The sequence below is a fragment of the Gadus morhua genome, chromosome 18, assembly GCF_902167405.1.
Source record: "Gadus morhua chromosome 18, gadMor3.0, whole genome shotgun sequence".
NCBI lineage: Eukaryota > Metazoa > Chordata > Actinopteri > Gadiformes > Gadidae > Gadus > Gadus morhua.
The window spans coordinates 3,168,434-3,229,381 of NC_044065.1; the positions used below are offsets into that span (position 1 = coordinate 3,168,434).

Below are 60,948 nucleotides of genomic sequence, written 5' to 3' on the forward strand. Positions count from 1 at the left end.
GGTCCCCAACAGCCACTAAGTTGGTCCCACTCAAATCAAATATTTCGTCGATGAACTGTGGTGATTTAAGTCACAGGCCACGCCCATTTCGATGCCACGCTCTAATTGGAAATATGTGGACTTCATCTTGTTTGGAATTTGATTCTGAACAACTTTTGCATTGGACTCAAGATCCTAGGAGTCCATTTTGATGTTGATATAAGCCTTTAAGTCTTTATGCGTTTTAAACCACACCCTTTATAGAAGTCAATGGCTCCTGGGTATTTTAATCTTCATTGTACAGACTTCGCTTTATGTCAGATTGAAGACGTTGGTCCATAGATGATACGTGCTAAAGGATTTTTGTCTAAGTGAAAGACCTAGGATCCAAGTTCAAGATAGTTGTAAATCTTTCCAAATAAAGTCATAGTTTCTTGGGGCCTATTTGTTCACCATGAGGATATGCATGTCTAAACAAAGTTTCATGACTCTAAGTCAAAGCGGTTATGAGATAAGTTTGTTCAAAGTTTGCATTTTTGGACTGTTGCTATAGCGCCACCTTTGGGCCTATCAGTGTAATTTTTGCTCTCTGTTAATCTTGAGTCAGCCTCTACAGCTGTAGTAAGTTTCATAAAAAACGTGCGAGCGGTTTAGGCTGTGTAAGTAAAACGTGGCGGAATAATAATAATAATTGAACGAATAACCCTAACCCAACAATGTTAGGAGTTTTGGGGAAAACTGATGTATCTGGATAATCAGCATATTCTAGAGTTTCTAGCGGTATAGATTTAGATAAAAACACTAACAATTACAATAGGTTGCCTTCGCACTTTGTGCTTGACACCCTAATAACGTTATAATTCATATTTGTATGTCGTTTTCCCCGGATAATGACAGAGATAACTGGCAAAGACAAACTTAGGTGGACCGACGGAGAGATAGATGGACGGACAGATAGACAAACTGACCAATAAACAGACAGACAGAACAATAGACAGACAGACAGTCATAACAATCGATAGACAGACAGACTGACAGAAAGACCACTAAACAGACAGACAGAACAACAGACAGACAGACAAACCGACAGAGATACAGCTACAGGCTGATAATGTTCAGGATTTGGAACCGAGCAAGAAACAAAACACTTAACAAATAAAACAAAAGTTATTGCAATGACTGATGAGTGTGACCTCACTATGGCCGTCCCACCAGCCACACCCTCATGTATTGGTTCCTCAAAGGTTGCTACCGCTCAGCGACATCCATCACAGCCCTAGTCCCCCCCACCCCTCCCCCCTTCTCAGGCCACCTCCTGCCAGCCTCAACTCTGAATGCAAAGTTTACCAAAGCAAGGGCTGATGCTGATTCTCTCTCTCTCTCTCTCTCTCTCTCTCTCTCTCTCTCTCTCTCTCTCTCTCTCTCTCTCTCTCTCTCTCTCTCTCTCTCTCTCTCTCTCTCTCTCTCTCTCTCTCTCTCTCTCTCTCTCTCTCTCTCTCTCTCTCTCTCTCTCTCTTCTCTCTCTCTCCCTTTTCGCTCTCTCTCTCTCCCTTCCCTGTCTCTCTCTCCCTCCCCTCTCGCTCTCCCTTCCCTGTCTCTCTCCTCCCTCCCCTCTCTCTCTCTCTCTCCCTCCCCTCTCTCTCTCTCCCTTCCCTGTCTCTCTCTCTCCCTCCCCTCTCTCTCTCTCCCTCCCCTGTCTCTCTCTCTCCCTCCCATGCAGATCTATGACTACTGGCTCCAAGACATGTACCTGACCAACCGAGTGGCTCTGCCCGTGAACTCCAACCCTGCCATGGTCTTTCCCAAACAGGCCTTCCGAGATCGGAAAGACGCCCTCAGGTATCCTCAATGCTGTTCCAACACGTTCTGGAATCCTGTGATCTGTGAATGTGGTGCCTTTTTCTGTCCTTCTTTCCTTGCCTGGGAAAGTGGTTATGGTGGGAACATTTCCTGAAAAAACGTAACGTTCATTATCCAAATCAGCCAGCATAATCTAGCAAAATTGTCTATTTTGGTGTTATGAAGAACACCAATATGCATACAGATTATTTCCCAATGTTTTTTTTCCCACTTCATCCTTTTATAAACTTGAATTCTGTCTCCCACAATCATATTCAGATGCTCCTTCATGGTTACAAAGTATATTTTCGAGGGGTTCAAGACAGTCCATTACAGTCTCAGAAATATATTAGTACATGCCATCCTACCCAACATGTACAGTTCCCTGTAATAACAAAGGCAATGTGGGTGGTTCATGAAGCTCAGGCATATCCTTTACACAAACTTTGTTTGATAAAAACAAAGCCTTAAGCTATTGTTTATTCCCTCACAACTTTCTCCACGGACTCGAGTCCAGGTTTTATTTTCACTCCTAAAAGGTTTTTTACAGAAGTTATGCAGTTTATCGTACCTGGCATCTATAGGAGGAGAGGTTTCTGTCAACAGAAGGGTCTGTCAAGGAGGCATTGCAACCCCAATTACACAGTGTAACCTTGGATATGGGAAGAAGAATCTTAGAGATATAATTGACCATGTCTAAGAGATATAATGACATTAGAGTATAATTTCCCCTATCTTAGAGATATAATTTCCCCTATCTTAGAGTACAATTTACCCTGTCTAAGAGATTAAACCATGAATTGAAGGACGTCCAAATGTCTGAAGAGCTCTAGTGCTGGTGGAACGAGGGGTTTGTTGTCATAGATCAGAGCCCCTGATATGTAGCATACCCCTGGCTGCAGATGCCTTCCCCTCTGCCTCTCATTCGATGATCTGTGGCCCGACCAGAACGTCTGCGGGCGCACCTGCCTCACCAGCGCATAGCGGCAGTCCCCTCAGCCCCGTTATTCACCGTTAGCTTCTGTCAGTTCGCCCCACGCTAAGTGAATGTTTCCAGAGCGCCGCTGGCAGCTGGTGATACCCTGACAGCGCCACTTAGCGGGCTGGCAGTTACGGAGCAGTGGCTCTCTGCGTGGAGCACTCCGGCGGACCGTCGTTTAGGTGGGGAGGGGGGGTCCCGGGGGGGGGGGGGGGGGGGGGGGGTATTGACCCGGCCCGGGCGTAATGGGAAGAGACAGATGACGCACAAACCAGGGTCTGACAGGGCTTTTGGGTTTGTCTGCTCGGGCACGCCTCCTCCTCCTCCTCCTCCTCCTCCTCCTCCTCCTCCTCTTCCTCTTCTTCCTCCTCCTCCTCCTCGCGGACACACTCCTTGCTCACACACAGACACACTACCGAACTCACATTGATGCGCGCGTGTGCGCTTACATACACACATGGATGCATGCTAACATACACATACACACATGGATGCACTCAAACACACACACACACATACACACACACACGTGGATGCAAACAAACAAACGCACGCACACACACACACACACACACACACACACACACACACATGGATGCAAACAAACACACTCACACACACACAAACCCACACACATGGATGCACACAAACACACACATGGATGAATGCAAACACACACACACACACACACACACACACACATGGATGCATGCAAACACACACACACACACACACTCAAACACTAATATGCAGGCAAACATACACACAGACACACACACTCAAACACATATACAAAAATGCTGTCCTCCGCAGCTCTGTAATTGACTCCAATGTGATTACTGCTGCGGCTCCTCCAGCAGATAAGACCTTACGCAATCAGATCCACGTCCACAGCAGCCACAGACAGTTTACATGCTCCTGTTCAACGTCTCATTCAGGCTTCCCCCCGTATGAGGTACAACGTATTTGTATGGTGCCGAAGTTTAGCACACGCCCTCTTTTCTGACTTTGTGTCCTTCTTTTGCCAGATTCGCTGCTCATCTCGTCACGGGGGTGTTGGAGTACAAGTCTCTCATTGACACGTAAGTTTACCCCCCCCCCCCCGGCTCTCGGTACAGCCTGACTTCCTGTTCAGGTTCAGTACAGCTGCCGCCTTTTCTGCTCCTATTTCCTCTCCAGTCAACCGGTTTTCGTTGATGTGGCTTTTGGACACAAAATGCAATATAAAGATTTATTTATCGTACACAAGCCATGTTGATCCCACACGTCACATGTTTATCCCCCTCTTGAAAGTGAAGGGAGCGAGAGAAGTACGATCCATGTTTTTTTTGCTGCTCCACCGACGTGGAGTTCAGCTTTTTCTCGGCTCAGAGGTCACACCTCTCGGTTGTGCTCATGAGGACTATGTCGCTCAACTGGTAGAGCAAGGCATCGACACTGTCAGATTCACACTGGGCCCAATCACACGCTGATAATGTATGCATCGACACATCAGCATTGTCCAAACGGATGACTGGGAATGGCCAATTTTTTAAAAGACCGGACCTTGGTCGGCATTGGCTAAGGAGGTAGAACGGGTTGACTGCCTATCAGAAGATGGCCAGTTCACCCCCCGCTCCATCTAGCTGAGTGTCGAGGTGTCCCCGAGAAAGGCACCTAACCCTCACTGCTTGATTGACTCCGCCGTCGGTGTGTGGACGTGTGAACGGGTGAATGTTTGCAATAATTGTAAAGCGCTTTGAGTGGCCACTGGTTAGAACGGCGCAACATAAATGCAGTCCATCTCCGACGTGCTGCGTGTCTCTGACGGTCTGGTCGTACCGGGGCGCTCTCAGACAGGCGCTGGCCGTGGACTACGCCCGGGGCCAGCTGGCCGGCACCCCGCTGTGCATGCGGCAGTACAGCCGCATGTTCACCTACTACCGCCGGCCGGGTCACACGGCCGACACCCAGATCGAGAGCCCCGCCGCTGCCGCGGCCTCGGAGCCGGAGCACATCATCGTGGCGTGTAAAAACCAGGTGAGGGCCTCAGAATGTGTGCACGTGACTCCTAGGGGTCAGGGGTTCAAAAGCATCCGGAACATATAGAGTGTGGTTTCTAAAAAAGCACTGCATGTCAACTATAGTATAAAGATAAATGTTATAAGGAATAGTCATAAGAAAGGGAGGTGGCCTGTTTATAAATAATACTGCATCTAATAAATCTGTTGGACCTTACAGAGGTAAAAACAGATAACAAAATCCGTGCTGATTAATTATCCCAATGACTGAATGAGTTTCCCCGATCAATATCTTATGAAATGTGTTAAATATTCCTTCTTCTCCCTAGTTCTTTGTGTTGGACATAGTCTCCAACCTAAAGAGGCTGAATGAGATGGACATCTTGTCCCAGCTTGAGAAGATCGTGTCCATGGCAGAGAGATCTCAGGACAGTCTTCCCCCCTTCGGCCTCTTCACCTCCGATGGCAGGAAGGAATGGGCTCAAGCCAGGGACGAACTCATTAAAGGTCTCCACCATCACACATAAATGTCCCACTAAACTGTTACAGATTATCATAATGATAATAAAAAAGCAATATTGTGCTCATTAGCCACGCATGACAATAAGGGTCAAGATGGGGTTGGCTTGGCTCAGGAGGTAGAGCGGGTTAACTTTTAACCGGAAGGTCGCTAGTTCGATCCCGGGCTCGTGTTGAGGTGTCCTTCAGCAAGACACCTCACCCTCACTGCTCCTGACGGGCTGGCCTTCGCCCTGCATGGTTGACTCCGCCGTCAGTGTGTGTATGAACCGTTGCAAATGGCTTTGGATAGATGCCTATCCATGTGTCCAAATGTGAATCAACACGGACAGTCGCTCGGACCCCCCGCTCCACAGCTAGTCTCATGAGGACCCCCTGTCCCTCTGGTTCAGACCCGACCAACAGGGCGTCCCTGGCGCTGATGGAGAGCTGTGTGTGCGTGGTGTGTCTGGACGAGCCCACCAAGCTGGAGCCCAGCGACACCAACCGGGCCCTGCTGCTGCTCCATGGAGGGGGCCGCGACATGAACGGCGGCAACCGCTGGTACGACAAGTCCATGCAGGTAGGGGCCGGCGAAGAACCCTCAGAATGACAGAACAGGACAGGCCTTCTTCGCCTGGTGGCCATCTTGGTTCTAAATCTAAACGCTAGCTGGGTGGTGCTTTGAACCAAAATGGCCTCCGATGGGAAACTGAATGTGAAGTGCAGAACTGCATTTAGTTCCCCCCCCACCCAAAGAAAGATGGAGTCAAGATGAAGCCAAGATGGGGGAACTGAATGTGAAACGTGGAACTCTGCATTCAGTTCCCTCGACCCAACAAACGTTAAGAACCAAGATGGGGCCAAGAGGGCCGCTCGCTTATTGAGGCCCTTAGAGCAGGGATGCTGGGACGCATTGCTTTGCTCTTACACAGAAATATGCCCTCCCAGTATGTGGTAGGAATGGACGGCGTGTGCGGCGTGCTGTGTGAGCACTCGCCCTTCGAGGGGATCGTGATGGTGCAGAGCTCAGAATACCTGCTGAAGTACATGTAAGTACTGCACGCATTGGAGAATGAAGATGATTCCAGCAATGCAAAGATCAACGTGTCCGAAATGTGCTCGTGTGTTGTTTTGATTAGGACAAGGAGCCCCTCCAAGATGGCGAGGTCACTCAGCGTGACGGATCTTTCTCCACCGAGGAGGCTTCCCTGGAAGTCCAATCCTCACATCCAGGCTCTCCTATCAGGCTCTTCAGATAGGCTTCAGAGGCAAGGAATACACTGCTACACAGACCTAACCCAACTCACATCAAGTACTACACTACTGAACAGACCTAACTTAACTTATTTCACGGAGTCAGCAGCCCGAGACTAATCAGACAACCCGGATTTAAGCCTTATGGTGAATATTTGTCTGCAAGTTATTTATTTTCCAACATCTTTTTTTATCACTCCAGGCTAGTCGCTAACCTTGATATGGACGGCTACAACTTCAAATTCTACGGGAAAGAATTCATCAAGAAGCAGAGGATGAGTCCAGACGCTTACATACAGGTGGCGTTACAACTGGCCTTCTACAGGTACAAACACACCGTCACACAAAGACTGTACTCCTCAAGGTGCCCTCAAGGGGTCGGTTTAGTTCAGGAGGTAGAGCCGGTTGACTGGCAACCAGAAGGTTGCTGTGTTGAGGTGTCCCTGAGCAAGACACCTAACCCTAACTGTTCCCAACATCGCCTTGCATGGTTGACTCCGCCGTCGGTGGGTGAATGCGTGCATTAACCGGCGTAAGTCGCTTTGGATAAAAGCTTCTGCTAAATGCCGTAAATGTAAATCATTAATCAGGGTGAAGGTAACAGGCTTTATGGTCTTTTCAGATGCAACGGCCGGCTTGTCTCCACCTACGAGAGCGCCTCCATCCGCCGCTTCCAGGAGGGCCGCGTGGACAACATCCGCTCAGCCACCCCCGAGGCACTGGCCTTCGTGAAGTCCATGACGGATGAAAAGCCGGCTCTCAGTGTGAGTCACTGTTCTCACTTTGGCCTTAATAACAGAGCCTCACTCCATCTCACCGTTCGCCGTGTCTGCCTAAATGATTCAGCCACCTCCTCCCCTAACCTTTGGCGATTGAAAAAGAGCATGGGTCCCCATTAGCAGAACAGGGGGCTTTTCAGCGGGTTTTTACGCCTGGAGTACACAGCATCTCTTCAAAGGCGCACCGCACTGATACGTTCGGTTTGTTTATCCTTTTGTCCTCTGACTTGTTTCAGGATTCTGAAAGGATGAAAAGACTGAGGGATGCCATAAAGGCCCAGACTGACTACACGATTGCAGTGAGTGAGCTCCGTTAGATAATGTTACTTCTCCGTGACTTCAATAACATGACATCGTGTCACACCGCTAACAGTTCAGCCTCAATTGTTTGTTTGGAAGGCCATCACAGGGATGGCCATAGACAATCATCTCCTGGGGCTTCGTGAGATGGCCAAGGAGCTCAAGATGGAGCAGCCGGATATCTTCTCTGATGAGACGTACCGGGCCAGCAACCAGTTTATCCTCTCCACCAGTCAGGTGACTGCTGTGATCACATGATCATATTTGTATGTTTTCAGTTGTGTGTGTGTGGGGGGGGGGGATTCTTGTCAAGTTGTTCCCAGGGCTATGACATTTTACAACACTAATAAAAAATATGTTGTTGCAAGATGTTGGCACCCAGCACAATCTAACAAAGTAGCACTGCTTGCCCTGTGCAAGAGCAAAACAAAACACTCCCATGAAAATAAAATGCACATAAAGCAGCTGGCACATGCCTAAAGTCCAACCATCCAGAATAAGCCAGCCTGCCCCTCTATCATCCTCAGCTCTTTTCATGGTTGCCGGTTGAAGTTCTGGTCATGCCCAAAGGACACTATCTAAGAACACATGCTGTGTCCGCCAATGTTCTCTTGTGTCGCAGCTTGTTAGAATCCTGGGTAGAGATCCTCAGGTCCTTCCCCCATTCCCCAAACCCTATCGAACGCTGCGTCCTCCACCCCTCCCTCCCAGGTCTCCACAGTGATGGAAATGTTCTGCTGCTACGGCCCCGTGGTGCCCAACGGCTACGGGGCCTGTTACAACCCCCAGGCCAACCACATCGTCTTCTGCGTGTCCAGCTTCCGGGAGAGCACCGAGACCTGCTCGGCGGTGTTCACCAAGGCACTGGAGCAGGGTCTGCTGGAGATCAGGGACCTGTGCCATAGAAGTGGTGCTGCTGCCGCCGCCGCCGCTGCCCCCAACACCGCCACCCCCCCCACCACCGCCACCCCCCCGGGGTCCAGGGGGACGGGACGCAGCCCGGCCACCAGCCAGGGGGGCAAAGCCTCAGGGAAATAAGCGTAGTGAGAGTGGTTCCTCAAGATTGACCCGTTTGTTTTTAAATGCTCCAGCTTACAGGTCTGGATTTTAGGGTAGGCCCGTTTTGAGGGACTCGATCCAGAGATCCAGAACTGGATCAAAGGTACTTCGACCAATCACGACACAGTGTTCATGAAAGCACATTCCCTCCCGGTGATATAACCGAGGCAAGTGACTTTAATGCATAGCCTGAGATAGTTTTGCGATTGATCGAGATATTGAACTAAAGTCCAGACGTGTAGACTGGAACATTTAAAGAAATCCTGCTGCCACTCGTCTGTTCTGAGCGACCAAATAGAGGTAGACACTGCCCTGACCGGTGCTCCACTCCTCTCAGCAATCCTAGCCGTAGTTTTAGACTCACCAGTGTGGTCGTGTGCGTATTATCTGTGCAATCATGTGTGATGAACACATAACCTCAAAGTGTAAAATGCAAAGCCTTAAAAATCTCAAATTATATAGATATATATGTTATTTATGTGTACATGAAAAGTATAATTACATTGTATGTACAGCTAGTGGGACCTAGGTAGACCAAGGTAGATCAATAGGGGCTTCACACTGCTCTCACCTTAGCCCCAGATAGGCTAACGTTAGAGCCAAGGCTAAGATGGCCCATGGCGTACCTCACCCACGTTTCTGCTGGCTCAGAGGTAAGTGCCCTGGTTTTGATTGATACCGATTTCGGATCCGTGTTTTAAGCAATTTTTTGGAGTTAGCGGCGAAAGCCGAGAAATTATTTTTACCATCGTGTGAAAACCCCAATGTAGACCTATGTAGATCTTGGTGGATCTAGGTGGATCTAGACCGATCTAAGTGGACCTAGAAGGATCTAGGAGGATAGGTAGACATAGGTGGTTCTAAGTACACCTAGGTGGATCTCGGTGGATCTAAGTAGACCTAGGCGGATCTATGTAGACCTACGTAGGTAGATCTAGGTACACCTAGGTGGATGTAGGTAGATCTAGGTGGCTCTAGCTAGATCTACGTAGACCAAGGTGGTGCTAGGTGGGTCTAGGTAGTCCTAGACGGATCTAGGACGGACATTGTGTCCAGGGCTGATCTGGCAAAGCCCGTCAGACTGAGCCCGCGCTGCTCAGCTGCTGCCGTTAGGAATCTAAAGCCATGGCTGCTTTCTAACCACTGATGCTGATTCCATGGTCACCGCCTCCGCCAGGGGGGGGGATGAGCCCAGCTATATCGGTGTGTACGCTGTCTGTGACACGGGTTAAAGTGTGTTTGTCTATTCCATATCCAGGAAGTGCAATATATATATATATATATGGATGTATATCTATGCATATTTGTCGCGTGTCAAATGTATCGTCATTCGTCATGCAGTGTTCTGCTCCGTGTTGTTGACTGATGTGTTGGTTTAGGCTGGATAGAGGTAGCCTCGGATGTTATGGTAGACGTCATCCCTCTGTTACAGCTTCTACACATCCAGAGTCGCCGTTCAGGCAGACTGAGGGGTGGCGGGGTAAACTATGAGGGGGTCGCGTCTGCAAACGGCCACCTACAGGTTTAGTTCGAAGAGAATGATTCGGAACAGATTACCTATCCTATGTAAATGTCAATCACGCGGGGTATGTTGCGATATTATACGTATTTTTCTCTAAATGAATATCCCGTAATCCGAGCAATAGTGTGCATTAGGAACAGTATTAGTTTTATGTCAGAATACAGTGGGGGGGCTGGGAGAGGCAAACCACTGTGTCTTTGTTCTACTGGGGATTCACACTAATGTGTGTCACACTTAGAGGTAGAGCTTAAATAGTAATTAAATTAGTATATTATATTTTTTACTGTGGATGTGTGTAATAATTACACCGCTGATACAACAAGGGTATATTTGCAATTGAAAAAATTATATATTAGATCCACGCATGCCATGGTGGGTGAAGACATTGAATTGAATTTGTGTTGATCTGTATTTTTAATATAAAAACATGCGTTATTCTCAATGTAACATAATGTCATGCATGCTGCTTTGGCCAGCCCAGATCTTTCTTCATGTTGTGTTGTTCCTGGCTATTGACGATACAGAAGGCAGGACACAGGCCACAACGTGGTCGGATCACGCTTTTATTTCGTGATGTAGACGTCGAGAATGTGAAAGTTTGAGGGCGACTAGAAAGTCAATGTTAAAACGGATCAAGGATCTATATTATAGGGGCAACATTGGGAAAGATCCAAAAGCCTTGCCTTAAATGTAACAGATGTATTTATCTTTAAATACATTATTTATTAAATAAATAAATGGAACTGAGCCCAAGAGAAGATGCTCATCTCGAACACTGTGATGCTTTGTGAAGTTTGTCCTTCACCTCTCTGTGTGACGCATAATAATGCAGAATATGAATGTACTCATTCTGTTTGTCAGACGCATTCCCTCTTGTAAACATGGTCCAGTGAGAAGCTGTGTGGTATTATGATCATGATGCACTTATGTATGCTTCGTAAACTGACCTCAATATGCCTAGCATGACGAAAAAATAGGAAAATAATCCATTTATTTTTTTAGGCTGAAAGTTTATTTTTATCCACATAAATTATATCATCTAATTCTACTTGCTGTTTAGTTTATCTGTTTGTGTGAAGAGTCACATGTGGTAATGTCCTGTCATAATGGATATAAATGAAATAAAACGCCAACAATCAGACTTTGTTTTTTGTCATTTTGTCTATTTTTCAATCATGCATTTTAAATAATGCTGGAACACGATGGAACGATGGAACAGACTGCGTCAAATGATAACTCAAATGTTGGAGAAGTTGAGAGACCAGATTGCACGTTTTAAAAGACATCAACAGATAAACCAAATGTCCTTTTCAATTAATCCACAACCCAAATGTACTCACACTGTGCAACATTATGGCGCTTAGTGTGATGTAGTCAAGCTCCAATGAAAAAACACTGGTGTCATCATGCACAACGATGCTACGGCCAACCTTATTCTCAATAGGCTGTCTGGACAGCGACCGCTGGAAAGGACTCCACAGATGGACACTTTTGTCACATTGGTTCCAGGATTTAGGGACAGACCCAAACTCTCCTCCCCACTGGAACCAAGGCCAGCCTGCCCAACACTTGTCCCCCCCTCCCCCAAGTTCCCTCCCTGAGCCAGCACTCAAACAATCAGCAAACCTCTTTGTGAAAGACTAAACTCCCGCCAAACCTTTTCACAGCCGACCCAAACGGCAAACACTTTCCAGGTGCTTCTGTTCAACTCGGCCAGACCCAGGCGGTCATTGATGAAGGAGGGGAGTTGGGTTAACAGTGGGGGGGGGGGGGGGGGGGGGGCCTGAGAAGCAGCGGTTGACAGGCCCGCCACCCTTGATGGATTGCGGCGAGCCAACCTGCCGATGGACGACGGGGAGGACATCAGCGCTAACAGGAGAGAGAGAGAGAGAGAGAGAGAGAGAGAGAGAGAGAGAGAGAGAGAGAGAGAGAGAGAGAGAGAGAGAGAGAGAGAGAGAGAGAGAGAGAGAGAGAGAGAAAATCTAGCTAACCTCACCTCGGTCTAGCTTAGTTGCAAGCGATCTATATTTGAATAAAAACTGACATAACTAACTGAAGGTCCCTCAACCCCGTCTCAGACTCAGACTGGCTCCCAACGTCACGCAGACAGAGGTTGGCTCTCCTGGTTGACCCTGGTGTCTGCCCGTCAGTGACAGCAAGTAACAAGAAATTCTTGTTTCTATGGTTAAATAAAAGAAAATCTTTGCAAAGTATACTATAGAAAACCACTAATTTGTGTAAAACGTAATTGATTTCAGCGGGGTAAATCCCAACAATATAAATGATTATAAATGAAAATTTTCATTATCAACCCATCGGATAATGCAGCAGGGGTTAATGTCTAGTGGATACTGGGGTCTACTGATCAGAAGACAGTCGATAGTAATACTGGGTTTGATACTAATCAATGACACAGTAAGACTTGTGGCAGTAGCACACAGCAGACCACCCACACAAAATACGTTCCACTCATCGCAAATCCTCTGCTAAATCATCCGCTCTAATTGAACATCATCTAATGCTTAAGGAAGTGACAGGTAAGCCTACACCACAAGCGTCTGAAGTCGCTCCGCAACCAATTAGTGTCAGTGAGGCTGCCTCCGTGTAGCGCCCCTCTGCAGACTTTATGCGCTGATGTGACAGAGAAGGGACCGTACTGAGGTGCCGCCACCCGCTTTGAAACCGAAATTGAGCTTTTTCCTCGAAAAAACGGATGAGCAAAACACACACCTGCTGTCTGGGTTTCAGGTATTGAAACACTGAGAATTTAAAGGAAATTCTGAAAAAATCCCCAGTCACCGTCATTCTTAAAATCTTTCAATTAAGGCAGGGGCCTGCAGCCGTCTGGTCGCCCCTCGCAAAGGGATTCTGATAATGACCCTTCTGGCATTTATGAGAGAAGTGCTCCCTGGGAAGAAGTTCCACTTCACACGCCATCTTGGGGCCTAATTGGCCAAGAAGCAGGGCCCCATTAAGGAATAGCTGGCAATATGGTGGTTCATACCCAGCGCAGAGGGCTGGGCTATCCCTTCAAACATTTTCAAATAAAAAAGTTATATTATATATAAAAAAAAAAAATTGGAAACGGATTGGTATGACAGCACCTCTTACGCACTTTTAAATGCCGATATTTAAAAATAAAGAGCCCTGGTTAAATTGACAGCTGAAATCAATTGATGGCTATTCATGGCGACGGTAATGGCAGAGCATTCACGGAAGATGAGGACCATTATGAGATGATAGACGAAGATACGATAGACGAAGTCTGGATATTTACAAGTGGCTGCTTTTTCATATTAATTGCCCTGAAGTAATATATTAATACTCCTAGGCACTGCTGCTGTTCTCCTCCACTCATCAATAAACATCTGCTCATCGCGGATCCGCACATGAAATACAAGGGCAAGAAACCGAGGTTCGCTGTGGAGAGAAGTCACGCAGTAATTGCGTACAGCTGCGACGGAGCGGCACGCTTAAAAACACTTTCCCCGCACGCGGTCGTCGCCTCCTCCGCGGTTTTGACGGGTTTTAATGAACGCTGAGCACGGTCGACAAGTTGGCACCTACTCATCTCCGAGCGAGCGAGCACGCACCGCCGCCTCCAATTTCTTTTCTCGTTTTATTACTCCTCGCACGAGGCAGGCGTTCATCCTGCCGAGGTATACGGCGTCGATAATCCCTCCGCGCTACTGTAACCGTGGAGGCTAAGCAGTGTTGGCGACGCGTGATTCATTCTTGTTATTGGGGAGGGGAGTGGGGATCGATAACCAATTGGGAGATGACTTGTGGTCGTGTGTTGGATTCTACGTCGCCAGGCCTGGTGGAGAAGTGCAGTGTAAATCTTGAGGTGGTGGTGGTGGTGGAGGTGGTGGAGGAGGAGGTGGTGGAAGTGGTGGTCGAGGGGTGGTGGTGGAAGTGGTGGTGGTGGAGGAGGAGGTGGTGGAAGTGGTGGTGGAGGGGTGGTGGTGGAAGTGGTGGTGGAGGGGTGGTGGTGGAAGTGGTGGTGGTGGAGGAGGAGGTGGTGGTGGTGGTGGTGGAGGTGGTGGTGGTGGAGGTTGTGGTGGTGGTGGAGGAGGTTGTGGCGGTGGCGGTGGTGGAGGGGTGGTGGTGGTGGTGGAGGTGGTGGTGGAGGTGGTGGTGGTGGTGGTGGAGGTGGTGCTGGTGGTGGTGGTGGTGGTGGTGGAGGTTGTGGTGGTGGTGGTGGTGGTGGAGGTGGTGCCGGACGGGGGCTGCCTGTGGCCCAACACCACAGAGTGATTTATGCCTCCGTGCTCGGCTGGGGGCTGCGGGAGCGTCCGGTTTTTCTTGTCAGGGGGGGGGGGGCTCTAATTGAAGTGGTCACCCAGCGCTCCTGTCTCTGCGTGTGCGTGTGCGCGTGCGGTGAGGACGTGGTCCCTGCCAGCCGCAGGGCTCCGTGTGTCACTGGCGGAGGAAAAGGGGTCTGTCTGCAACACGCAGTCTGATCGACCCACAGTCCTGGGCAAGGAAGTTAGGTCACAGAACTCAAGAGTTGCGATACGCGTAGTATCGTCAGAGCTCAAGAAAGACCAGCGTAGAGGAGTGAAACACAGAGCATGGTACATTTGTATATGGTATATATGTTTCAAGCACTTTGGGATAGTTTGAGGAGAAGTGCTGTAGAAAGTGGGCTGCATTTCTTGTTTTAGTATTACATGTCGTTCACCTAAATTATATTTCGATCTGCTTAATTATGGCCAACACTTGGTCGAGTCCCTTTGTGTGACTAGTGGGTCTTCAGACCCCACACTGGTTGATTATTAGTGTGACCAGCGGGGGACGGGGGGCACTCTTCGTGTGTAGGACTGATGAGGTCACAGTAGATTTCAGGGGGGCGGGACTGTGTGAAGGACAAGTGGTACTCTGTCTGCTGATTGGTTGGTTTGTGTGTGGAGAGGGGCACAAACAATGCAACTCGAATGGTCTGCTATGCAAAAGGTCTCCGGCCCAGACCAGCTCACCCTCCCCCTCGTGCCCCCAGCCTCCCCCCAAACACTCTCAAAGCGAAGGGGGAGAAGGAGGAGCAGGAGCTGGGATGAGACAAAAGGAAGCAAGAGGAACAAAGTCACGCGAAGAAGTTCCGAGAGTAACCTCTTGTGTCAGGCTGGGCGGTCTTCTGGCCCGGAGTCGGAAGTCCGCAGGAAGATTTCCCGAGAAGAGACAGCCTCTCCAACGCTCCGCATCGCTGTCCCAAACGGGGCGTCTCCGAGATGAGGAGCGAAAGGCCAGCTTCGAACGAGAGCCGAACGTAACGTGAATCTGAGAGGACAGCAGAGAGAGAGAGAAACACACACACAGACGGACAGACAGACAGAGACGGAGATGTAGGGGCATGCATACACGAGGCAGGTGCTCACCCATCCCCCTCCCACAGGCCTCGTGGGTTCCCCGGTGTAACCGTGACACGTCACACGCAAACACAGATCTGTGGCGAGGCCGTGAGCCCCGAAGGACGCCCCGCCAGAAGAGGGACAGGATGAGTGAAAACAGTCAACACGCGCCCGCACAACGACGCTGGGTTTAATAAGAATGGAGGAGGAGGAGGAGGAGGGGGGAGGGGGGGCTATAGCGTGTGAACATAAATGCAAACGATGCATACAGTTCATACTTTCTGCTGAGGCGCCTCTTCCATCGGACCCCAGAGATTTGTCCTGATGTCAGGCCAGATGTGAGCTGGGGGGATGGGGATAGAGGAAAGAGGAAGAGTGATAAGGGGGCATTTTATTATTGAGAGAGAGAGAGAGAGAGAGAGAGAGAGAGAGAGAGAGAGAGAGAGAGAGAGAGAGAGAGAGAGAGAGAGAGAGAGAGAGAGAGAGAGAGAGAGAGAGAGAGAGAGAGAGAGAGAGAGAGAGAGAGAGAGAGAGAGAGAGAGAGAGAGCGCATCAGTCTCCAGTTAGACCTCAAGACTCAGACGACACGCAATAGAGCACTGTGGCTCGCTCGCCCTCTTTCTCGGCCAATTACAGTGCTCCGTAAAGAGAGAGCGAGAGAGTGCCCAACCGGCCGACTCTCTCACACAAACACAATACAAAGACGAGAGGTGAATGTCTGTGGTTTGTAACTTTAGAAATATATGTCTTGACTGTTTTGCTTTGGGTCCAACTTTTTGGAGTTTGGAGCAGTGGATCAGGACATGAACTACTTAGCATAATGAGAGCCACCTCTGCCGTTTATTTTACCAACCGTGTTACCAAGAAGTATCATGTGTTACATAATTTAACATTAACTTATAGCTCTATTTCTGTATTTAGGCCAGAACCGAATGAGGTAAGTATTGATCGATGTAGCAAACCTCACATTGTTGGTCTGTAAACCAATAAAATCTAAAAAACGTTTTTCAAATGTGTGTTTTTCTCTCTTCCTAGAATGAAACTTAGAACCTCATTTACTTTTAAAACAAACTTGGAAAAATTCAATAATTGCCTTTTAATTCAACACATCACTTTAAGAACACCCACAGAACCCGTCTCTAACCCTTTGACCAAGGTGTCCAGAGGCGCGTCTCTCTGGGGGTCTCCTCCTCCGTGGCCCCCGTCCCTGGGAGCGGTGTGGTTCCCTCCGGCGGGGGCCAGCCGCTGTACCCGCGAGAGGAGGGCTGTTAGGGTAACGGATCGTCTTAAGGAGCGCCCTGGGGGCTGCGAATGAGGGACCGCATCCTCATCCGCACGGAGGAGGAGAAGGAGGAGGAGTGTCCTCTGAATCACCCCGTTACCACGGTGAGCACAGCGCCCCTACCCCCCCCCCCCCCCCCCCCCCCCCGGGGGGGCCGTGGCGACGGGCCCTTTATGGGCGTTTGGGTAATTGAACAGCGGGGCGCCACAAAGAGGGTCGATCGGTTAAAGACGCGCAGACACACTGGAGGGAGACGGGGGGGGGGGAGGGAGACGCGATGTCTGCTCCTCTGCTCTTTCCTTCTCTCTCTCTCTATCTCCCTCCTTCAGTCCGTTGTCTGCAGTCCTTTATTTTGTAACGTCCTGCCGAAATGACCGGTTTGTTCTGTGTGTCTGGCTGGTTCTGGATGAAACCATTGGTTTATTGGACTGGGGTACTGAGTCTCTCTGACTGGAGGCTGAAGGATTCTGTCAAAGTGTGCGATACGTCCGCACGGGCTGCCTGGCGTTGGAGCGATGGAGCGATGACATCATCCTGTGAGTGTGAGTGTGAGAGTGTGTGTGTGTGCGTGTGTGTGCGATGGTGGTGACGGGCCTGTCGTGGTATACAGAGTCTATACGGGCCCTAAGACAGATGGCCCCTGTGGGCGCTTTGTGGCCCCTGGGAGTGAACTTGTCAGGAGAGAAGAAAGAAGGAGGAGAAAAACGATCTGATCCAGTCCCGAGGCGCGCCTCGACCGGGCGGTGTTGCTGTGTTCATCATGTCCTGAGCAGCAAACGGGGCCAGGCTCAGATATACAGCGTCTCCTGAGCGGGAGGAGATCAACACTTAACAGCCTGACAAACCTTCCCAGACGGCCACAGTACGGTACATCAATCCTGATCCTCAACGCCAAACGATTTCATAGTAAAAATCTAAAAGAACTGGTAAAGGTGCTGTAGCGGATATTTATTTGACCAAATAAGTGTTTAAAAGCTCTATATTCTGCCGGCCATCACTGACACAGTGTTTGGTCGGGACCATGACTCTCTCCTTCCCTCTGCTCCGCATTCAACAGAACTTTTTTTTCTTCAAGCGAACAACTTAAACGTCCCTTAACCGGACATTTTCCAAGAGATGGAGATGGAAGAGGCTCTGGGAGATTCTACCGACACTATGAACAATTACACAATGCTAAGATCACACAACACTAAGAACACACAACAATCACACAACACTAAGAACACACAACTCTAACAAAACACAACAATCACACAACACTAAGAACACACAACAATCAAACAACACTAAGAACACACAACAATCACACAACATTAATAACACACAACAATCACACAACACACAACTCTAATAACACACAACAATCAAACAACACTAAGAACACACAGCAATCACACAACACTAAGAAAACACAACAATCACACAACACTAAGAACACACAACAATCAAACAACACTAAGAACACACAACACTAAGAACACACAACAATCAAACAACACTAAAAACACACAACACTAAGAACACACAGCAATCACACAGCACTACATACACACAACAATCACACAACACTAAGAACACAGAAAAATCACACACCAAGAACACAACAGCCACCACTTGACAAGGCTTGGACTGGAGGCAGGGGGAGGAAGTGGGAGATGCAAAGGAGGTTAGGGGGTGGGGGGGGGGGAAGTGAGAGGAGGGGGGGGGGGGGGGGGGGGGGGGAGTGAGAGGAGGGGGGGGGGGGGGGCAGCTTAGCGGGAGTGGGCTGCCAGCCCGCTCCCCTCTCTGGGTGACAGCTCTGTAATGACCCAGCTCACCGGGTGCCTGGGGGTCCACTCTGCCAACGCTGCTCTGATAAGCCCCCGACAAACACACACGCACATGCCTGCACACACACACACACACACACACACACACACACACACACACACACACACAGGTGCCTGCGCACACATAGACTCACACTTACACGTTCACACATATACACACTAGCGCACCCAGACATGTCTATATGCACACACACACACACACACACACATACATACAGTACAGGTTCACACACACACACACACACCTGCTGCACGTCATAGCCCTTTGGTGCAGACGTCCCACCCAGTTCCTGCCCCCCCCCCCCCCCCCACACCCCCTTGCTGCCCAAACGTCACAAACCGAATGGAAACGACTTTGAAGTCCTCGTACAAGTACCACTACTTCCACTAGTCGTCGGTGGAAGTTTACTCCGCTCTGAAAGAGACTCAGACCGGTGACGTCCCAAGTTTGAAAAGTACGACTACTGCCCTTTTGTTTTTTTCCCCCCCTGCTCTAATCAGCAGCCCCCTGCCATGTGCTGGGGCCTAATCACGTTCCGAGATGATCAAGGCCCCTGCATTCGGCGAAAAAGGTCTGCTTTGAAAAATATGTGCGAGAAACATCTGTCCTGGGCAGCTGTGCAGCCCCGCGGAGACGGGCCTCCATCTGAACTGGTGACGCAGGGCCAGCGAGTTGACACGGAGGAGATCAGCAGGCGACGGCCATGCAGGGAGAAACAAGCAGGGGACCCTACTACGGCGCCCTGAGGGACCCCCATCATGACGGCCATGACAGACAACAGACACATCATGAAATATAGACGGATTGGATTCCGTATTCCGTGTGTGTGTAATAAGTCCCCTGTCGTACTTTGAAATCCCCGCCAAAGGAACAGGAAGGGATCCTGAGGTTGGCTTGGTGCGGACAGATGGCATTATGCATCCCCGGGAAGGAGCAACAAGTGTGCAATTAACCGGCTGAGGCGCCTTCAGATCCGCTCGGAGGAGCTCTGGAGATGGCGTAGCCGAACCCACTGGCGTCTCCGCGGTTAGGCTGACCTCTGGATCGAAACGTGCACTGCCAACCGCACCAACGCGGCGCAAGAATGATGCGTTAATGGATCATTTGCCTGGGTTAAATGTCAAAAGCTGCCAAGTGGTTTACCTTTGTGGTAAAAAGTGAATCTATTAAGACAAAGATAGTACGTGAGGCTAGGTGTTGAGTATTAATAGCCCATTGAGTTTTTATTGGTAATAAAGTATTGGTTTGCAAATAAAGTGACACAATGAAGCACTTAATTATTATTTATAATGAAGAGAACAGAACCGTGTTAGAAAACCCCTTTAAGGGGTTTTATTTTGTTACATTACGCGTCTAAACCTGCGGCGATGTATGTGGCAGTGATAATCAGGTTCTTCCCCAGTCCCTATGGATTACACGTTCAGTGTCTCCACATCCTAAAGGCAGCACTTGGTTTGAACTGTAATAAATAAAAGGCCGCGGTCCATTATTCATCCGGCCTGCCTGGGTACACATCACAAGACAGGCCCGTGATGGATTGGCAATCTGATCTCAAGTCCAGAAAGAGAAAATACTTCAATCACTCGATCCTTGACCTCTGTGAGCGGCCGGTCGGTTTGGTTAAAGGCACACCTAATTTACTTTCCCTTTCAGATCAATTGTGGAAGGGAACACTTAAACTAAAGATGGCCGTCGAAGCCTGTCAACGATAAAGAATGGTTCTCACACTCGGATATCCACTCCACCTCCTCCTCCTCCTCCTCCTCTTCCAACATCCAGCTTCTTGTGTTTTACAGACTCAAGGCTATTTTTGACGGGAACAAATAGAAGAGAAGCTGGTTTGAGCCGCGTCGAAAGGAACAGCCCAGAGACCAGGAACTATCTCAAGACGCACACACTCTGAGGACAAAAACCACTCCTGCACTGCCACAGCACACACGAGGGAAACTGGAAACCTTTAGGGTCGTTTCAGCAGAGGATAACATAGCTTCTTTCCAAAAAACACGAGCATGAGCTTCTCCCCAAAAGACGTGAGCAGGATTATAAATAAAACTGTTTTCTAAAGTATGTACCGTGAGATAAGGACCCAGGATTGCAAAAACAATCCCACAATGCATTACGGGAGACTTGTATGTAAAGCTCATCTAAATTCACGTTTAGCACTACCCTTGCATGGAAAAATACAAAAATAAATATGAATTTAACAATGGTGAGCAGGTGAACAATATATTGATATAAATGTACAAATACTTTTTTAATATCATGGAAATTTGAGAGCTTAAATATGAAGTGGATTTGCAATCTTTACTTCTTTGCCTAAAATCTTGTTCATTTGCAGATGAGCAATAACAGGATAGTGTGATTGTGGATACGCTTGAGATTGCAATAATGCATTAAGCAATAATGGAGTCATTTCCATATCTACTGATGTATATATAATGATGATATTTTGTAGTAAACAGTATATTTGAAAAATTACATTTATGCATTCATGTAATCCCTATGACGTTAATCCAAATAAACATAAGGACATATCAGGGTTTGATGAAACTTGAAAATTAAACACGCAGCTTTAATCAGTTTCCAAGGCCGCACTGCATATCTTGTTCAGATACTACAGAGACCAAACACAAATAAACTAAAATGGTATGCAAATACAAAACAACCGGGGCCAAATTGAATTGGTACTTCGTGTGCCAATTCAAAAACAAATTCTGAAATATGGGGACTGACCTTTCAGGATAATGCCGCCGCAGAAAGAAAAAGGAATGAATTATCAGTTAATGCCAACTTCAAAGAAAGCCTGATAATAAACTGCTTGGCGATCGCTGGATAATCTCCGCACTCCGTGATTTATGCATGGAGGAGGAAAACATGGCAACGTCAAACTGGTCATAGCACATGAATAGAGTCCTGCATTTGATGCATTCAGTTCGTAGAATCATGTTACTGATACATAGCCTGATCCATGAAACCACTATGAGAGGTCTCATTATACGATGCATAAGATTGAGAGATTTTATGTCATTTAAATAGTAGCAAGAGTCTATTGGTCACATCTCTTCTAGCTCCGAAACGTATGAAACAAAACAAAAATGAAACAAAATGTATGAAAAATGTGAATCAAATTGAGGTTAAAATAACACTGACAGACTGGAGCCATTAGCAAGGAGTTCAGAAAACTGACATTTACAGCTAAATATAATTAGCAAATAGAAAGGGCTACCATCACAATGTCGATTACCTCGTCACAGAGACATATCACAGTCTGGCTTCTGTGTTGCATCCTGAAAGGTCAGATCAAGTACAGCATCAGCTCCCTAGAGAGACCATCCTGTTGGGTGACCCCATGGGCGTCCCGTGGTGGGAGAGCCACCAAAGGCTTTTTTGAAATCAGCACGCTACAAAGACGGACCCCTCCCACCTCCGTGGTTCAGCTTAGCCCCCAACTCTGTGGAGTTTGACAGGAGCGAGCCAATAGGAAGCCTGCGTCTCACTCATTTACGTGTACGGTTCAATAGTGTGCTCCAAGGGGGAAAGCCATGTCATCATAGTTATAAATAATGCCAGGGCCTGTACATAGCTGGACATGTCTCACAGAATAGGTTCAGGGATGAACTACCGGTAATCATTTGTTTAAATCTTGAACACGTGGACCTTACGACAATTGGCTAAAACAGACCTACATTTATCTAAACATAAATGTCAATTAACAGTGTGTCGGACGAACAAGTCATCCCACTATGAATGAGCTTTGTCCAGCTAACTTCATTTCAATATTTGGTTGTGTGTCCATGATTTGTACTCTTCCAACTGTCATTGTCAGGTCTACTGCTGTGTCTTACTGTTACCCTGACCCACTCACAAGACACACATCCGTCAAACATGACTTACTGTACGACATACGTTCTCAGAGACTATCCTGACCCTGACTCCATTGCCTTAATGCACACTCCACAACATAACCCCCTAAAAACAACCACAACTGCCCCTATATCACCTGCGATACCCCAGGAGAGTGACTATAGTCGGCGAAAGGTGAGACGGAGCGAGCGGAGCTGCCTTATGCTAATGAGGACGAGAGCCGTCTCAACAGGTAGAGATGTCCCACCGTCTGAGTCTTGTCAGTGATTGGCTACAGCTCGCTCCTCTTTAGGTAATGAGGTGTCATGTACAGGTGATATTAAAGTGTGACCTTATTAAACCGCCGGGTGGAGGGGAGAGGAGATAGCGAGGGGTGGAGATGAGTGGCCAGGCGCAGGGTGGGGTCATGCTCTGACGGTAACTTCTCAGTGTGGGGGGGGGGGGGGGGGGGGGGGTGTCGCTCACAGCCTGCCAAACCGACAGACGGATGGACGGCCGTCAGAGGACCAACTGCGTCATTGAAGTCGGACGGAGGGAGTCAGACGGACCGAACAGTCACAGAAGTCGACGCAAAGACAAAAAAACGTTTTTGTATGAAACAGAATTAATTTAATAATTTTATTTTAAGGCTTTGTTCACAAATGAAAGCACTCCTGGATCAAAATACCTTGAGCAAAAAACTACAGAGAAACACAAGAATAAAATAAAAATAAAACTAACCCCCTGAAATCCATTCACTCACTCATAACATTGTTGAGCAGTAAAATCTAAGTAAATGCTTATTTTAAGGCTGAGCTCCAAAGCCCATTCCATGGAGCCCACGTCCACACAGAGCAGACCCGTACCCGTGTTCCAGCGCTGCCAACACAGTCTGCGCTCAAAGAGCAGCAGGAACGATCTCCCCGTAGAAGTGCTTTTCCTCTTTTCGGGAGGCCAGTCCACTGAGCCAACCGACTCCGCCACCACTTCTACTTTAATTTCTTCCCCCTAACTTGATTTGTGACAGCCAATTCAATTAGACAGGATATCTGTGGGTGTGAACCGAAGGAAAAATAAAAAATAAATACGGCAGACGCAAACCCCGAAGACGGATGGCAACCTTTTGCTTCCCCATTAAAATCACGTGCGCGTCGTTCTCGTGCACCGAGGCCACGAGCGACGACGGCGGCGCCGGTGGAATCAACAGGAAGGTGTCGCCGCGTACAGACTTGGCTGGAACAGCTAATCAAGCACGTCGCTCCCAGGCCCTGATTCGTATGAATGTCTGAACTGCTTCGGGGGGGGGGGGGGGGGGGCATTTTAGGGAGGTTGTACGCCGCCACGAAATGTCATCGAATCCCGTGAATTCAGAGCGCTAAAAGCCGACCGTAATCAATACTACCAAGGTATGAAACACATTTAAAGAACGAACCGTACGACAGAAAGACCCTAACTAGGTGACGGCAGGGGGGGGGTGTGTGTGTGGGTGTGTGTTGGGGCGGGGGGGGTTGATTTAGTCCTGGGTATTTGGTGTGGTGGTGGTGGCAGTGACTCACTGGGTCAACTGTGGGGGGAGGGGGGGGAGGGGGGTCCAAGTGGGTTGAGGACGGTGACTGTGGTGGTGGGGGAGAGGAAGGGGAGGGGGAGAGGGAGGAGGAAAGGGGAAGGCGGGGGGAGGGGGGGGGTGTCCTAGTGGGACGAGTCTGGCGACCGTGGTGGTGGGGGAGAGGAAGGGGAGGGGGAGGGGGAGGGGGAGGGGGAGGGGCTGGAGGAGCCCAGGCGCTGGTAGATGAAGGCGTAGAGGCTGACGTCAGGACGCGGGCCCCGGCAGGCTGTGCACTCGGAGCGGTAGTACTGCAGCAGCAGCCCGTACACCTCGCCTGCCACACACAGACGGACGTCGGATTAATGATCAAATTAATCATATTGTTATTTATCATCAACGCAATCCTCATAATGAAACAAACGCATTACTGTCCAATGCCAAAACGGACTCTGATCTTTGTTTGTTTTTAGTTTTTGCAATTGTTATTGTAACAGAGCGGGGAATGAATAAGAAATAAGAAGTCGGTTGATATTGACAGGGTGAATATATTACAACCTACAACCCATTTCTTGAAAGGTGAATCTTTTTATCAACTACAGCTAACCATAGTTTGATATCATAGGGCGTGGACACGAACGACCACATGGCTACAGCGCCGCGGCTCGCTAGCAAAACAAACCGCGACCACACGACTAGGGGGAGGAGCTACAAGCAGACGCCGGCCGGGGGAGGGGCTATCTTACCCACGCAGCTCCTCCTCTCGGTGAGGAAGGTGTGCATGTTGTGGACGTCCGTCATCAGCCTCACGTCCCTGAAGGTGAAGTAGGCCAGGTCCCGCCCCGCCTCGGCAGCGGCCAACAACTGGAGCAGAGCTGCAGGGAAGGAGTTGGAGTGAGTGAGAGAGTGGGTGATGAGTGATGGGTGAGGGAGTGATGGTTGAGTGAGTGATGAGTGATGGGTGAGGGAGTGATGGGTGAGGGAGTGATGAGTGATGGGTGAGGGAGTGATGGTTGAGTGAGTGAGTGAGAGAGTGAGTGATGAGTGATGGGTGAGGGAGTGATGGTTGAGTGAGTGAGTGAGAGAGTGAGTGATGAGTGATGGGTGAGGGAGTGATGGTTGAGTGAGTGAGTGAGAGAGTGAGTGATGAGTGATGGGTGAGGGAGTGATGGTTGAGTGAGTGAGTGAGAGAGTGAGTGATGAGTGATGGGTGAGGGAGTGATGGTTGAGTGAGTGATGAGTGATGGGTGAGGGAGTGATGGTTGAGTGAGTGATGAGTGATGGGTGAGGGAGTGATGGTTGAGTGAGTGAGTGAGAGAGTGAGTGATGAGTGATGGGTGAGGGAGTGATGGTTGAGAGAGTGAGTGATGAGTGATGGGTGAGGGAGTGATGGTTGAGTGAGTGATGAGGGGGGGGGGCCACACCGGTCAGACCTGCTTGGCTTTGACCTCATCGGTCTCCGGGCCCCGGAGACCGTGTGAATATTTAAAACGTGGCTAGGCGGGGCGTCAATCACCGAACACAAGGAACCCGACGGCTGCACGCTGAACAACCGCCCCGGTTTTTTTACGCCTCGCTTTGAAGCGCGTCGTTTATAAGTAAATATTTTCCATCAATTAGAATATGTGAGTAGGCGATGTGAGCGCTGTGGGGGTTTAGAGAGGGGGGGGGGGGGTTGTGTGGCGTGTTAGGGGGGGCTCTCTCTCCCTGGAGGCTCGTCATTAATGAGCCAGTGTCTGCTGAGACACGCCGCGGCGTCGGCGACTAATGAGGAGTGATTAAATGTGCATGGACACTTCTTCTTCTCATGACCAGGAAGGCACCCTTTATGACAACAGTGTAGGCGAGGACGCCAGGGAGGGAGGGGGGGTAGGGGGGGAGGGGAGGAGGGAGGGAGAGGGGGGGGGGGGTATGAGTCACAGCTCGGCCCCGCCTCTAGGAGAGAAAACTCTTGGAGTAGCAGCAGCAGACCGGATCGATGGCGTTATTAATGACAAATATTAACTCCTGTCACTGGGTCGATGAGGGGGGGGCAGGACAAATAGGCCGGAGAGGGACCAGGCTGAGGTGATGGACGGGGAGGCCTTAGGCCCCAATGGACTGGGGGACCGGGGGGAGACCGAGCCACAGTCACTGGCACTTCATGTACGCACTTATTGTATGTTGTACGTCCTGGCTCTTAAAAATCGTGCTGAGCATATAAGGTAACGCAAGCACTTTATCAGCTACAGCATGTTACCGTAATAGGTAACACAGTGTGTGTTACTGTAATAGGTAACAGAGACCTAATCAGCTACAGCGTGTTACTGTAATAGGTAACAGAGACCTAATCAGCTACAGCGTGTTACTGTAATAGGTAAGAGATCTAATCAGCTACAGTGTGTTACTGTAATAGCAGGTAACATAGTATGTGTTACTGTAATAGGAAACAGAGACCTAATCAGCTACAGCATGTTACTGTAACTTCAGCGTACCTTACCTTTGAGTCGGGTGTCTCCCCCGAAGACGCCGCACCCCCAGTTCCCCGTGGCCACGGCGGACAGGCACTCGCTCTTCTCCCCCGGCCGGGCGAAGCCACAGAAGGCCTAGGACAGGAGGACACACAGACATGACCTTTGACCTTCTGGGATCTAGGATAGGGTCCGTTTGGAACCGTCGGGCTGCTGCCTCTCGTGGCCAGGAGAACTCTTCTGAAAGAGCTTTTTCATCGTTAAAAAGGTTTAGATAAATACAAAAATAAGCTAACGATGATTAGGAAGGCCGTTATTGGATGAGAATGGCATGAAAGAAAACTATTGCACAACTGTATGACGAATCGAATGGGAAAAGGAAAAGGGATCCGTCAGACCAGAAGTTATATTAGAGTTGTTCCGACTGGTCAGTGCTCAACTTTGTGCGATAAAACAGAGGAATGACGAGGAAACGCATTCTGGAGGTGTACAACGTAACACTCAAAATGACTTCATTGGGTTTGCCTGCAGGGCTCCAGCTCACGCACACTATTCAGCAGGATGCTCAGATGAAAGGGATTTGGATATGTGATCGGGGTGGCTAAACACACACCGGTACTTATGAAACGCGGCGTAATATGGGACTTTTCTGGGTTTTTACCGCAAGGGCCGTCAATGATTTCAGATTTGCATGCACGGTGCCAATTTAACATGACACTTCATCATCGTACATCATAAACAAAGAAGGCAGGTTGTTGGAAACGACAACAACACAAAACGCACAACGATAAAAGATTAACCCAATTAAACACTTGACACGTTCATCCATTAACACACACATTATTCACAGCCCTTTCTTCTTCCCGCCAAGCAGCGGAAATAAGCAAATTGCGCAAATGAATTGTAACTCCCCCTCTGACCGGTCATCAATCCTTCCCACGATAGGAGGCGGCCATGACAGTCGGCTAAACAAGGGGGATTGATCTGCATGTCGGGGAGATCCTTCACCCGCCTGTCAGGGCTGTCAAACTCCTCCGCACTTTTTTGACAACATCAACATCTTGATTTTTCTATTAGCGACATCCATCAGCGCCGTCACTCCCGACACCACGCCGTCACGCCGTCACCAGCGCTCTGGCCCCCCTAGAAGATCCATCTCGTCCAGAGCTGACGCTTGTGGTGGACCACAGCTGGTCTGTGCCTGTCGATTAATTCATCCCGTGGCGTCGCGGTCGAGGGCGGGCAGCTGCAGCTTCCGGATCAGCGCTCTGAGTGTGGGCTAACTCCTCGCCCCGTGAACAGCACGAGCGAGTCAATTCCAGATCAATTAACATTTGCTCACGTTTGATGATCTACCGTGTGTCTCTGTGCGGGACACGGGTCACCGAATTCATTTTCGTGTGTCGATATGCGGCACGTGAATGTGTCGTGACCGCGGCAAGAGCGCTTTCTCAGTTTTGTGTAGATAATGTACAACTATGGAAGATGAAAGCGGCCCGACATCAAAGGATGGTGGTACTACCCCCCCCATCCCCCGCCACTTCCGCTGTTATTAATAATACAACCCCTTTATATCGATGACTACACAGATACAGAGTACACCTACAGCTGGGGCCCCCACCCCCACCCCCACACTGTTTCCCCAGCCTTCAGCGACTGATGAACAGGCATATGTTGACAGGATTAAGGTGATGAAACAGGGCGACGAACGCGGAAGAAGATGAATCGTCTGACCTAAACATGGGGTCAGGGGCTAACAAATGTGAACCAGATTCCAAAAATAACCCCCGATCAATAATGTTTAGATTCCAGCACATATATCAAAAACAATCGCAGTTGGAGGACAAAAAGGGGATGATATTCATAACGGCAACAAAGGAAACAAGAACGTAAAAGGGGTGATATTATGCCACCAAGTGTGTAAAAAGTAGATTCCAGTCACCTATGCTGAATGACGGTTCGATATTTGTTTATCCCAAACTACATTGAGACTGAGGTGTGCAATACGTGGCAAAGTACCCCAATATTTTTCGCAACGGGACTGACCTTGTTCAGCTCCCGGTCCATTTTGCTCGGATGGAACTGATCGAGGAAGCTCCGGAACTGCAGCGCGTCGATGGCCACGATCTCAGTGCACCTCCTGTGCCAGGCGTCCCTGGGCGGAGAGGAAGTACATTTAGATGTACATTCACGTTTACATTGAGGGCATTTAGCAGATCCTTTGATCCGAAGCGACTTACAAATAAGTACATTTGTCAGAAGAAAGAGAAAGAACAATATATCGCCGTCGGTACAGTAAGGATGTTCATAGAACCAAGTGCCAAGCACTAACAATCGTTAAGGTAACCCATTTCCCATATACAACAGAGATAGCCGGGATAACTGCAATGCTAAGTACTATTTTTAAGGGCAATCAAGTAGTACCTGGGGAGGGAGTCCTGAAGGGCTCCAGACCACCTGTAGCTCTGGGCGTAGCCCGTGTACGTGCTGAACTGCTCGGAGCCTGACAGAACGACAGAACACCAGGGTTAGGTCACACGCTGCCAGTGGCTGCTGCCGGTGTGGTCACTGGGAGACAGCAACACTGTGGTAACACGCTACAATCAATTTTGGATAAACCACGTTCAAACAAACACACGTCTTATTATTATTCTGTTGTTTGCTTTTTTTAAACAAACAAATAAATAAATAAAAGCAGGAAAATAAATAAACGCCACAAAATATGATTAAAAACACATTATGCAAGGGCTGGGCCATGCAGCCCTCATCCTCATCCTCCTCATCGTCATCGTCATCCGCTTATCCGGGGTCGGGTCGCGGGGGGAGCAGCTCAAGCAGGGGGCCCCAGACTTCCCTTTCCCTTTTGTTTTTTATCATATTGGGCCATGCAGCCCAATATGATAAATATCCATAACGGTAGAAGCATGTGGTTTGGTACATAGACAACGCATGAAACATATGCAATGCATATTAAAATAATAACACATCCCCCCTTGTTCTGTAGTAATCACAGAGTGATGACAGGGGGGGGCTGTGCTTCGACAAGAGGAAGGTCAACTTATTACCCTCCCAACCCCCCCCACCCCGGATGTGAACGCCCGTGGGTGGGGTGAGAGAAGGAGTGGGGGGGAGGGGGGGGGGCACCCGGTAGAGAAGGACATGGGTGTGGTGGACTGGAGGTGGAGTGGGAGTTGGAGGGGGGGGGTTCACAACGCAGTCAACCGGGGCCATCAATTAGCCTCCCCCCCCCCCCCCCCCCCCCCCCCCCCCTTCCATGAGGGCTCATTAGTGGCTGGCCCCTCAGAGCGGCCGCGGATGTGAATAAACAGGCTGATTAGCAGCAGGCGGGGCCCTGGACAGCAGCCCTCCAGCGCTGGGGGGGGGGGGGGGGGGGGGACCTCCACACCTCAGCGCACTTGATGAACGATAATAATCTCCTCCCTGCTGTTCTTATTCCACCTGCCCCCCCCCACCCCCACCCCCTCACCACCACCACCACCCCCCCCCCCTTCTCTTTTCTTTTCTTTTCCTCCCGCAGTGCAATCACCGCCCGGGCAAGACGCTGATAAGTGCCGCCTCTTAAGTGGCCCACCTGAGTGCAATCTCAACTGAATAACCGGGCGGAGGCTGGATTTAGCCGCAAATAAGATAATGTACGGTGTAGACACAACAGACACGCACACACACGCACACACACACACAGAGCTAGGCAGCGTCTGGTGAGGCAGCTGTTCCAGGCCGGCTCCGCAGCTCTGCAGAGGGGTGAAGGGAACAGTGCACCCTGAGGTATGGGGGAGATGGCCGTTAAGAGAGGGGGGAGACGGCTGAGCTGAGGGTTAAGCTGAGGGTCCTCCTCGCTAGACCCGCTCCAGACGGAGCCTCTGGCAACCTTGAGGCAGAACGTAGGAGAGCATCGAGTTCAGAGACGAAGACTTCGCCTGCAGAATGCAAGGCGACCCTGGCGGACACAAGCGAGGCGCACTGCAGTGCAGAGGCGGCGAGCTCCATGCTCGGGGTTCCGATGTTTAGCGGCAAACTTCCCGCCATTCTCTCAAAAAAAGACCGATGTGATCGGGGCCTTGATGTGCGAACAGGAACTGTTGTACGCTGAAGGTGGGGAGCTCCGATGACTGAAGCAACACTGGTCTGGGGCTACTCTGCGGTGTTGTGGAAGAAAACTGAGGTCCACAGCATCGCTGGAGTAACCGATAGCCCTCCCGTGCTGTGAGCAGGAGAAAGTCACCGTCAGCATGAAGCGAAGACATGGCATTCGGCCCGTTACCTCATCGTGCTTCGGTGGCAATTAATTGAGCAATTAATTCTGACGACCGGGACCACAACGCAACTTCTTCAATGGACGTGTTTTTGACTATGGCGAGAGGCTTCCTCTCTCCCTCTCTCTCTCTGCTCTGGCACCTCTTCCTCGGGTTTCCGGCCCGGGATAGCCATCTCCGACTCCCCTGCCCTCCCCTTGATCCTATTTTGGCGTGTAACTGCTCCCAACGGCCTCCCGAAGACCCAGCAATCACGGGGAATTCAATTAGGGCTTCGGCCACTTTTGGATGGCCACACACACACACACACACACACACACACACACACACACACACACACACACACACACACACACACACACACACACACACACACACACACACACACACACACACACACACACACACACACACACACACACACACTCTTTACGCCGGAGCTGATTTAGCAGTCTGCACACGCTCTCTGCAGCGTGACTCAGGTTGGCTTTTGTAAAATCAGAGAAGGGAAAAGAAGAAAAAAGATTCCATTATTATTAGAGTCCATTAGAGAAGGGGGTCCTCGCTAGGTCTTCCTGCTCTAATTAATTCGGGGCCCGATGTAATAACGCTAAGTGGCTTACGTGGAGGAGGGGGAGTGGGAGGAGAAGGGCCAATCTGAAGGTGACTCTTCTAGTGAGTCCCGGGCTCTTGGCTACTGACTGGGAGCCCTCTCTCTCTCCTACTGCTGGGGTCTGTTTGTGTTCGTGTTCTCTCTCTCTCCCTCTCCCCCTCTCTCTCCCGCTGGGGGTCTCTACTCATTCTATTAAAATACAATTCCAATCACTCCACATTAAAACGTTGACATCTGAAAGATGTGTTTCAGTGCAGTTGAAACACTTGCAAGTAAGCACAACCTGGCCTAATAAAATGAATAAGCTACTAATGGACAAGTCATATTTTCTTTTTTGGCTTACTTACAAGTCAGAGCATTATAAAACGTCACCACGAGCCCCTTGCCTCGGAGCCTGAATGCCTCTCCTGGGGGAGAGCGTTCTCTTTCCCCTTGCATGAAGACCTTCCCGTCATGTAAGCTATTAAACGCGTTCAGCCGCGACCCATGCCAACACTGGCTCAGCCGAGTCTCTCACACCGAGCGGCACTCAGTATTTCTCTGCGTTTTCATGCCTGGAGTTACGGGCCCAATCCGGGCCACAAGACGCTACTCGGTCACATTCATCATTCGCGCTATGTTTTTTTATGTTGTTGAAACAAACCACACTTTGCGGAGTGTAAAGGGCCATTCATCAGAGGGAAGCTCGATAAATCACTTACGGGCTCTGGACAGTGATGGAACAACAACAACAGCAGCAGCAGCAATAGCAGCACCCGTGTGTCAGAATCTTTGTATTTAGCGAGGAGAGTTCAGGCCACGGAGCCGAATGATTTGTGTGGAAAAACAATGTGTTTTTGCAACATGACGTAGAGTTGTGGCTGAAAGAAGGTACCTCGATCTGCTGGTTTCCTAACATCAGTTCACCTTGTGGTCCCCTCTGACACTAAAGGTGAGTGGTGTGGAACACGCTGATTTCATACCCGTTCACTTCGTCATCTTTATCCCCAAAGGGCACGTTAATGGTTACCCAAATTCTGAGAGATTATGCTCATACCCGTAACAAACCCGTTAGTTCACTCAGAAGCAAAACCTGACGATTTGTTGATTGTTTGGTGCGAGAGAGTTTTAACTCATGGACCAGACGTTGGATTTGTGCTATCTGAACTTTGGTGGACAGGTGGACGTGGATTTGGTCTCAGGTTTGTGTTATCGGGAGGAGGAGGAGGAGGAGGTGGTGGAAGATGAAGAGGTGGTTGGAGGACTACTTCAGAGAATCAACCCCATGGAGCTCCTGTTGTCTTCTTCAATCTGCATTGAGTGGGTCTATCCCAGTCGGCGGGCTGCAGCCGCCCTTTACCAGAAACCAGCGGGATCTGAATGGTGCTCAGCGGAACAGACCCAGCAGGGGCAATCAACAGCGGGCCAGCCTCCGATAACACCAGCCCTGACGGGGCACGCCTGCTACGCAATCAAGGGGGTCGCTGAGGACTTGTCTGGAGAGGGGTGTGTGTGTGTGTGTGTGTGTGTGTGTGTGTGTGTGTGTGTGTGTGTGTGTGTGTGTGTGTGTGTGTGTGTGTGTGTGTGTGTGTGTGTGTGTGCGCTTTTCTTAGGTCTTCTCTCGGACTCACTGGTGAATAGGGTCACCACATCCATCTTTGTTCGCCCTTGATTACCCACGATCCTCAGAATCAAACCATCCCAGTACATGTACGAGTACTTTCAGTGACCTCGTGGTGTGTGTTGCGACGGGCCGACAGACCTGTGATGATCAGACACTCGTCGTGGCCCAGGGCCTCGGTGAAGAGCCGGGAGGCGATGAGCTCCGGGTTGATGAGGAAGCGGATCTCCTCCTGCACCAGGCCGGAGCTGGTCACACCCCCGCCCACAGACTTGTTGGCGAAATCCACCTGCAAAGCAACAATGATTAGCAGACATTGAAAGTGAGGGGGAAACTGAATTAACATGAGGCTGCACCAACAGCACACCAGCATTGACCCGAACCTAACTGCTAAATAACAACTTGAGAACTTGAACTACTAAATAACGCTGCTATGACACAACAAATATTTGGATTCATTTACACACACACTTTGCAATTTCCGCAGAATTCAGAGGAAAAAATACATAAATCTGAATATTAATGCATTATTACATGGTCGGGAATAATTGTCTTTGTGCCTAAAATGTTATCCGATCATTTTGTGTCTGAAATCAACAAAATCACATGAAACAGAATCGACACACACAAAGCATTTAGTCTAACAAATCTAAAGCTCCTACAGCGATCTAAACGCCCGTGGTGTAAACTCTCCTCTCGTCGTGGTGCTGCCTCGCTGCAGCTGATCGGACCGACTCTCTTTACTCAGTCCCCCCCAGCTTCCTACTGCTTTGACAGGCTGTCAGCGCCCTCACGCCCCCACCCCTGGACACCCCGCCTCACCCGACACGTCCATCAATCGCGCCGGCGTCGGCCTCACCCCCGTAGCCGGTCATGTGCGCGAAAAGGTGGAGGGGAGACGGGGGAGACGGGGGAGACGGGGGAGGGGTGGGGGGAGGAGAGGAGGGGCGGATGTGGGGTCCTGACAATGAGAGCGGAAGTCTGGCCGACACGCAGGGGGGGAGGGGGGGAGGGGGGGCAGAGAGGGCCCCCCCCCGGGGTCTGTTAGGGGGGGGTTGATGGTGACGGAGATGAGTGCGTTCCTCTAGTGTGGCGTCGTGTATGACCTCCCTCCTCCCACGCCTGCTCACCTGCAGCATGCCGTAGCCGTCCTCCTCGATGGTGCCTTCACACGTGACGTGGAGCCGGGTGAGCGGGCTCTCAGAGCTGGGGGGGGGGGGGGGGGGCAGAGCGGAGGGGGTTGATGGAGGTCAGGGATGCACACTCCCGACGCAGGGCGGTGTGAATGGGATTCGACGGTGAACGTTACCAAAGATAAGGCAATGTCTTTGGTGACTTTGGTTGAAGAGACAAAAGTATTCTACCTGTTCCAGTCCGGAGGCGAGTCCAGTAGTTTCCGTGTGAATGTAACGAGTCCGGTCGGCACTGGAAAACAAAAACAGGTCTCCGTATCATTACCACCGCACACAGGAAGCTCAGACGTCTACCACTGAGATGCACTGCACACAACCGCACATCTAAAAATGTACTGACATGTCCAGGAGTAGGAACCCCGCTACTTTTCATTCGTATACAAATGTATACGTCACCGTCCAAGATTCACCATAGAGACAAACGCACACCGTTAAACTTACTATTCTCAGTGACGCTTTGGAAATAGCACATCAAAGTCTTTAGCTTTTCAATCTTCTTAGGAGAAGCCCCTTCAAACAACCTGGAGACCCAAAGAGAGAAGGACAGTTCAGTCGTTAGGTTCAGCAGGGCACTTTCAGTCCACTCTGTCCAGATTACATTCTACACTTTCTTATGATCCTGATTAAGTGGTTGTAACAACGTCCGAGTCCGCACAGAACTCTTTTCTTCAACAGATCATTTAAAAGGCAAGTTAAAACAAGAGAGGCACAGACCCGTGACCCGGCCGTCCCCCCCTACATGAGAGTTCAGTCAGGCGCGCGGTGGGACGTTGGCTCAGCTCAGCCCTGCCTCCCTCCCTCTCGCTCGCTGCCCCATTATGTGGCAGCTCCTCCGCTGATGCAGCCCTGTCACTGGCCCTGGGGCCCCGGGCCCTTTGTCCTCCGCACAACACTCTCAAGACGCCCAAGAAGTACAAAGTAGGAGTAGTGTGTGTGTGTGTGTTTATTTGTGTAAGTCATCCCACCTTAGGGGTACATTAGGACGTTTTAGTTCCTTCCCCCCCCCCCCCCCGAAGATGAAGAAAGAAAAATACACACGCACTCGCACTCACGCACGCACTCGCACACACACACACACACACACACACACACACACACTCTAAGGATGAGATGCGGTGACAGTGAAAGGTGGGGGGGGTGGAGGAGAGGGTGGTGTGTTCCCTCCGTGCTTCAGGGCTAGTGTCCCGTTCGCAGCGATCGGGAGCGGGACATTCACCCGAGCACAAATGGACTAACGACTCGCTGGCTCCAGTGCACTGAGAGCCCCTTCGCCGGCCCCGGGGACAAAACCCATTCAGCCACGTCCACTCTCGCGCCTTTTCCGTTGGTGCTGTCTGTCAGCGGGGGCCGGTGGAGGCGAGGCGGCGGCGGCCTTTAGCCCTGAGGGGGCTGAGAGCGCTCTGACCGCCGCCGGCCGGCCGGTCGCGGAGGGGGCGGGCTCTTAGTGAACGGGGGGACAATGGCGCCGAGGGTCTTCGGCCCCCGATGAAACAACGGCGACCGTTGAATGCCGATTTATGTAACGCCGAGATATCGGTCGGGAGAGGACGCGGAGGGGGGGGGTGACGTAACTCTGAGGAGTATAAAGAGCCGTCTCTCTCCCTGGGTTTTATTCATTGCGTGTCTTTCAGAACACTAAGCAAATCGTTTGCTTTTTGCAATCTGCATTGAGATAAAAAAACCCGCGGTGTCTTTTCATTTCAAAAGTGCCCGAATCCACCGGTCTACACAAGATAAAAGAAAGCGTTGGGATGTTGCCCATCTATAAAGCGAAAGAGACACCCACTGCAATGCATGCATCACGGGCAGGCTGACCGGCACGACGTTGTTCAGACCGCCGTCTATTCCCGGACGCTCCTTTTAATCACAGAAGAGCTTCTTCTGGTGCGTGAGCGGGGTACCGACGGCGGCGGAGTGGGCTCCGCGCACGCCAGCCAGCGCGGCCCCCCGTCCATTATCAGAGGGGCCATCCAAGTCGTTGTTAATCTAATTCCCCCTCTCCACTTATGTAATTACACCGCAATGCCCACAGAGATGGCACGTCGCCACGGTGATGTATCACGACGGGGGGGACGCCCCCTCCCCCTCTCCTAACCCTCCCCTGACTTTGGATTTTAAGGAATCACGACGCTCAGCTCAGCACAATGTGGGCTTTAAAAACGATGAGAACCGTTGAATAAACCATAAAAGTTACATACAGTTATGTTATAAAACCCTTATGAATTAGGAATTGTATTTTTATTTTGTATGCGTTATTTCCCTAAGATTTGAGAAAGGGCAAAAGCAAAAAGTAAATCCAGTTCTTAAGGCCCAGGTCGTTCAAAAATCTCCCGCTCGCTCAAAGGTCGCGACCTGGGGAGCGAAGGTCAACATGACTCATTAATGTGGGCGCTAAGTGGTTAGCAGCTATAAAATATGTTTGCTGTGTGCTTGGGCAGCTACAGAGGCATGTTCAGGTGATGAGCCATCGCTTGTCCAGCCATGAGAACATCTGTTGTGGTCTGCAGTGGACACAGAAGCCAGTAAAGACGCTGGGAGTGAGTGCCATCCAGACTTTGGTTGAAGCTGAACTCTTCATTCAAACATTATAGCTTTTACTTCCATAAGTGGATAACCATGGAGATGCTTTAAAGCACATGAAATATTAACATTAAGAGTAATGTATTAGATATTTTTAGGGGCTATCATAAGGAGCCAAGGCCTAAGGCTTAACATGTGGGAGACAAAGAACAAAAAACTGAATATATAATAATGATGGATTGAATTTATAACACGCTCAAAGACGCTTTAGAGTGAAGGGGGGACCTCACTAACCACCACCAGTGTGTAGCACCCACTTGGGTGATGAATATGTATAATATACATATAAAAATTAAAAGTAAAAGTAAAAAGCAAAAATCAAGTCGAACTAAGTAGAGACCATGTATCCAATGTGGTGGGTCTCCGGCTTCTGAACAGGTTGACGGCTCCAGTATTGCAGATCACCATGGGGAGGGAAAGGACACGCACCCAACCACCCAAACCCGGTCTTAAAGGACACACAGCAGCGCCCCCCTCCCCGGCGGTACCTGTAGAAGTTGATGTCGGGGTAGTTGCTGTACTCGGACTTCCGTGAGTTGCGTCGGGGAAAGGTGCAGAAGAAGGCGTTGGCCAGCAGGCACGCCACCTGCTCCTGGGACATGGTGACCGAGTGCTCCTCCCCCTCCTTCAGCAGCGGGATGGGCTGGACGGGGGGAGGGGGGGGAGGGGAGGGGAGGGGGAGGAGGGGAGGGGGGGAGGAGGGGGAGGAGGAGGGAGATACCAGACAGAAGAAGGTCAAAATCTTTTGTTGCTGCGGAAAATGAGGGTGCCAGAATTAGTTTGTGTGGAAACAGGACCTGTTTGGAACCACTCACAGGAGGAGAGGGTGGGGGGCCAGGAGAGGGAGGGGGGGCAGGTGGGAGGGGATGGGGGGGGGGTCCTTAAGCCAAGGTGATTACAATCAAGCCAACAAGGTAACTCTCCACCCGAGCTCAGAGAGGGATTCACACTCCTGGTCAGAGTCGGGGGTTTGTTAATCAGCATCAGGAGTTCCGCTGCCCCGGTAAGGAATAGTAACTCATGATCCCAAGGGGACTGCAGCTATTCAGAGAGGGGGGGGGGTCCTCCACACAACGGGCTGCTGGTCGCAGCCCTCAGCGACTCACAGATTCAATACGACCAAAGAAAAAGGAATCAGCTTTCAAGTTTGTTTTGGCGGGAATAGGATGGGAACATTAATCTCTGCGCTCTGTGTCATAGACAGGCCAGGCCATACGTTTTAATAGGCCCAGAGAAATGGATAATGGCGTTGGATCGATCGCAAGCCAGCTGCTTCATTTCCAGACTTATCATGGCCGACTGTAGCAGAGAGTGGTGGGCAGACTCGTGGAATATTACCTCTATTACTACGTCACCGATACTAGTCATTCATCATTTATTGTATTTAAGATCAAATTGGGGCTATGAGAGGTTTGCAGTGCAAACCAAAGTACACCATTAACGCATATTTACAACAACAACCACGCAGTATGTGAGGACTAAAGATGACCTAAAGGGCTGGTTCTCACACACACACACACACACACACACACACACACACACACACACACACACACACACACACACACACACACACACACACACACACACACACACACACACACACACACACACACACACACACACCACTTCCTTCTCCGCGGCCTCAACAACGCACAAGACGACCGGTAGCATCGTGGACCATCAGATGTCGAGACCGTCACTAACCACCCACCCCGACCCCTGCGTTCTTTTCCCCTCTGCCTTTTCCTACGATCATATCAGCGCCTTTGCCTCTGTGGGTCAGCGGGGTGGGGGTGTAGTAGACCGCCAGGACCAGGGCGAGAGGGTGCCCTGTTGGGCTGGTATTGAGCGACGAGGGGCTAGTTACCTTGGTGCACAGCTCTGACGCTCGCAGTGCTAATTGAACCATGTCTGGCAGCAGGGAGCCCAGCAGATGTTGAGCAGCATCCGGCTCCAGGACCTGGGAGGGAGACGGGGGGGAGAGAGAGAGAGCGAGAGGCAACATGTTTACGTTTGATTTTTGACAGAAGGCCCAGCTGGGACAATATCATCTGTTTGCACTGATTAGTTGCGACAGAAAACATGAGCGCTGTCAGCAGCATGGACGGCGCATCAGAATGTTAAGGATGTGCGTGTAATCAAACGAACAACCTACAAAAGATCCCATTTCAAGGCCGTCCAAGTCGTTATAAATACAACAACAGAACCGCACCAGTCACAGTGTGTATGGCTGGTAATCTGTATCGGCAAAGCCTACCTCAAGTTTAGATCGGATACAGAAAAATAATGATTACAATCTGAAATATCGCTAAAGATGGTAGGCCGTTGTTACTTCTTACATTTACATTAAAGGCATTCAGCAGACGCTTATATCCACAGCGACTTACAATGAGTACATGTGTCATTAGAAAGATAAACTACAATATATCGCAGTCGGTACAGTAAGGATGTTCAAGTGCTAAGCACTAAAAATCGCTAGGTTAACCCATTCCCCGTATACAACAAAGATAGCTCGGAAAAGACGCCTCACAACGCTAAGTGCTTCAACTAGTGCCACACTACTCTCCTCTCCTATGTCATGTTTCAGATATCAGCATCGCTGCAGAACAACCAGCCATCCATCCAGGGCGGTATGACTCCTGGCAGCCTGCATGCACGCAGGGCTCTTATTTACTGTCCTATTGGCTCCCTGAATGTCAGTGTGATCAATCAAAGGCCAATTGCATCAAGGTTACGGGCCCCTGCCAGCTGATTAGGGGCCGCTTCCTGGACGAGACGAGGGGCCCTGAGACGAGGCAGAGCCGGAGATAACGCACCGGGGTTTCCAGAAACAAGAAAACACACCCTGCGCCCGGCGCTCTCAGCGCACGGGACATTTATATCATGGCGAGAGGGAGCCAGGCTAAACTGCTGTCATAAGTAATGACCGGGCTGACATCATGAAAGCTTCCTAGGGGGGGGGGGGGGGGGGGGGGGGTGTAATGAATGAGCGGCGGTGGACTGCACCGGATGGCGGGCTGGTGGGAGAGGGACTGGTGTAGCTGAGGTAGCACTAGCAAACTGAAGTGCCTTAAATCAGCGGCCGACAGGCCATCAAATCAAGCGGAGAGCAGCGCCGCGAGTCGGCTCGACGCGGCTCGATAGATCAAGCCGAGATGCGCCGGCCGCGGGAAACAGCGACGCAGAAATAAAAGCAATAACAAACGTACACCGCAACGCCTCGCGCTTTTTTTTTTTCTCCACGTCTCTGACCTACGACCCCTCGTCAAGAGCAACCATGCGGTTATGTGTGATCGACTCTCCGTGCTATGGCACGGCCCTGCCGTTGTGAAACGCACAACCTGTGGTCCAGGCATCCATTAATGACCGGGGATTTCAGGCGCGAGACAAGAGAACAAAACCAAACAATTGTGATGCCGTCCGTCAGGGAGAGTGACGTTGTTGTTTGTCTGCATAGATGAATATTCAATGAAGACCCCGTGTCCTGTCAATCATCTTCAACCCCCCCACCCCCCTCTTGCTCCGTTGCCCCCCCCTGCACTCTGCTCCACCGTGACATTCCCGAGAAGGAGGAGAAAAACACGATAAGCCTGATGAACGGAAAGAAAACAGACTGCACCATTTGCCAGTCATAATGGATTCCCTTTTTGGCGGGGGGTTCTTTTTGGTATGGGTGCCGGCTTTAATACTTGTCGGTGACCTCCCTCACATGGGGACGCACGGGGACCAATGAATCGTTCACAGATCAATATTGTTTCATTCAGGTCCTTAACATTGAGCGTGATTGGTTGGTGTCCTTTTTTTTTTCCTGCGTCAATTAAATAATTACAAATCATGGAGCTGAATGGGACTCAAATACGAAACACATTAACAACAACCACATTACCAATTCAACCAATCACAATCAGGTATCTTTGTCATAGCCACGCACACCATGGTCACTGAACATGCTTGAGGAAATTGCTTATGAGGTAACATTCGTTTTCTTAACACAGACCGCTTACTGCATCAATAGTGGTAAACTACACTCATAGACATTTAATGATCGCTATCCGAGTAGAGTATTGACCATTCATCGTGATGGCAGTCGCCGCTGCAAGACACTATTTATTTGCACTGCGCTACATGAATAATGGTAGCTTTTTAGAGCAATAGAACAAATAAGTCACCAAAGTAATTTGGCTTCCCAAAAGAAAAAGTATCATTAAATAAAAGTCTAACTACAGTTTGTATAACCCTAACCCCAACCCATAGATGTAATGCTCTTTTCATTCTAATAATATTGGTATTATAGTATAAAATGACCTATTGAAATGATTTATTACACACATGTTACATGCGATCAGTTTGACAGCACACGGAAGAAACCATGCATTCTTTGAGATGTAATGTCAGACACTTTCCTTTCCTGACAAGCTAACTAAACGTGACCTTTTGGCAGAAGATTAAATTACTTCTCTTGACTCCCACTCTACCCTTCTGGGGGCTGCAACCTCTGCCATTCTCAAAGACAAAACCCATTACCAAATATGTTCAAAATGGCAGCTACCCATTGTACGCACACACGTTTCATCAACAACACGTCCTTAATGTGTATGGATGTCACGTCCCCCCCCCCCCCCCCACACACACACACACACAGACACACACGTCCCCCTCCAGTTTGAAGCGAGACCACAGTTAGAGATCTACCAACCAGGTTCTATGTTCATATATATGATATGGAAGAAACACACTGCCTTCTTTTTTTCAACCACCGACTGATATCAGATGATGAATGGCAACCGAGAGCCAATCAGCTCAAGGGTCACTCGTTGCCGGAACCAATCAAATACTTTGCTTTAGTTTACATTAATTTAGCTGCAACCCCAAAATAATTTTACCGGCAGTTACCGGCCAGGGATTGTGAACTTTGCTATAATAACCATCAAGGCCGACAGACAACCTCCAGTTATATGACGCTGATGAAACATGTCTATGATGAGGTTAATCAACCCATTGTTGACATGATATTAATAGTAAAATGTAATCAATAATAATAAAAAAGCGATTCTACCATCCAAACTACTGAGCTATTTTCCTAGGCCCTTTTGTTGCAATAAGAATCTACTCTGGTGATTCACCCGTAATGGAAATTCCATTTAGCAGTAACTGACAAGGGTTGCTGCATCAAAATCACTAACAAGCAGTCCGTGCTTTCGCCAAACGTAAGGTAAGTTCACTTTAGATTGTTGCATTATTATTCGATGTATTTCAATTATTTCACTATTTGCCTCCTCATATAATAATAAAGAGACTTGGGCAACATATTTTTGGTCCCAGGGAAACTCAACGATGACATTAAAACATGTTGATATGAACCTACCTTGGTGCAGTATGAATGCCATGCTGTGAAGTCCCACTTCTTGGCAGGTGCAGCATTATATTTCAATATAGATTTCTGCAAAAATAACATACAACAATTTAGTCATTCAGAAAGGCAAGACATCGGAGGATTGAGCGCTCTTTGCGGATCTAACTTTTCTGAGGTGATGGCGCCATCTACTGATAGATGTTAGCCGCAAGCAAACAAGAGGACATCTCATCACAACCTCTTATTTGCAATTCCCTCAATGGAATGGCATTTAGTAAGTCTGATCCAATGTAGTTAATGAAAAGCCCACCATTATCACACTTCCTGGACAACATTTGGTTAGGGTTAGTGTGTATGAGTATCAGTCTGTGTGTCAGCATATATTTTTTTCAAAGTGTGCTTAATTGATTGGAACGCAGACTTCTTGACTAAGAGTTGCTCACACAGGACAAACAGGGATTTTTTTTTTAAAACAAAAGGCATGCGGATACAGCTGTATGTAGAGGCCCAACATTGCTCAGTTTATTGCCTTACGAATACCACATAACACACCTGACACCCAATGTTTATCCAGTGTCGGTGTCGATCTTCAGCAATGTTCTACACAATGCTGGGCATTGTGCACAGAGGAATTATCCACGTAAACAAAGAATGAGCAGGCCAACTCCGGTCAAGCGGCTGAAGCTGTGCCAGCGTGACTACCCAAACACGCTGCATTCTACGCCAGAGGGTGTGTGCCCAACCACACCTTCAGATCCTGGGAGCTGGTGAACCTCCGCCTCAGTGTCTCCTGGATCAGCCCCCATCGACTCTGCAGTACTCGTGTTTCCTGCACATGCAAAACAACGATGATGTCAGGTCCAATTTGTAGCGCTGTGTAAGGATTGGCACTTCTTAATGTTGTTATCTTATAGATAATATAAAGAGATTATTCTTCTACTTGTGTATCCGTTTCATAGGTACCGACACTTCTAGTGTAACGTTAACAGAGCCATGAAGTGTTCTACCGACTGACTTACCTGTGCTACTGGCTTACCTGTGTTACTGGCCTATCACTGACACAGGTTACTGACACACCTGAGTGACTATTATTGACACAGGTTACTGACTGACTGGTGTTACTAATACTGACACAGGTAACTGACGGATGTCATTGAAACAGGTTAAAGCCTTAATAGTGAAGATGGACACTTACCGAGATCTGCTTACTTTTTGCGCCTTGAATTTCTACAAAGACCCGCGTGAAGGGTCATCAGTGCTACCTGTTAACATTAAACGTGTAGTGCTGGGAGTCTGGGAGTACTTATAACTTAAGATAACCTGTTCAGCTCTACACGACCTCATCAGCCACCAACTGTGGCTTCTCAGTTGAACCCACCATGTTCTATTTGCGGTCAGTATGTTAGGTGAGATGGTTACTGTGCCAACAGTGTGGTCATTTCGTGGCCTAGATGAGTACCGTGGACATGAGAATAAGGTGTTGAAATAGTGGCGCAGGATTTGTGCATACCTCATTCACTACAGGAAACAGGTTTGTCTTTGAGCAAGGCATCTTCACATGGACGTCGTCCCAGACATCCATGAAGGTGGACGGGTAGGGGACGGGAGCCTTCCCCCTCTGGAGGAGATCCGTCTGGGGCATTGAGAGCAACAGAAACGACGGGTCACGGACAAAAACATCTGGTCAGAACCCTGAGGCTGAAACAATGAAACTACCGGCTGCTGTCCAGTGTACCAGGAAACCAGGGTGTTTGTTCGCTACAAATCTGGAAACCAGATATATATGCGGGTGCGGGTGGCAAGCTATGTTTATGGTTACAACAAAGTAAAAAAAAAGAAAAAGCAACATGTAATATGTCGTATTATTATAACATATTACATATATATATTTCAATATTTTTCTCTCAGGCATAATAACGTAGTAGTCGTGTGCTTAACACAAATCAACATTTGAACAATAAGATCGAACAACAAAATGTGAGGAACCAGCTGCTCGCACCCTGATCATGACGGTGTGCTGGACGGGGCAGGGCCTCAGTCGGGGAAGACGCCCGCCACACTCAGGCATCCTCCTCAGCTCGCCGATGGGCGTCCCGAGCCAGGTGACGTCCGGCTCGTCCTCTGGAGCAGAGCCGTCGTCCTGCTCCGGGGACACCTCGCCGCTCTGCTGCCTCCCCCTCCTGGGAGGAACGCCTGGGGACGGCGTCGCCGCGAAGAAGTCCGTTATTTTGGGCTTTCCTCTCCAGCTTCCTCCCTCGGCCTCCGTTTTCGACGGACGCCGCGGGGCCTCGGAGGAGGACGAGGCGGCGGCGGCGATGTCCGTCTCCAGGCTCTGGGGGGTCAGCGGCTGGGTGTCCTCCCCACAGTCCATGGCGTCGTCGTGGGCGGGGGCTCCCTCTTCTTCAGCGTCCACACGTTCAGCCGCAGTCGAGCGCTGGTGGGAATCCACGTCCACGTCTTGCGCTTCGGCCCTACCGTGAGGCATTGGGGGTTTGATCACCCAATTTTGAAGCATACCCTTGATTTGATGCTTCTGCTTGGGGCTGATTCTGTATTGGGAGAACGGGGCTTTCACGCCACGCAGGCTCCCCGTTCTACTCTTGGGACCCGCGTTCATCTTCGGCTCACTGTTGGTTTCTTTACCATCTTCATCCATGGTCACATTATCCGGGAGTGTAAAACGTATGTGTAGGCCTGCAAATACATGAATCATTGCGTGTTCAGAATATATCCTACCAGTTCAGTGGTTAAACCATATTAAGTGGGATTACAACAAAGAATCCTAAAAGCTTACCTTGGAGAAAAGACCTGGGACAATTCTTTGCATGAACTTTAACCCTGAGTCTTTCCGGAGTTGGGTCCCGGTGTGTCAAACAAGTGATTCTGCCGAAAACACACGGATGACCAATTTTTTTTTTTAGATATGCATATTACTTAGACCACAAGTCCACAGGTATAATGAAAGTGACCCTGATGCATATGATCCGAAATGCATACTTACAAAATAACTTGTGTTACAACTCCCGGAGAGTAAAGATTCTGATTCGGCAGTCCACCTTTCAGCAGGTACTTAACGAAGCTCAGGGCCATACAGTCCACTACAACATCACTTAACCACCTTGCACAATAATGTTCTTTAGCACAGCGCATTCAGCGCACCCCTTTAAGCTTTATGCAATATATTCCAGACAACAATAAGCTTATGATTTCACATGGAAATGCAATAACGATAAAGCACTCAAATAAATAATGGTTATTTAATATCTGATAATACGGGACACATACACAGCGCACATCATTCGGAGCACCTGATCATTTATGTGACTACGAAACTGTTGTTCTTCTTCCCCAAAACAAATACTTCCTGGTGTATGAGCGACGTCACCCGGAATGTTCAAGCGGGTTACAACTCCGCAAAATTTACGCATGAATTGCGCCGGCGTAGCGCAAGTATTCTTCAGACCTCTGAAGAATGTCCCGCCTCCGAGGCTCCTGGTTCCATCGGTCAAATTTCTGGGAAATAAGTTAACATGGGTCTTTTGAATGATCGTACAAACTCTGTAGTGGTGAAGAAGAAAAAGCTGCTCAAGCTTTGAACTCCACTCTTTTTCGAAACTAGAGTTTGTTATATACACGACCATCATGGGTGACATCATGTTAACCAAATACACAAAGATTAAAGATCCAAACATTCAAAGAAGTCACAGTAACAAGGCCTCTTATGCACCTCTATTGACATCCTGATCCCATCTTGGTAGAAGGAGTCAAGTTCAACTCCCTCCCGCATGAGTTCAGACAGAGAGTCTCAATCTTTAGCACTTTGAGGTCATTAAGTTGATGAAAAGTGAGTTATAAATCAAATGTATTATTATTATTATTATTATTAATAATCTTTGGCCTTATGTTCACGTAATATTTTTGGCTCAGTGTTTTTAAATAGCTACAATAGAAATATTTGTTTATTATTATTGTTCTCATGCTTATATTGTATGCTTATAACACCGACCCATATTCTAATTGTAGTCCTCTTTATTGCTCCACATGGAACTTTCTAGATGGTTTGTGAACAAGAGGTTGGTGGGGTAAACAGAAGCTGCATAGCTACACACAAAATAAACATACAACTCAGAACAAATATACCCTTTGGGAGATAGTAAGAGGGAGAGGTAATGAATCAATAGTCATTATAATTACATTAAAATTATAATTTAACATAGTTATACTCAAATTAAGTCCAGTTTTGGTCACCCTAGTTATTATAATGATAATGATAATATTATTAAGAATAATAATTGTTTTCTGAATATTATTGTCATTAATATTATTGCAATTATGATAATTATCGTTATTTGCATCAGTCAATTGCTCAACGTTGCGCCTACGGCGCCAAATATAGCCTATAGGCCTTCTTCTTTTCCGGGCGTATTCGATTTATGCGACAGTAAAGAAATAACCGGTAGAACCAGTTGCCGCGCGGCGGTGTGCAAGCACCATTCGAATAGCGTGTGTGTGTGTGTGTGTGTGTGTGTGTGTGTGTGTGTGTGTGTGTGTGTGTGTGTGTGTGTGTGTGTGTGTGTGTGTGTGTGTGTGTGCGCGCGCGCGCGTGCGCGTGTGCGTGTGGAGGCGTCCTGCACTAACATAAGCCACGCCCACATCGCACATCCAGGAGGGTAGCCTACCTGAGCGACGACCAGAGGAGCGAGTTCCGCCACACCTGTCCGTACACAACCGTCCGCCAAGGATGATAAATCCACATCAAAAACTACAGAAGGGATCATGGTGATCAAATGTTTCGTGGCCGCGTTGTTCTTCCTTTGCGGTCCATCGGGAGCCGAGAGTAAAGGTGAGGTGTTTGGTTACAGTCAACCGAGTTCCGTTATTACTGACTTCCGTCGTGCCTGTTGTTTTGAACAGGTTTCTTGGACTGCAAATTGACAGTGCGATTCTATCAATTCAAAAATCGTATTTATATTTGGTTGCCGAGTTTGTTTCCATTAAACTTCGAGCAAACAATCGATGACGTTTACCAGTTGAATGCTCAAATCTCTTCTTTCAGATATTTCCGATGGCTTTTCATCCACACATTCGAAATACACCGTGGTGTACCCCCATCTATTACATCGATGGAAAAGGAGTGCTAACAGATCATTTGACTCGACAGAGGTTGTTTTTTGTTGATATTCATGTTAGAAAAATATAATTGTTTTCTGTAAATTCCCAGTCATGGGCATATGCTTTATTATGTCAACATGTACAATATTTTCAGAGCAACGAAATGGAAACGATTTCTTACGAACTTGATATCAACAACAGAAAAAACCTCCTTCTGCTGAAACAAAATAGGTAACGTGTTTAGCAACAGTAGATCTCCCAAATCGAATCATATAAACGTACATTTTGATGTTATATATCTCTTTCTTGCCCATTTTTCAGAGACTTTATCTCCAAAAGATTTGTGCAGTATTCCCATCACAGTGGTGGCTATTCGAAGTCTACACGAACAAACCATGTGAGTAGGCAGGCCTATCTAATGAATGTTTCAGTGATATGGTTCTTTTCTTGTGTGTGTGCACAACAGCGTTGGTTTGAATGAACTGACCCAGGTCTGTGTTCTGCAGGTTCACTGCTACTACCATGGCCATGTGGATGGGTACGAGGACTCACTAGTCCTACTCAGCACCTGCTCCGGCCTAAGGTCTGGTTCTCCCTGTTGCTTTTACATCAAGGGTTGTGTGAATACTCTACACGCACCTGTGATTGACAGGCAAGATGGATTCCCCAAACATATCCGGGAAGAGAGATTGTAAACAAGCCGGAAGCAGTCTAAAATATAAATTGGCTCATACAGAGACAGGCACCGTCACCTTTAAACAGATATTCTCACAGAGCACCTGACTCACTAAAAGCTGACGGATAGCTGTGGCATTTGAAAAAAATAGCACTAGAACAATAGCTCTTAAATGTTAACTAAAGCACCTTAATTTTTAAGGTTCAGGTAGGCTTGTCTGTAAAAATTCCTTTGGATTGAGGCCAGACATCCTAATCTTTAGCCAGGCTACCTGTGGTTTAGTTCCTGCTCGGCAGGTAAAACCTCCAAATTGGTCTCCAGCCATACCCACGTTCTTTTTGGCGAATCGACCCACATACCAGGGGCGTAGGAACGAGTTTAATATTGGAGTGGACACGTATCGGAAACCTGACAGATCCATTAATGGTTCACAGAGAAATATGTCATAAATGAACTACACTGCAAAGCATTCACGAATGTATTTTATTCTTCTAAAAATTTACATTTGTAAAGGAAAACACATTTTGAATGGCAGTATTGAACTGATACATATCAAATCAATTCTTTAATTGCAGGCCTTATCATACAGTTTTGTAGACTGATAAATAACATGGGAAGAATATTGATCTAAACTTGAATTCGTATTTTCTGAATACCTTTTCTTTTCTAAGTTGTATCTTATGCCTCAATGAACACACAGGCAAAGGTTAAGGTTTAAGGGAAAAACAACATCAAGAATTTTAACATGTACACCAACTTGTTTTTACTCTCGAGAATGTGAAATTATTTCACATTTCCACTAACCAATTGGTGTGTGCATTTTTTTCGAATATGCCGCACTTTCACCGCATAAATTGCCGATCTCCACGCAAAATATGGGGGGCTTGCATGATTTCATAATCCCCACATTTTCGTTGCAAAAAAGTCACATATAACTTAGCGGAATGTTGAAAAATGTTGCGTTTACTTCACACAAGAGCAGCCATTTCCCCCTTTTGCCATGGGAACGTTATGAAGTGACGTAATTATGCGACGTGAACGTCATCAAAAGTTCCCGCATTTATTCGCAAGTTCCCGCAATTTTTGCAATTTCCCACAATTTCATCGACGTTGGCTAGTAACGTTCATAATAACAACTTTTACCTAGCAAGAGTGTACTAGTTAGATGTTGAATCACACCATCATCTTAACATCAACAACTCAAACGTTAGTCTGAAAATATAATCATCCTCCTGGATAAAATTATGACCAACTCACATTTCCTTTTTTTTTTCTTCTTCCCCTGGAGAAATAAATCATTTAAACTGCGCTGCTGCTGTCTTTTCATCCTAACGGCTCTGTCGCGTTGGCTGCAGACACCCGCATCTCAAAAAGTCTGAGCCGTTGAGGGGATTCGGCAGCGTAGCGCGGTCTTGCGAGACAGCCGTATTCACGCGAGATCGCGAGATCACCCGATTAGAGTGGCAGTGATCAGCAGTGGTGACCGCTTACGTCCCCGGTGGAAATCAGGCTTTACGCCCCCAACTTAGCCTTCTAGGCAGCGTTTCGAATGCGTTTCCAGCCTGAAGGCCTTAACCCCCAACCGCCCCCAACCCTGCGCGCTGCCTTAAAGGCTCCTTGGGGGGCATACAACGCCATACATGGGGCCGGTGACAAGACGCTGTGTTGCGCTTTCAAAATAAAAGCAAGTGAGTAAAATATAAAAAAAACAGATATTTTGCGGTATAATTTTTGGTTGGGACAAATGCGCTTGTCTCGAAAATTGGAGGGGACACGTCGCCTCCGTCCTTGCCACATACAGTCACCATGTTCCTTCTGGGAGTAACCCTCTTTAACAGTAGAAATAAACCGCTCTCTCAACCTCTGCTTTGTTTCATACTCTCTCTCCCAAGGGGTGTGATCGTCCTACGCCCCTGCCACATGCAGTCACCATGTTCCTTCTGGGAGTGACCCTCTTTAACAGTAGAAATAAACCGCTCTCTCAACCTCTGCTTTGTTTCATTCTCTCTCTCCCAAGGGGTGTGATCGTCCTGCTTAACGAGAGTTTTGGGTTAGAACCGGTTCCACACTCCACGTCCAACGAGCACCACCTCTACCCTCTGGGGGATGTGGCGTCAGGAGACGGCGTCTGCGGGGTGGCCAATGAGACGCCGGCGCGGGGACGACCTTCGCCCTTTGACCCGGGCCACACGTTGACCTCACTCCTGCGGGTAAGATGTCTCTGCCCCCCCGTCATTTCGAATCCACTGTGCAGAATGTCAATGTTTGTCAGGTCCGTATTTATCAAGACGTACAATTTCGTGGGGGTTGGAGGTTCCATTTTCTTCTGTTTGATCCGTCCTCACAGCGGAGGAGAAATCTGCCTGACACCAGATTTGTGGAGTTGGTGTTGGTGGTGGATAATCTCAGGGTGAGACTGGCAGTTGGCTTACACGTTTCGCTCTTTTTTTTATGGTATCATTTTGATGATGTCAATTTCTTGAAGGGATTTATAGTAATTTTAGACTTTGCCCCCTATAAAATAATTATAACAGTGATACCGTACTTTCCTTTTTAATATTTACAGTATAGAATAAAGCAGAGCAATGAGACGGCGGTGATTGAAGAGATGGTGGAAATGGCTAACCTGCTGGACGGGGTGAGGGAAACGAAACCAACCCTGTCCTACGTCATCGTTTACTTCCCAGGGTTCCTTTGATCAATGCTGTAGCCCACTGTTAATTTAAACTCCGCCCATTCCAGTATTACAAGCAGTTGAACATCCGAGTGGCGCTGGTGGGCCTGGAGATCTTCAAAGGAGAGAACCCCTTTAACGTGGAGCTCTCAGCCCCAGAGGTGTTGACCGGCTTCGTCCAGTGGAGGAAGACTGATTTGTTGCCAAGAATCCAGCATGATGTGGCCCAACTCATTGTGTGAGTGCTCGCTCGTCCTGCCAAACCTGTTCTTTTGAAAGGTCAGGGGTATGCTTCGGTAACAACCAGGGCGACAGAATGCGGATGCATAACCTTGTTCTGTGGGTTGTGAACCAATATTTCAGTCACCTTTTCTGATGGTGTTGTTTCGTTTCTCAGGGGTCTACCGCGCGTGTACGATGGGGGCGTCCTGGGCATGGCCTTTGTGAGCACCGTCTGTTCAGCAGCATCAGCTGGAGGGATCAATGTGGTTGGTTCACGGGTTTTTCTCTCGTTGGTCGTCCCATTTTGTCACCGGTGGCATTTTGCCGTGTTGAGCTTCGGCCTTGAAACCGATGCCCGTCTGCATTATTTACGACCTGCTGCTGTGGCGACTGTTTCTCTTGAACGATAGACTTAAACCTAACGTGAATGTCAAAACAAGTTTTGGAACATACAGCCCCCTGACCAAACTTTTTGAAAATGTTTCTCCTTTTATTATGTCTCTTAAATGTCCAATTGTTACTTAAGGCTGATCAACTCCTTCATTATGACATGAAATTGGGTCGGGGTCTGTTCTTACAGTTCCAAAGCACCTCAACGCTACCCTACATCTCAACCGTGGTGGCGCATGAGCTGGGTCACAACTTGGGCATGAAGCACGACAACAGCCGCTGCACCTGCGGTGGAAGCTGCATCATGTCGGCGACTGCGGGGTAAGAGTGTGTGTGTGTGTGTGTGTGTGTGTGTGTGTGTGTGTGTGTGTGTGTGTGTGTGTGTGTGTGTGTGTGTGTGTGTGTGTGTGTGTGTGTGTGTGTGTGTGTGTGTGTGTGTGTGTGTGTGTGTGTGTGTTAGAAATGCGGTAGCCATCTCTCAGCTAATAGTGAGTGCAATGCTCTGTGTGAATATCTTACCTACAGCACCTTATCTTAGCATTTGTTAGTGTTTGATTTGTTCAGTTTGACTTTGCATAGAAGAATGTTGTTACATATCATAGTGTAAAAAATGTATTACTGTATTAGTATAATTATTATTTATATAAATATATTTTTTCTCTCTTTGACCTTGAAGAGGATCCACCAACTTCAGCACCTGTAGTGCAGACGACTTTGAGGTGTTGGTTCGCAATGGCGGCGGTCTGTGTCTGAAGAACCCGCCCACCCACTCGGTGGGGCTCTCTCAGTGTGGCAACGGCCTGCTGGAGGATGAGGAGCAGTGTGACTGCGGGAGGCCAGAGGTAGGCGTCATGAGCCTGGGGAAACCATTCTGATATTCCCTGTTTGTGTTTCGCAATTCGTGTTGTGTTTGGCCAAGGCTGGGCGGCAACAGATTTTTGCGAATCTCAGAATATGGGCGTGTTGTTCAAAAACCTCTAGCCAATCGGAGAGGCCTTCGTTACAGACTGTGGCGCTCCTTGTTTCCTGAGGAACTGGAACTCCCTCCCCGAGCACTCTACCGATGTTTAACGCTGTTTCACAGAATCATGTTAGACACGCCGATGGAAAAATTGAATGTGAATCATAACTTGTGTTCACAGAGCGAATCCATAAATTGTTCTGTACTCCGTAACCAATACTTGGAATTAATCTATATACGTGTGTGTGTGCGTGTTGATTCGCGTGTGACACCAGTGTTGGTCTGTGTGTTTGCGTCCCTCAGGAGTGCAACAATAGATGCTGTGACGCGGCGACCTGCAGGTTCTCCGCTGGTTCCTCCTGTGCCGACGGGCTCTGCTGCAACAACTGCCAGGTGAGGCTGCCTGGCTCCGTGTAGCGCAGAGCTCCTGTGCCGAGGACACACTGCTACTGTCCTTTTGGTGTTTTGCTGAAAACGACATTTCATGCGTTGTAATAACGCGTGCGTTCATGCGTCGTAAAAATATTCTGTGAACATATTTGTAGTCGTATGCGTTTGTTATGGATAATCGTGTGTGTGTGTGTGTGTGTGTGTGTGTGTGTGTGTGTGTGTGTGTGTGTGTGTGTGTGTGTGTGTGTGTGTGTGTGTGTGTGTGTGTGTGTGTGTGTGTGTGTGTGTGTGTGTGTGTGTGTGTGTGTGTGTGGCGTACTTTCTAGCACACTTTTAGTTGTCTAGGCTTCACCTTCCAGATATGCATCTCGTATTGCGTGTGTTTTCTTTAGTGTGCGCTTTAAAATACCCAGGTAGCGATATCCCGTGTGTGTGTGTGTGTGCTACACTACACAGTTCCTCATTTCGGTGTCTCTTCTCCCGCTACAAGGTCAGAGTGGCGGGGACGCCGTGTCGCGATTCCGTCAACGCCTGCGACCTTCCAGAGTACTGCCGCGGAAACAGCGGCTTCTGCCCCGAAGACTTCTACGTCATGGACGGCCTGAGCTGTGAGGACGCCTCGGCCTACTGCTACGAAGGGCGATGCCAGACCTACGACAGCCAGTGCAGGGTTCTCTTTGAGCCAGGTACGTTAGTTCCTCAAACCCGCTACGTCTCGGTACATTATAGGACAAGCCATATATAACTAACATATAACATATATAACCTAACCCTACAGTGAATGGGTTAACCTAGCAATTGTAAGTGCTTGGCACTTGTTTCAATGAACATCCACCTTGTACCGACAGCGATATATTGTTGTTTCTCTTTCTTCTGACAAATGTACCTATTGTTGGTAGCTTTGGATAAAAGTCCCTTGGCTGCTTATCTACAGCGATAACCAGTTTGATGGCATCGTTGTATGTCACGCCTGTTCGACTAAATATCACTAGATGCATTGTCTTTACAAGCTTAAACATACATGTCCACGCCTAGTGTGTGTTGAAGTTACACACCTGTTGCAATGTTTAACAAATAAATAATATAATTTTATCTATTTATGTTTTGGACAGAGGCACGAAAGGCGGCCGATGAATGTTACTCTCATGCAAATGTGAGGGGAGATAAGTTTGGGAACTGTGGATATGCTCGAGGCAAAGCCATCAAATGCAGCACAGAGTGAGTATTCTGCTCGCTGTCCCCACCCCAATGACAAACGAGTGATACTTTGTAAAACCTGACCTGTACGACAGCTGGCACAGCATATTTGATTTCTACTGCCCACTTGCGTAGACTTGACACGCTATGTAATGTAAATAAGCTGCACTGGTAAGGAAAATAATTATGCCTCTTTGACTGGCTCCGTCCTTCGGAGGAGACGTAAAACCGAGGTCCTGACTTACTGAGGTCATAAAAGATCCCAGGGCAATTATCGCAAAGAGAAGGGGTTTCCCCGGTGTCCTGGCTAAAACAACCAGGGTAACCATCCCCCTGGATACTTGGCAAGTTGGCAGATTCCTTAATTCCCTCACTAGCCACCTCAAGCTGGTTTGTGGTGAGTGTTCTGGAGCCGATTGGCTGCCGTGCATCACCCTAGTGGGTGCTGCACACCGCTGGTGATCAGTGAGGTCCCTCCTTCACTGTAAGCGCTTTGAGTTTCCAGAAAGAAAAAAGCACTAAATTCAATGAATTATTATGTTATAATTATTATTATTATGCTGCAGCAACGTCATGTGTGGGAAGGTGCAGTGTACCAACGTGGACGCCAACAAGCCGCCCCTCGGTGGCTCCCTGTCCAATACGATGGTGGGCGAGTTCAAATGCGTGAACGCCGACTTCAACCTGGGGCCGGACGTGGTTGACCCTGCCTACGTTAACCCTGGTAGCCCTTGTTCTCCAGGAAAGGTGAGCATAACGTGTGTGTGTGTGTGTGTGTGTGTGTGTGTGTGTGTGTGTGTGTGTGTGTGTGTGTGTGTGTGTGTGTGTGTGTGTGTGTGTGTGTGTGTGTGTGTGTGTGTGTGTGTGTGTGTGTGTGTGTGTGTGTGGACACGCCCGTGTTTAATGATAGTGCAGGAAAGACCATACACTATGTTGGTAACCCTATGTTATTGTGCCAAAATGATGGTTTGGTCTGGGTGTCCGGCTGGTTCTGGATGAAACTATTGGTTTATTGGACTGGTGTACTGGGTCTCTCTGACTGGAGACTGAAGGATTCTGTCAAAGTGTGCGATACGTCTGCATGGGCTGCCTGGTGTTGGAGCGATGACGTCATCCTGTGTGTGTGTGTGTGTGTGTGTGTGTGTGTGTGTGTGTGTGTGTGTGTGTGTGTGTGTGTGTGTGTGTGTGTGTGTGTGTGTGTGTGTGTGTGTGTGTGTGTGTGTGTGTGTGTGTGAGAGAATGTTCTCTGACAAGTGCAGGTCACTTAAGGGCTTACTTTATGATGGTGATGACGAATCGAAATAATGATACAAATATTTGATTACAATAAAAGTATTACATTTGAATTAAATTTAGCAACACACAACTCCTGAGCCTCAAACCACCATAAAAAAACCATTGGTTCCTCTCTCCTCTTTTCTCCCAGGCCTGTATGGACTTCAAGTGTGTGAATGCTACTGCTCTGCTGCCGAACCTGAATTGTGACGCCCAGACCACCTGTAACGGCAACGGGGTCAGTGGCTGCGAACTGTACTTTGTGCCGAAATAGCATGTCGCCCACCACATTGTTTCTGATGATAAAGATGCAGAACTTTGGCAGATAACGACATCGGTCATACTTTGTGGCCATTTTGCAGTTGTATGTATGAAGCTGAACTATTTCTGATGGTCATATCTGGTTCTTGTGTCTTTTGCCTGCAGGTTTGTGACAACCTGGGAGACTGCCACTGTGATAAGGGGTGGGCCCACCCCAGCTGTGATAGGTCCGGGAGTGGGGGGAGTGTCAACAGTGGGCCTGCTGCGATAGGTGGGTGTTACCTTGACCTTGATCTCTGCTAGACGGTTTTGGTAACGATACATATTTTATACTTTCTTACTTGAGTTTCTGACTTGCAAATTGCCTGCTGTGAAACGTATTGTTGATGTTATGTTTGTTATGGGGAAATAAGCCTTTGCGTTAGCCTACAACTTTGAAGGCCTTGTTAGCTGATTAACAAAGACTGAATAGCGTATTTGTTATGTTTAGATGCGTTTTATTTTCCATACAATGTTTAGATCTTTCAGGCAGACTGGAACGAACCTTGTGTGAACCGTGTCCAACGACAAATGTAGCTAGCTGACTAACAAAGTGTGTCATGGTTTCCCCTGTCCGTTGTGATCCACCTCTCTTTCTCGTGCTCCCCGTGTCAGACTACTCGCTCAGGGACGGGCTCCTCATCTTCTTCCTGCTGGTCGTTCCGGTGCTGATCCTCATCACACTGCTTCTGCTCTACAACTTCCGGCGGGGTTCACTGACCGCCTGCATGAAGGCGACGAAACCCGGCAGCAATAACAACAACAGGTGGGTGGAAATGCCTGTTCGTGCTTTGTCTTCCTTTATTGAATTTTATTGTATTTTATATCGTTTGTGGTCATTGCTTGCTAACTATTTTGATGCGGCTTTCCCGATGATTGTTTTTTTTATGTTCCCAGGCCACCAAATGCTCGTGGAAACGATCAAACAAATATCAGTATTCCGGCGAATACTGTGGCCCAACCCCGCGGGCAAACCCCAGCAGACATGGTAACGAAAAAAGGACTTCTTCATCCATAAATACAATGCTGTTCTCTCCTATGCAAGGGGATTAGCCGTGTGTGTGTGTGTGTGTGTGTGTGTGTGTGTGTGTGTGTGTGTGTGTGTGTGTGTGTGTGTGTGTGTGTGTGTGTGTGTGTGTGTGTGTGTGTGTGTGTGTGTGTGTGTGTGTGTGTGATATTTTTTTTATTAGTTAATAATGTTAAGAGCTTTAACATTCAGAAACTAAAAGTTTTTTTTTTTGCTGTTTATGTCAATTGCAAACTCCAGCCCCCAAAGCACACAGCTATACCTGCGACCCCTGGGTATGAACCAGTTAAAAGCTTCCATTGATCCCTCCAAATTATTCTATTCTATTCAAAGGTTTGTTAATTTTAACTGAATTTCCACCCGTTCAATTATAGGTTCAGGTTCGGAGAACTGAATTACTGGAATGACGGAGTAGATACTGCAGCGCCGGTTCCTCAGTCGGTTCCTCAGTCGGTTCCTCAGTCGGTCCCTAGACCCGCACCTCCACAGGGCCCCGGAGTCCCTAGGCCCGTACCCCAACAGGGCCCTGGGGTCCCTAGACCCATCAGGCCCCAGCAACCACCAAACTGACCCGACTGGTGGTTTTTAGTTTATGTTCTTCACAAATCATGTATGAAAATTGACTTCTAAATTGACTTATTCTCGAAACCTGAAGAAGAAAGATCGGTGGTATATTTTATGTTTGAGAAGTATTGGATAAACCCCCATTTTCTTGAACCGCAATATCAAATGGGTATTTGAGACATCCCACACAAATGTTAAAAAGATTGTATTTTATTGAACGCTTTTTTTTATGTTTATTAAATGTTATTTGTGTTCGTGGATTAAATAAAGTTATATATTGAATATAGTGTGCATTCTTTTTTTTATCAAATCGTTGGCACACTACTTCCACTAGGCGGCAGTAAAGCAATGTTTAATCCTATAATATATAACGCTGAAGAAGAAGCTGCCATCACAGTACACGGAAGTTTCACTTGGTCCATTATGTTTAATTTCTTCTGGCCTGTGAAGTTATGGAAATGATACGTTAAATGGATTCGCAACATCTCCAGAGTCCACCGGTGTGTGTGTGCGTGCTCTGCGGTCTCCCTGCTGCAGGAAAGTCCACGCTGGCCCGCACAGTAACCAACCTGGCTGCTGAGCGAGGATGGAGGTCCACTGTGATGCATTATGATGAGTTAATACCTCAGTATGCTTTTGATGTTAAAGTATTGGAGGATAACATGCAGGCGGTAAATGTGCTATATTTCCTCGACGTGTTACATCAATATGCATGCGCTTTGTTTTCGATTAGTTTTAATCAAATGTGTTCTGTTTGAAATTTGTATTTGAATCAATGTCGTTTTGTAATTCTACACACACACACACACACACACACACACACACACACACACACGCACACGCACACACACTGCAACTGCCTGTAACACGACATTATGAAATGCCTTACATATTTCCAGCAAACTGAATGGAAGCTGTACAGACAATCACTGCTACAATGCATTGAAAACTTCTTGAGGAACCCCAACGTTTTGTCGGGTCCACCCGACCCCAGTGGGATAAACTTGGAGGCGTGGAGACGGGGCGTACAAACATTACTGGAGCAGCGTGTCTACAGCTCGGCAGACGACAATTCCTCGCCTATACTCCTACTGCTGGACGACAACTTCTACTATCCTAGCATGAGATATGAAGTGTTCCAGCTCGCAAGAAAGTGTAAGCGCTCTGTTTTGAAGGGTGACCAAAAGGTGTGCTGGTCACTGCACTAATCCCTTTGTTGACGTTAAATGTGCATCCACCTGTGCATTGCAGATTCCCTCGGCTTCTGCCAGGTGTTCCTAGACTGCTCTGTGGAGTCCTGCACAAGCCGCAACAGTAAAAGATCCCACCCTCTGCCGACCAATTTAATCCTAGAGATGGCTAAGCGTTTGGAGCCTCCGAACCCACAGAAGAACACATGGGAGGGAAACAGCATCACACTCAACAACTCTGAGTGTTTGTCTGAAGTGGACATGTGAGGCAATGCCTTTTTAAACAAGCATGAACACTCTTTACACACTGGGATCTTACTGTGCACGTGTCATTAATTCGTCACCTGTTCTTTCTTCCCATGTGAACGCCCAGTCGCAGGTGGATGGAGTTGATAACCCACGCCTTCAGCAACCCCTTGGTCCAAGTGCAGGAGGAGAACACGGAGCAAAAGGTAAGACCCTACTCTCGCCTTCAGGGTCTTAGGCCTTGCCTTCAGGACCCCCTGACTGGTCGAACAAATTGTTGCATTACGTCGCCCTTGGCCAATGGCAGCTCCCCCCCCCCCCCCCCATGTGTGTTGGTGGGCAGGAGAGGGACCGTGTGGGGTGTGCCCTCAGCGTGGTCCACCAGGCGGACCAGGCCAGCAGGCGGCTGGTCTCGGCAGCCATGAAGAGCGCCAGAGGTAGGGCGTTAACACAAACCCAAAGGAAAACCCACAACATCAGGGTTAGTCTTAGTCTGTCACCCACCTAGGTCAAAAGGCCTCAGCAACCACTGGTGTAGATTCCATCCTTTGGTCGGCTGCTCCACGTCGTTCCATCTCTCTCAACCAGGGCTCCAGACTAACTTTTTCCTTGGGTGCACTGGTGTTCCTAAATTTTTAATTTGGGTGCACCAGCACGTATTTATGGTGCACCCAAGTTTTGAGTTGTTGTGGGGGGGGCTTGGACCGTGCCTGCCTTGCGCTGAGTTGTTGACGGGGGGGGGGGGGGGGGCAACCGGGCAGCTGCACCGGTTGCACCGTCGATATTTACGGCATTGATTAATAATATTTTGACCATTAAATAAATGCCTTAAATAAATGAAGAATCTGTATCTCTCATAAAGAATATCGTCAGACAATGCCAAGGGTCGGTTCTGTCCCAAAAAACCCTCTGTCTCCGGAGAGACGCGTGTACGATAAGTGCGCCGAGGTCCATGGGAACACCCACAAATGGTGACGCCATTATCGGAGGAGGGGCTAGGAAGCTGCGCACGCCGATATAAGTAGCCGATCTCCGGGTAGACTCGCTGAAAAGCTGCTCCCGACCAGGTTTGGTTGCGAGCGTAAGTCACCAATGGTGATACAGCGACGATTAAAGAGATCGACTTTCATGGTACAGCTAACCCAGGCTTTCAGCTCAACATACCTCGCTAACCCTCTATTCGAGCTTCGCAGTACAGGCCCCTGGATTGGGCTTTGCGGGTTTGTTTACCGGCGTTGCTATTGTTACCGGTTTTGCGTGTTCCAACGGCTTATTAGGTATCTAATAAATCGCTGTCTAATCAATACTTCATTCACTGCCTCTCCCGTGGTCATTGCAATATTATGAATAGACTGCTCTGTAAAAAAAAATAAAATAATAATAATTATACCAGATAAATTTTCAGTCGCACCGGTGCGCCCAAATGAAATATTTGGTCGCACTACCCCGAATTCTAGGCGCATGTGCGCCCAAATTAGGCGCACTCAGGAGCCCTGTCAACTCACTTTTCTCGCCTTCAAAGAAGTCTAAACTAAAACATCAGACTCCTAATGTTGCCCATGTCATCACACAGACCACAGAGAGAGTGATCTTAGTGGTTTGAAAGTTGTTCATCCTTCTCTGTCCCCCACCCGGCTATAGATGACGAAGCCTCACCAGAACAAATGAGGGGTTTGGCGAGTGAGCTGAACCAATCGAAGGGAAGGTTTCTCCATGACCTGCGAACACACTACGTTCAGGAGCGGGCGGCGGTGGAAGAAGAGGATATAGACGTGGAGCGGGTGGTGACCGCTGCAGTGGCTGCTTTCGACAGGGAAATACAGGAAACTTTGTCAAGGTTTCTTGAAAAATAACTACACTGGAATGTTGACCAGTAGGTCCTAAGGTTAGGACTATGGGCCCTGCAGAGACTGGGGGGCCCCTGAGGAACTATGGACCCTGCAGACACTGGGGGCCACTGAGGAACTATGGACCCTGCAGACACTGGGGGGCCACTGAGGAACTATGGACCCTGCAGACACTGGGGGGCCCCTGAGGAACTATGGACCCCGCAGACACTGGGGGGCCCCTGAGGAACTATGGACCCTGCACACACAAGGGGGCCGTGAGGAGCCCCCCACCCCCCCCCCTCTAACTGCACCTTCAAGGGCCCCCAACTGGGCTCCTAATGGCTGCTGATGATTCTGCTTGTGTATGGTTTGTTTGATTATTCTCATCGGTTAAACTTAAACTTGACAAAGTTCCGTTCTGAACTTAAATGGATCAATCAATAAAGGTTGTTTGTGCTTTAACCAAGTACGACCACTAGAGGGCAGTGTTTCTAGTGTCTTCATTTACACAGAATGAGGAGTTTCGATTGGGTGTGTAGACATAACATGGTTGGCATGGAAACTAAACACCTCTAACGTTGGGGATCATTCATTGGATAAAGACGGCAGGAGGAATGAAGAAAAAAAATTAAAGGAATCCAACTTGGACATGAATGCGCCATTACTTTAGTAGTTTCACTATTCACAAAAACGATGTGACGCAGTTGCCAGTTTACTCTTAGAACCTTTAAAACCGTGTTTAATTCTGTCTCGCTTCTAAAAAACTTCTCT

At 48.5% G+C, this 60,948-nt stretch overlaps 4 protein-coding genes across 4 annotated transcripts in view; 3 read left to right on the plus strand and 1 right to left on the minus strand.

The window, feature by feature from the left end:
* The window catches only part of chatb (choline O-acetyltransferase b), a 13,776-nt gene extending 2,423 nt beyond the window's left edge, over positions 1-11,353 (plus strand). Inside the window, exons 4-15 of the mRNA XM_030341086.1 lie at positions 1,700-1,818; positions 3,826-3,879; positions 4,633-4,816; positions 5,127-5,304; positions 5,709-5,878; positions 6,247-6,347; positions 6,438-6,566; positions 6,755-6,877; positions 7,175-7,316; positions 7,568-7,630; positions 7,731-7,868; positions 8,343-11,353. Coding sequence (XP_030196946.1) covers positions 1,700-1,818; positions 3,826-3,879; positions 4,633-4,816; positions 5,127-5,304; positions 5,709-5,878; positions 6,247-6,347; positions 6,438-6,566; positions 6,755-6,877; positions 7,175-7,316; positions 7,568-7,630; positions 7,731-7,868; positions 8,343-8,669 — 1,728 coding nt within the window. The 3' untranslated portion in view covers positions 8,670-11,353. The remainder of the gene's footprint in view (positions 1-1,699; positions 1,819-3,825; positions 3,880-4,632; positions 4,817-5,126; positions 5,305-5,708; positions 5,879-6,246; positions 6,348-6,437; positions 6,567-6,754; positions 6,878-7,174; positions 7,317-7,567; positions 7,631-7,730; positions 7,869-8,342) is intronic.
* A 12,836-nt stretch (positions 11,354-24,189) lies between these two features.
* On the minus strand, positions 24,190-45,487 carry LOC115530857 (poly(ADP-ribose) glycohydrolase). The gene is made up of 17 exons (XM_030339665.1): positions 45,126-45,487; positions 44,919-45,007; positions 44,124-44,818; positions 43,635-43,757; positions 42,873-42,953; positions 42,137-42,211; positions 38,639-38,731; positions 37,257-37,411; positions 34,630-34,709; positions 34,360-34,420; positions 34,126-34,201; positions 33,137-33,284; positions 28,933-29,011; positions 28,555-28,663; positions 26,538-26,643; positions 24,805-24,933; positions 24,190-24,395 (listed from the first exon to the last, which is right to left on the minus strand). The coding sequence occupies exons 1-17, from the start codon at positions 45,272-45,274 to the stop codon at positions 24,205-24,207; spliced, it is 2,439 nt and encodes an 812-aa protein (XP_030195525.1). The 5' UTR covers positions 45,275-45,487; the 3' UTR covers positions 24,190-24,204.
* Positions 45,488-46,781: 1,294 nt separating this feature from the next.
* On the plus strand, positions 46,782-57,194 carry adam9b (ADAM metallopeptidase domain 9b). The gene is made up of 22 exons (XM_030339666.1): positions 46,782-46,967; positions 47,181-47,287; positions 47,391-47,467; positions 47,558-47,633; positions 47,743-47,819; positions 49,930-50,122; positions 50,260-50,322; positions 50,479-50,550; positions 50,655-50,824; positions 50,984-51,074; positions 51,389-51,519; positions 51,875-52,040; positions 52,463-52,552; positions 53,040-53,235; positions 53,662-53,767; positions 54,313-54,493; positions 55,173-55,259; positions 55,448-55,553; positions 55,937-56,087; positions 56,219-56,309; positions 56,589-56,623; positions 56,723-57,194. Exons 1-22 carry the CDS (start codon positions 46,901-46,903, stop codon positions 56,916-56,918), a joined length of 2,529 nt encoding a protein of 842 aa, XP_030195526.1. The 5' UTR covers positions 46,782-46,900; the 3' UTR covers positions 56,919-57,194.
* A 95-nt stretch (positions 57,195-57,289) lies between these two features.
* pstk (phosphoseryl-tRNA kinase) lies at positions 57,290-60,658 on the plus strand. The gene is made up of 6 exons (XM_030339667.1): positions 57,290-57,583; positions 57,812-58,067; positions 58,164-58,365; positions 58,476-58,554; positions 58,692-58,785; positions 59,990-60,658. Exons 1-6 carry the CDS (start codon positions 57,383-57,385, stop codon positions 60,199-60,201), a joined length of 1,044 nt encoding a protein of 347 aa, XP_030195527.1. The 5' UTR covers positions 57,290-57,382; the 3' UTR covers positions 60,202-60,658.
* The last annotated feature ends 290 nt before the right edge of the window (positions 60,659-60,948 follow it).

What these genes read in the sequence shown, in the direction of transcription:
- pstk (XM_030339667.1), top strand. Translation starts at nt 57,383, where the DNA reads ATGGATTCGCAACATCTCCAGAGTCCACCGGTGTGTGTGTGCGTGCTC. An exon ending in TGTTTGTCTGAAGTGGACAT is followed by an intron (nt 58,366 to 58,475) that starts GTGAGGCAATGC and finishes GTGAACGCCCAG; the next exon opens with TCGCAGGTGGATGGAGTTGA. An exon ending in AGGAGAACACGGAGCAAAAG is followed by an intron (nt 58,555 to 58,691) that starts GTAAGACCCTAC and finishes GTTGGTGGGCAG; the next exon opens with GAGAGGGACCGTGTGGGGTG.
- LOC115530857 (XM_030339665.1), bottom strand. Translation starts at nt 45,274, where the DNA reads ATGCGCTGTGCTAAAGAACATTATTGTGCAAGGTGGTTAAGTGATGTT. An exon ending in ACGGCTACGGCATGCTGCAG is followed by an intron (nt 33,285 to 34,125) that starts GTGAGCAGGCGT and finishes GTTGCTTTGCAG; the next exon opens with GTGGATTTCGCCAACAAGTC. An exon ending in CTTCAGGACTCCCTCCCCAG is followed by an intron (nt 28,664 to 28,932) that starts GTACTACTTGAT and finishes CTCTCCGCCCAG; the next exon opens with GGACGCCTGGCACAGGAGGT.
- adam9b (XM_030339666.1), top strand. Translation starts at nt 46,901, where the DNA reads ATGGTGATCAAATGTTTCGTGGCCGCGTTGTTCTTCCTTTGCGGTCCA. An exon ending in TGGTGGTGGATAATCTCAGG is followed by an intron (nt 50,323 to 50,478) that starts GTGAGACTGGCA and finishes TAATATTTACAG; the next exon opens with TATAGAATAAAGCAGAGCAA. An exon ending in GCTATACCTGCGACCCCTGG is followed by an intron (nt 56,624 to 56,722) that starts GTATGAACCAGT and finishes GTTCAATTATAG; the next exon opens with GTTCAGGTTCGGAGAACTGA.